The sequence below is a fragment of the Mustela lutreola genome, chromosome 2, assembly GCF_030435805.1.
Source record: "Mustela lutreola isolate mMusLut2 chromosome 2, mMusLut2.pri, whole genome shotgun sequence".
In the NCBI taxonomy this organism is placed as follows: domain Eukaryota; kingdom Metazoa; phylum Chordata; class Mammalia; order Carnivora; family Mustelidae; genus Mustela; species Mustela lutreola.
Window position 1 is genome coordinate 140,798,288 of NC_081291.1, and position 72,089 is coordinate 140,870,376.

General features: G+C 39.5%; 2 protein-coding genes across 6 annotated transcripts; one reads left to right on the forward strand and one right to left on the reverse strand.

Moving 5' to 3' along the window:
* Positions 1-2,591: 2,591 nt before the first annotated feature.
* LOC131825596 (P2Y purinoceptor 3-like) lies at positions 2,592-26,079 on the forward strand. Its single transcript, XM_059165054.1, has 2 exons — positions 2,592-2,802; positions 24,679-26,079. The coding sequence occupies exons 1-2, from the start codon at positions 2,592-2,594 to the stop codon at positions 25,746-25,748; spliced, it is 1,281 nt and encodes a 426-aa protein (XP_059021037.1). The 3' UTR covers positions 25,749-26,079.
* An 8,793-nt stretch (positions 26,080-34,872) lies between these two features.
* MFSD1 (major facilitator superfamily domain containing 1) lies at positions 34,873-58,024 on the reverse strand. Of its 5 annotated transcripts, XM_059163660.1 has the most exons (16): positions 57,749-58,024; positions 57,133-57,185; positions 56,068-56,180; positions 53,958-54,000; positions 53,578-53,645; positions 51,906-52,014; positions 47,482-47,584; positions 45,577-45,675; positions 45,024-45,135; positions 43,850-43,906; positions 43,339-43,495; positions 41,745-41,842; positions 41,053-41,165; positions 39,522-39,569; positions 38,190-38,247; positions 34,873-36,697 (listed from the first exon to the last, which is right to left on the reverse strand). In XM_059163660.1, the coding sequence occupies exons 1-16, from the start codon at positions 57,918-57,920 to the stop codon at positions 36,694-36,696; spliced, it is 1,407 nt and encodes a 468-aa protein (XP_059019643.1). In that variant the 5' UTR covers positions 57,921-58,024; the 3' UTR covers positions 34,873-36,693. The 5 variants fall into 5 exon arrangements, with proteins under 5 accessions (XP_059019643.1, XP_059019645.1, XP_059019644.1 ...); XM_059163662.1 differs by lacking the exon at positions 56,068-56,180 and having other exon boundaries at positions 57,749-57,887; XM_059163661.1 differs by lacking the exon at positions 34,873-36,697 and having other exon boundaries at positions 38,186-38,247.
* Between the last annotated feature and the right edge of the window lie 14,065 nt (positions 58,025-72,089).

A 72,089-nucleotide genomic window follows, 5' to 3' on the forward strand; every position in this document is an offset into this window, starting at 1 on the left:
TGAACTTAGATTTCTCTACAAAGCTCAGTGAAGAATGCAGGTCCTCAGTCTTGGGACAAGATCACCATAAGCGCATAGGTCATTATATGTACCCAGAACATCCCATGTCCACCAAAGCACCAGTTTTTCCCATCACCAAACAAAATCCTAGGAAGACCTGATAGACTATGAGAACTACACAGATGTTGCCAAGTCCCCCAGTGATTTTGTTTCATGCCTGCTATATTATACATTATACATTCCAACACTGCACCAAAGAAACCCACTGGTGACATAGACATAAAGAGCTACAATTTGCATAATTTTTCCATCAGAAGCAGAGTTTCCCAAACAGTAGCAAATGTGCCATGATTTTAGATAAAACACAAACGAACCTTCAAATGAAATTAGTAGTTACATATTTATTTTCAGGGACATTTAAAAAATATGACTATCAAACCAACTTCATATTTTTATTATTTAAGATGTGACTATTCTTAAAATTTTTAAATTCAAATATAAGTTGACACATTAAAAATTAAAAATATGTTAATTTAAATTTGAATTTTAGAATTTTAAGAATGTAATAGTAGATGGATATGGCTTAAAAGATGATGATGGTTTGCAAATTTCTGAATATTTAGAAGTGCCAAGGCCTTTTGTTGTTACTAAGAATGTATTCATTTTTAATATTTAATGTTAAAGATGCCAAAAGTTTAAATTGAGAAATTTACAGGTGTAAGCAGTCCTGGGGAATTTTCCCCCTTGGGGTCCCTTAATGACCTATTCATTGATAGGGTGAATATGAGTAATAATCCTGATATTTGTGTGCTAAGCTGTGAGTACAGACATTTACATATATAACATATATGTAAATACAGAGACATTACATACATTTCTCTATATAGAAACATTCGAGCTTAAAACGGTGGTCATGCACAATGCAGGCAAAAAAATTTTTTTAGTTCTCAATTTTTAAAAAAATTTAAAAGGTTCCTGATGCCCTGCTGGGCTGAGACCTGGGGCAGGTGTTCTGATCCTTCCCAAGGGCTCATCTGCAAAACAGGGGCAATAATAATCCCCACTTTAACAGGTCATGGTCAGGTGTAAAGGAGTGATTTCTAAAAAAGCTTTTTAAATAAATGTGTTTGTGTGTGTGTGTGTGTGTGTGTGTCTGCGTGTGTCTGTGTACACGTGTGTGTATATATATAATTCTATTATTATTATAACCTTTATATGGGAAGGTCCAGTTTTCCAAGAGGATTTAAAAAAGAAAAGAAAAAAAAAAGACTTCTCTGCCCCTAATTTTAGGCTGCAATTGAGCTCACCTCCAGGGAGTTCAGGAGCAAACTGCAGGGCCAGACCCATATGCTACAGCACGTGCACTCAGCAAGAGTTACCCCCAAGAGTCACCTAGGGTCAGCATTTGGCTTCCCAACACCTTCACCTGCAACAAAGTCTGCAGGACACTGAAGCACAGAGCTCTTCCCCAGGAAGACAACAGAGGACTGCTACAGAGGATCAATCAGTGGCACATGTGGACCAGGCTCAGTGAGGGAGCTCCTGAGGTAGTAAGGGTTACAAAGGGGACACTGAAAAATGTGGGGGCTGGGGGGACGCTGTGTCAAGGGTCTCAAACTCAATTGCCTTCTGAGGCTGAACAGATCATAAACAAAACCAGACAAATGTGGTCAATGCTGAACTGGCAAGCAAATCCATCAACTAAAAAAGCAGTCATTGTCCAGTACTAGCTGACTGTCATCAAATGAGACACCGTTTCATTTGTCACCAAATGAAACTGACTTTTCAGGAGAAGTTGGAAGTCATTTTTATGTGAAGTTCCCCACTTACTAAACAGGAACTAATTCCCCCCAAAATGTTAAATCCTTTGCAAGCGAAATAAAAAACAAGTCTGTGGGCCACTAGCCATTCTAGAGCTGCCATTTTGCTAGCACTATAGTGCCAACTCAGAAGACAAAGGGAGAAAAACCAAATCACAATGAGAAGACTATTTTTAGGCACTTTCTAATGTCACACCAAAACAAAGATAGCCAGATTGTAAGCTAGAGCTGACAACTCCCTTACAGGAGTGTTCAGAAGCCTGGCCAAAACGCTAGTTTTCATAACCGTCTGAGAAAGACGTTTACCAGTGTTTTCCTTTGGCCCGGATCAGTGTAGTACCATTACCCCCTGCCGCCACGGCCCTGGATTTTGAAGTAGGACGACAAACCGAACACCGCTGCAAGCATGCCCCTCAGCCACCTGGCTTCCTAATGAAGAACTAACAGACTGCATTTCCCAGCCTTCCCCTTAACCTCTGAGATTCGGGTCTCATAAAAGACCAGGCCCGAAGGATGGCTGGCGCGCTGGCAGCGTGAATGCAATGACGTTCACCGGTTAACTCCCGGTCAGGCAAAGCTAAATGGGGCCGGCTCATCTCTTGCCCTGCACATTTCACTGCAATTGGGGGTACTCCGGAATCCAACAAAGAAGTTTCTGAGAATACCACAGCCGCTCTCCCAGGACCCGTTATTTGTGAACAGCAACTTCATGACCTGCCTCCGTCCTGGAGGATGCCTTCCTGAGCGACAGGCACACAGAAGTGTGCAGCCATGAACTTCCTCCTCCAAGGCAACTGCACGCCCTCATCCTCGTGCGTCGCGCCTGGCGGCGGAGCGCGAGCCCTATCGGCTGCCGCCCCTCACTCCCACAATGCCCGGCACCCGGCGCAGTCCTCCGCAAGGGCCGCCGGGAGGACTGGCTGCCTCCCACGCGAGGAGGCGAGGCGGGGCGAGGCGATGTCTTCCCTCAGAAACGGAAACGGTTAGTTCCCCTAATCTTATGTGTCTAGTATGTAAGAGACGCAAAGGTTTTGTGGGCTTATCTGTCCTGGTGAACCAGCAGAGCTATTTGGAAGATCATGAGATGTCTGTGCAGGGTTGTTAAGATCAAAGCTATGAAACTCGAAAGCATTTTCCCAAGTATTTAGAGGACAGATATTCCCCTAGTTCTGCAAACCCTACTTAATCCAGTTTAAAAAAAGAAAAAACATATAATAAGGTATCAGTTGTACTTAGTTTACATTTCCGCTATTAGGTAGTTTCTTACACACTATATGCTAAGGAATTTTTTTTTTTTACTGGTGAGTTGTTGTTTTTTAAGCATATTTTCTAGCTTAACAGTTCAGAAACACTTTCAGTTCTACTTTTCAACTGGTATTGCTTACTAAATGCAAGTTGTGATGTATGTATGCATATGTACATATATACATATCCTAGTCTAACTGTATTTTAGAAATACGTCCTTAACTCTCAATGTAGACTCAAAAAACAATAGCACTGAACAAATATTAAAGCTCAGTCTTCCTAAACCCTTTATGAAAGAGAGAAAGAAAGAAAGAACGCCAATATTCATCGGGAGAACTTTACTCTTCAGGAAACACAGGTGGATAGGCTTAGGCAAAGAAAATATTATAATCACCTATTACCAGGAGAAAGCTTTTAAATAAGGAAGAACTTGCCCTACTGGGTAAAGCAAGTAAGATTTAAAAGTCCTGGATGATGGGGTGCCTGGGTGGCTCAGTGGGTTAAAGCCTCTGCTTTCAGCTCAGGTTGTGATCTCAGGGTCCTGGGATCGATCCCCACATCGGGCTCTCTGCTCAGCAGGGAGCCTGCTTCCTCCTCTCTCTGCCTGCCTCTCTGCCTACTTGTGATCTCTGTCTGTCAAATAAATCAATAAAATCTTAAAAAAAAAAAAAAAGTCCTGGATGAAAAAGGCAATTACAATGAAATATCATCCCGTGTATGCTAGGCTCAGGAAAAAGACATGCAACATTGTACAAAAATCCTACCAACATAGGTATGTTAGCACCAATTGGAGAAAGCTGAACAGACATCTTCCTTCACTCAGTTCTCTAAACAGAGACAAGACCAAGGAATGGGGGAGGGACTGTGGAAATGATTCTCAAAATCAGTCCTTCTTTCTTTTTTTTTTTTTTTTAAGATTTTATTTATTTATTTGACAGAGATCACAAGTAGGCTGAGAGGCAGGCAGAGAGGAGGAAGCAGGCTAGCCGCCAAGCAGAGAGCCCGATGCAGGGCTCGATCCCAGGACCCTGAGATCATGACCTGAGCTGAAGGCAGAGGCTTTAAACCACTGAGCCACCCAGGCACCCCCAGTCCTTCTTTTTCAATGACTGAAAGCCTCAAATCTGACAGTACCAGCTCCCTTTTCTAAAGACCACCACCTGGAATGAAATCTGTCTCATTCTGTGAGTGACAAGGCCTTCATTATTACTGACAGATTTTTTTTTTAGTGTGTTTGAACTCCCAAAGACTAAGCAAGAAATCTCTTGCCAGCCCAATTGAGATGCAAGAATAGTGCCTCCTTGTACCTCCCATGGTCTGCTGCACAGCCTCCTGTGTGACCATGTCCCAGCCCATAGGACAGCAACTGGACAGGGTAGAGGGAGAAAAGTACAGGGAGGACACCTGAGCAGAGCTGAGGGTAGTGTGTCTGAGAATAAGCCCCACAAGTGGGGCATGCTAGCCTAGCAATCCCAGAGCAGAAACACCTGGAAACCAAAGAGCAGCACAACAGGGTCGTAAAGTGCTCTTACAATGCCAGTCCTGTAGTTATCCAAAAAAAAAAAAAAAAAAAAGTTGGGGTAATCTTACAAACACAGCTTGCCTGTCCCCAGACCCTCTCTATAATCTGTTTGCTGCCACTCTCCTGACCCCCAAACAGCAAAGATGAGAATTCATGTTGGCAAAGCTCAGGATCCAGGAGTTGCTATGACCTTCACTCTGAGAAATGGCTATAGAAGCAGCAGCCTGGGGATAGGGAGAGGGCATAATGTTAAAGCAGCAGCCAGAAAGCAAAGAAGGAATGCTGGAAGGCCACATTCCTCCTGTCCCTTCATTCTTCCTGAGAGGTACCTACACAAATAACTAGCCAGTCACTTCCCCAAACAATTTAGTTCCCTGAGTATTGTTTAGTGCCAGGTTACATATTGAGGGGACAGTTCTTTCTGAGGGAAGGGGGAGAGTGTTCAAGAGAAGTTTTAGAACACAGGCAAAATTGAGCTGGCAAAATTGAGTTTAATTAATATGTTCAGTGCTTATGGGATTATATAATGTAATATAATTATAAAATGAAATTGATAGGCAGGAAGATGCATAGAGAAAGCATTGCAAGAAGGAACAGCATGAGCAAAGGTAAGGAAGAGAGAAAGTGTTGTCACAGTCAAGAAATGATGAGGTGAAAGAAATAATGAATAGGTAAGAGAAGAATTGGGGCAGGGATAGCAAAATGCTTCCAAGAAGCCCTCCCTTGTGGCAGTTTCCCATTCTGATTACTGCTCTGTATATAGTCCCTTCCACACTTAAAATGTTCACTTTGCAGGATGTGCCTGCCAAGATTATATTTGGCTGGAAGTATCAGATACCTAAAATAACAGACAGATGGCAGTTTATTGCTCTCTCACATAGAAGCCCAGAGGTAGGCTGCCCAAGGCAGTTCCATAAACACAGCACCCCAGGCTCCTTCCAGACTTTACTCCTCCATTCCTTGGTGAGGCCCTCATCTGCAAGGTCCAATATGATCACAGGAGCTCCAGCAGTTACATCCACATTCAGTGAGCAAGAAGAAGACATGAAGAAGAGGAGTCAAAGGGGACACGGTGGACAAATAAGGATCTCAGTAGCTGTCACAAAACAGTTCCTCTTACACAGCATTGTCCAGCCTTAGCACTGGCCACATTTATCTGCAAGGGAGGCTTAGAGATGCATCTTTTCTCTGAAAGAGAAGAGGAACATAGATGCTGGGGGACAAGTACCAGCCTCTCCAAAGTAATTTGTATCATCTTGCTTGCCTCTAGAACATTTTCTTTTTTATTAACATGTAAGGTATTATTTGTTTCAAGGACCTAGAACATTTTCTTTGACTCAACTAGATCACAACTTCCTTAAGAGTAAAGACTATCTTCTACTCTTTAACACATTTAATGGCACCTAGTACATACCAAGAATCCAATAAATGATGTAGAAAATAAATTGATGAATAACAAATTAAACAGGAAAATTCATAAAACCTTGGTAGACTCTACTTTCATGGCTGAGCTACACACAAATAGTGTGACCATATCATAATGAAACTGATTTCTTTTTCCAGTATGTATCATGGGAAGATAAAGACTTTAAGAGCCATAATCATAATATCAGTAGAAACAGAATTTTTTTTAATTTTTTATTTTTTATAAACATATATTTTTATCCCCAGGGGTACAGGTCTGTGAATCACCAGGTTCACACACTTCACAGCACTCACCAAAGCACATACCCTCCCCAATGTCCATAATCCCACCCCCTTCTCCCAACCCCCCACCCCCAGCAACCCTCAGTTTCTTTTGTGAGATTAAGAGTCACTTATGGTTTGTCTCCCTCCCAATCCCATCTGAAACAGAATCTTTTTTAACAAACAAACCAGCCCCTGTTTACCCAAAGCAGAGTCTTTATTGTCAATGCAATCTTTATAGCCCCATGAACACTGTTTCACAATAACCAATTATGTTGAATTTTCCATCTTCCAAGGGTTTATTTGGAATTTGGAAGCATGGAAAGCATCCAGAACCAGGTCTGATAAATAATAAGCTAGATCATCCAGTATAATACATTTAATTACATTAGTAATTATATTATTACATTTTTAGATAATGGTAAAGTAACTGGGCCAAATATCTCACATGCTTTAAAAATACCTGAGGGACAAAGAAAATAAAAGAGTACACAGATTGTGAAAAGCACTGAGTAATTTATAGAATTGTTTTGGGTTTTTTTAATCATTGAACCACTATATTGTACACTTGCATCTAACATTGGATGTGAAAATAAAAGCATATTCATGATAAAAAAATAATTTAAAACATTTTTTAAATAATACTAAAAAAAAATGCCTGTGGGAAGTAATTTTAGGAGGGCAATTCCTAATCACTTCTCGGCCTTTTGGCTAAGATCAAGTGTAGGAGGACAATTCCGAAATCTTTTCAAGAATGATGAATTACCTAAATGTCACAAATAGTAGTTACTTATCATATTTATTATTTCAGAAGAATAACAATTCAGACATAGATAAGCATATTAACATGATATATATATTTGTCCTATTATTAATGAACAGGATTATGCACTATAGATAATGTAAATTAGATTTTAAATTTAAATATATATATACATATATGTTTATACATATACCACACATACATATTATATATAATATATATAGTATAAATATAAATATTATATGTGATATATACTATATATATACACGCACACACATATATATATATTTGCACAAATACACACACATCGTGTCCCCCTATTATCTGATGAATAGGATAACTCAGAATGGATAAACAAAATATTTACCAATCCAGACCCTCCATAATGTAAAGCGTTTACTGGGCTCAACTTTACTATACATGGTAACTAAAAAGCAAACCAAACCAAACAAATAAAAAAAAAAATACTCTGGTAGGCAAATACAAATACAATAACAATACATAATTAGTTTAAATCATGTAATAATTTTTTTTCAGAGAAACTGAAGGCAGTTTACAGACATCAGTTTTCCTTGGGGAAAACAAAGGCCACATCTCTTCTGCCAGCAATTCTTGGCTGTTCATGCAATGCTGAGCCATTATCTGATCTGTGGAGAATTTTATATTAACCACAAGGAAAAAATTGAATCAATAATGTTGCTTAGAGTGGACACAGCACTTCTCATCTTCCTAGCACTTTACCAACATTGATGAATTAAACCCCCCACCGTCCCAGTGAGACTAAAACAGAGAGTCCTACTCTTTCACTCCGGGAAGGAGGTAGAGAGAGGTCCAATTAGCTGCCCTCAGCAGTGTGGGGAGTTAGGGTCAGGGCCAGCGCTGAGGTGAGAACTGCCTTGTAGGGGAATGAACACTACACCCAACACACTCAAGCCTTCCACCGCACTCCTCATACCATCCTCAGAGAACAGGCTTCAAGCTCGGGCGCCCCATTGTCTGAGGCAGCGTGGAGAATGTGTTTTCAAGTCAAATATCTATCAATCAACACACATTGATTTTCTTTAATTATCTCCACAGAGCAGACTTGATTCTGAGGAGCTTATGTGATTTGAAAAATGTATCACCTATTTGTCAGACATGTATAATTTATGAAGTCCTTTCACTCAAGGCCTATAGTCCAAAGCTGGCAATTTGTGAGTTATTAACATGTTATTAGACATACCCTACTAAGATTTGCAGACTTTCAGCCCCTTACACAAAAGCAAGAGAAACGCTACATAAATTTTCACTTTTACTATTAAGCTCAGAGCATTCTGATTTTAACACCACCCTGTGAATCCTTTTCAAGGAACTACATGATAAAAGAAAACTATCAAAAAGTGATCCTTACTTTAACAGTCAAGCTCTTTGATTTAAAACAAGACTCCTTCAGATAGACTTCTACTTTCCTAGACTGTGTTTCAGTACTTTTTCCCCATGCCTAGTGCTTGCCAATACTGATATTAAACTTAGAAGAAATGCTAAGGATTTTTTTATTACCCATCTATGCTCCTGAATTGGAGCACAAATCATCTGCTTTACAGGCACTTGACTTAAAAACAATGATTAAGGGACGCCTGGGTGGCTCAGTTGGTTGGACGACTGCCTTCAGCTCAGGTCATGATCCCGGAGTCCCGGGATTGAGTCCCGCATCAGGCTTCCAGCTCCATGGGGAGTCTGCTTTGCTCTCTGACCTTCTCCTCACTCATGCTCTCTCTCACTGTCTCTCTCTCAAATTAATAAATAAAATCTTAAAAAAAAAAAAAAACAATGATTAATACTTACTTCATGATTCCCTTTACATTAGGTGTCACTTACTAAATACTAAGTAACATTTAATTTAGGGATGTCCAAAACCCATGGTAGGAATTTCCATTAGTCTGGTAAGATAATTAACTTTATACCTATTATTGTCCTATGATAGCAGAATAAATAGACATATCACCATTCATAAAGAGGGATAAGTAGGTGTTAGGGTGCAACCTGATTCATTTAATCTCTACAATTCTAATTTCAGGTTAGTGAGAGTTAATAAATATGTATTGATCATGTGTCCTAGGAACTGTGGGGATTGAGCAGAGAATGAGACCAACACAGACCCCAGAAAGGGGGTCAGGGCCAATGACTTAAAGAAGCTCCTAGAGCTTAAAGCTGAAGGGAGATGAGGGATAACAGTAAACCAGGCAGAGCTGCTGATCTGTGAAGACCCTGGATGGAGAGAACAGGGAATATGATAGGAGAAGACAGAAGTCCAACAGGTAGGGGAGAAGCCTGGGTCCGGATGCTGCAGGGCTGCAGGTTGCCGGGGGCTTCATTCTAAGGATAACAGGAGGTCATTAGAGAATTTTGAGCACACAGGTGGTAGAAGTCAGGGAAGAGCCTCTGGGATATGTGAAACAAATCACTGTGAACAAAAAGTCCCCGGTTGCCCAACTCTTTTTCAAAGCCAATCTCGAATCCAAGTTTGAGGTGATGTTTTTAAATTTAATACAAAGAAAAGGTCACCTTCTCCAAATGACATGAAGTAAACCCAGACTACTAGAAGTTGTTTTTCACATGCGATGCTATTACATCGCTTGGAGGTTGGTTGGAAGAAAAGGGAGCTAATAGGGACGGCGGATGAACTGTTGTATTATTAAATATTTCCCATTTGTGAAAAAGCATAAAGAAACAATAATAAGTACCCTCATGCTCACCAGCAAGATTTAGCTACAGTTAACAGCCTACAAATACTGGGGTTTTGTTTTTTGAGAAATCATACATTATAGATATAAACTATTCCCCCTATGTATAACTTCCCTTCCTTCCACAGAGGTAACCGTTATTCCAAAATTCTTGTGTACCCTTATTCTATATTTTATTTTTAGTATTATTATAAATGTGTATATCTATATATATGTAGTATTGTGTTTTGTTTTTGAACTTTAAGTAAATGATTTCATACTGTATATATAATTCTGAAACTTGCTTTTTTTTCACCCAATGTGTTTTTGAGATATAGTCATATTGATACACATAGTTCTAGCTCACTCAGTTTAATTGCTGCATGAATATTGCATAATCGTAGTATAATATATTCATCAATTCTCCTATTGATATTTGGGCATTCTTTTTTTTTCTTCTGATCACAAACAATATTGCAGTAAATATCTTGTCTTTATCTATCTCCTGATGCACATGTAGGAGAGTATCCCCAAGGGACAGTATCTTTGTAAAAATGTTTTAACACATTAGAGAAAAGTAGCCCACTAAATTAAACTAATATTCTAATTACTATAATGACAACAGTGACAGTGATATGTTTAGGTTGCTGGAAATAGTTCAAAGTCACCATTTTCAGCAAACATATGGGAAAATATATGAAATCACTATATGGAGATGAATGGACATGTAGAGGTCAACCAGAACTTGGTCAAGTGTTTAATTCAGTGACTGAAGCTCTGCAGGGTCTGATCTAAGCTGAAAATCTGTTTGAAAAGAGCTGAGTGTTTCTAATTTAAGACACATGCCAACTAGACCTAAATAGCAAGGAAAAATGGGAATAGATGTACCGAGAGAGAAAAAAAAAATCTTGACAGGTTCAGGTTAGCTTCTCACTGAACAAGTTTCCCATAACCCCTGAGGCTCATCCAACATGAAGAGTTATACAGAATTAGTTGCAGATGGATGACATTTTCAAAGTCTAATTTCATTTAATTTTTTTCTTTCCAAAAACTAACAGTTTAGGGCCAGGCTGGCATCAGGATTTCCATCACATCTTACTGCTTGCTGTTTTTTTTTATCATCACTCATCAACAATATTCAAACAACCACCTTGTCAGAACCTGCCCTCTGGCTAAGTGAACTGAGAATGAAAAATCCTTTTAAACTGAACAGTAGTCTCATGTGGGCAAATGGCAAGGCTTCAGTTTGGAAGAAATTAAGTACAGGATCCATCCCCTCGAAGTTGGCTGAGGGTGAAGGTCTTCGATCTTCCCACATGCCTACAGAGTACAGAGTAATGCTTTCAAACAGCCCTAAGATGCTCCACAAATTGAGCCCTCAATCCTGCCACCACTCAGACCACCACTCATCATGTACTTGCTATCAGAGGAGCACATATATTTTTTATTTATAATGAACTTGGAGATAATCTCATTTGAACCCCTTGTTTTGCTGAAATGGGAGCCCAGCGGTATTAAATGTTTTGTCCAAGCTCACACAGTAAACTGCTGGCATACAAAGACTCCAGATCTTCCATTTCATGCTCTCTTGTCCTACATTATTTGACTTGCACATAATGCTAATACATCATAACAGTTAAAAATACTCATTCTTTTTAAAATTTTCATTCACCACATATTGCCATAACTTTTCAGCAAGAGTATTTTAGGTCTTCAGTAGAAAATTCCTGTGGAAGATTATATTAACATTCTCAATCATTTGCTCTGCCTTTCTGTGAGAGGATTAAACCTCCTTATTGGCATCAGGTTTGACTGGGTGATTTACTCTGACCAATGACATGTGACTAGAAGTGAAGCATGCTATTTCTAAGCAGAAGCTTTAAAAGCTATTTCATGTTTCCTCTATCTCTCTTTTTCTCTCTGCTATAAGATAAGCATGTCCCAGATTGGGACTACTCCTTCAGCCTGGATCCCAGGATGAAGAAGAGACACAAAGAAGACCTGAACCTGACTCACAATTAGCACATTGTGAGTGAAAAACAAGACTTTGTTATTGTAAACCAGTAAGATTTTAGAGTTCTTTGTTATTGCAGCATAATCTGGTAAAAACTGGCTCTTACAGTTACCAACAAAAGGCAAAAACAACAGGGGTGCTTGGGTGGCTCAGCAGGTTGAACATCTGACTTTTGGTTTCAGCTCAGGTCATGATCTCAAAGCCCCACATTGGGCTCCATGCTCAGAGGGTACTCTGCTTGAGATTCTCTCCCTCTGCCTCTGCCCTTCCCCCTGCTTGTGTGCGTGCGCACACACACACTCTCTCTCTCTCTCTTTCATTCTAAAACAAAACAACAAAAAAAAAATACATTTTTTAAGAAGCAAAAGCAAAAACAAAATGGTCAGTTACCATAAACAACTCAAAAAATTGTGAATAGAGAGACTAACACAATACACTATTTTTAAAGATGAGAACAAGCCAAAATTCATGTTTTTTCTTTTATGTATTCACTTCCACATTGCACAGAACTTCCTTTCCAAGAGCAGTGTGAAAAGTTGGTGGTGGGATTACTCCCGGTGCTTTTTACTTATCCTTCTCAGGAATGCACATCTCATATCAAAGGCAACAAGACCTTGCATGAAATTAAGATTACTCTAAACTGTCCTAAATTGGTTTAGAGCTCTAAATTGGAGGTTCAAGAGAAGGAGCCAGAGAGAAGCCCAACACCCCCAGAGTCAAGGCCTTGGAGGATGAAGGCTCAAGCTACTTCTCTTTATGCCCATTCATGATGGTAGTCATCCAACAACCACTGTCTCAGAAACAAGCCCGTTATTGTCTGTATGAATCCAGCAATAAAGTCCATCCTGCTGGGATGGGAGAGGTGACATGACCCTCAGCAGAGCAAGCCACTTGTCTCCTTCCCTTCTAAGAAAGTAAACAGAACAATCCCTCATTCAGCTAAGATCCACTGAGTATATATTATGTGCAAGGCACGGCTAGGCCCAAGGATACAAAGAACAAGACAGACAAGGTCCCTGACCTCAATTAATTTACATTTTAGTAAGAAACGCACAACAAACAAGCAAAAGAATAAACAAACACAGATTTCATTAAAGACAATATGTATGTAATATGCACACACGCACACACACACATAAAGTAAACAAGGAACAAGGTCTTATAGTAAGGGATTACAGCACAAATTGTTTCAGATAGTAAAAAGCTCTCTCAGAACATAACATTTTAGCTAAAATCTGAAGGATAAGATGAATTCAGCCATGCAGAGAAAAAAGCTATGGTAAGTGTGTTCCAAGCAGTGGGGGCAGGAATTGTAGAGACTCTAGGGCATGAACTAGCATGATATGTTCAAAGAACAGACAGGCTTTCAGGGAAATGGCCTTGTGATTTGAGTCCTAGGACCAAACGGAACATCAGAACAATCTGGACTAAGGGAATGTCAGGGAGTGGACTATGGGGAAACAGTCCCATTTACAGAAATTATGAAGAATGTTGAGCAGAGAGACAGATTTGGTGGCGGGGGTGGGGGCGTGGAGGAGGAAATCAGGAGCTCACTCTTGGCCACACTAGGTTGATAAAATCTGTAAATATCCAGATAGTGCCAAATGGGCAGTTGGATACACAAGTCTGGAGTTCAGGAGACAAAACTGCGCTGTGGGTATCGATTAGGCAGTTATCAAGATATATTTAAGTGGCATGAAAAAAACAGGTTTCACATACTGTTTGGGTATTATTCTTATAGAATCACAGATTTATTTTTCTCAAACCTATAACAAGAAAGCCAAGAAAGGGTTCTAATGGCTTCTGACTAGAAATTAGGTTTATGAATTTATGTAGAAATAGAGTTACGGAATAAAGTTAGTGAGGTCTTCAACAGAGCAGGTTGGCATGCAACAACTTAGCTACATAAATCCAATCTTCCACCCTGACATATTCTAATATATACAATTTCTTATAATAGACACATAGTGAATAAATGCAATGCCCCACAAGAAATATGTAAAACAAGCTTTGCAGTAACCATAGCCTCAGGGTTAAAGATTATATTCCATAGATGATCACAATAAACCTCTGCAATAAAGAAAGAAAACATCCCAGGAGATTTCTTTACCTTCCCAGCAAATAAACCAGCTAGAAATTCAATTTCACATAGAGAAAAGCACGTATGTATAGATAAAACCTTAAGAGGAGTTTTAACCCACCTGACTAATACGGTTTATTCTTTGTGCATTTACGTAAGTATTTGTAAATATTTTCCAATCTTGTCCCTTATCTTTGGAGCAAAGGATAAGGAGAAGCTTGGTCCTCTGCATTCTCAGATACATTTATGTCAACAATTATCCCTTCTATCAAGAATTCCCATTCAACACTCTTACTAAATTCCATGCCTACAATTTCAGCTACCATGTTAGTCAAGGTTGACTCAAAATGTCCTGGGCTATGCCAATTTGCTTTCACAATGGACTGAATAAAATCACCTTGAGAGTAAATATAGACATGGAAGGGGACAAGGTCTGGAACTGGGCCCTGAGGATCAAGTTGATGAGGGCAATACAGTGAATAAGACTGAAAAGAGTGAAGTAGGAGGCATACTAAGGCATTATCCCACCAGAGAAGTTGTTCTAGGCATTTGTTGTTTTTGCTGCCTGGTATTCATTCCCTTTCCTGTAAGAAGACCCCATATGTGTTTTAGGAGAGCCACCGCTCCCTCGCTCTAAATATACGGAATTTGGATGAAGCCAATTCTCTCCACTGGGTCAGAGGGTTGGAGCATTTAACCAAAGCCTCCGCCAATCAATGCGGTCACAATGGTTGGTTCAGAGATAAACAAAGAACTTAAAACAAGACAAGAGGAGCGATCAGTGCTAATCCCAGGAACTCCTGGCTGAGGCATAATTTTTCCTGCTGGATTTGCACATCATTAAATGAAAGAGCGGTCTGTGACAGCCATCCTGTCACTAAAACCAGAGAGTACATATGAAAATGAAGCCAATTTGGAAAAAGTGAGGCCAGGAAATATAGAGAGAAAGCAGTCTTGGTATCACCATCTATAAAAGCCAGCCTTATGAGGTCAGTGATTATAAGAGCAATAAATTATTGTTTTACTTGGTCACCTTTGGCATGGGTTTCCCTCACCAGGAATGAAATCCTGACTAGTGAAGAAAACTGTTTCAGTGACTGCAGCATATGCTGATTAGAGATTTAAATGGAGTCAGAAAAGTTCCCATAGGATTTGGCAACATGCAGGCTAGTGAGAGCCTTGACAAGATCAGCTGCAGTACAGGGGCGGGTTGGAAACCAGATTTGAGTGGTCCTGTGGAATGTCCTCCCAGCACATGCATTATTAGTCATGGCTCCCAGCTGGTATAACGGAGCAGAAAGGGCCCTGGACAGAGAATCGGGACATCTGGAATCAGACACAGCTCAGTCATTAACCATCTACCTGAGCTTGGACAAATTGCTCATTTGAGAGTTTCCTCATCTATCAAGTGATTACACTTGCCTGGCACCCAGGGGGCCCTAAGGCTCTAAAAATCTTAGTATGTTCTTATTTTCAGCAAATTTATTCTGTTCTGGAACGTAGGGGAAGAAGTAGTCATCCAAATCCACTCGGGTCTTCTTAGCATTCTCTCCTCTGCTGCTAAATTAAACTCTCCTTGGCTCAATCTTCATTTTGTAGAATCATTTCACTGAATGCCTTATCATCATTTTGGTTGGCTTGTGTAGACCACAAGGGTGTGCCCCTGCCTCTGGCATTCCAGTCTGAGTCTCTCCTCTGTGGTCACCCATGGCTGACACATCCCCAGTATCCTCTTTGTCTTAGGGTCTCATGCTGGTCTCAGAGTTTACTGAAGATACTAGTAATGAGCTCCGCAGTATCTCACCCAGAGACTTTTACAGGTCTTTTGATCCTCTGAAAGGCAAAGATTTTTGCTGAATAAATCAGCTTTCATTCTTGTCAAAGTCTTTTCTGAAGAATGTTGAATGTGCATTGCTCTTTACTTCACAACGCACACTGGTCCCATCGCAAACTCAGCTTTGGCCATGAAGGAAAACATACACAAAAGGTCAGCAGTGTTGAAATGCATCTTCCTGGGGCACCTGGGTGGCTCAGTGGGTTAAGCCGCTGCCTTCGGCTCGGTTCATGATCTCAGGGTCCTGGGATTGAGTCCCGCGTCGGGCTCTCTGTTCAGCAGGGGGTCTGCTTCCCTTCCTCTCTCTCTGACTACTTGTGATTTCTCTGTGTCAAATAAATAAATAAAATCTTTAAAAAGAAAAAAAAAAGAAATGCATTTTCCTTATTTAGTGCAATCGGGAGTAGAAGAGGAGAGGTTAATTTTCCAACACGGTAACATACCGTATATATCAGCACTAACAATCAGGTTTTATTTCCCTGAGTCAGCTTTAAAAATAATGTTGACTTTTATGGTCGATACATTATAGATCACCATATTTATGTCAGAACATATTGGCATGAAAATAAATCAATGAAAATATTAATACAGGAGCCTCATGTTTAAATGAAACCCCTTGCCACTCCAACACCTTCCCCTCATATTTCACTGTAGTACTTTCTGAGACCTCACCTCTAACATGTTTTACTGAACATGACATCAAGCCCTGTTTTCATTCTCTATGACTACTGTTTTTAATCTGTCTTGCATATAATAAGGTTCAAAAATATCCATTTTGTTCTTTTACCATATACATACATAACTGCATTCCATCATTAGTAGAACTATCAACTTAAATTTATGGTTTACGTATGAACGAAATATCTCAGAGTCAAAGCTCTGACAGGCATACTATTAATAACTAAAACTCTTTGTGTTGGAGACCAGCTTCAAATATTATATTTGCTATCCACAATTGTTTTAGAATCATGAGAAGTTTCTATTATAAGTATGTGGTCTAGAAACAAGTTTATAATTTAGACATTATTAAAGAATGCTTGGTGAAAACCCATTCTCATAAGTGGGTCTTCTCTTTCTGAGTAATAGTGAATACCTGGGTCAATCAGAGTCTCTTGGAACATTTCTTTGGCTCTGTGCGCAGAGTTAGCCATCTGCAATAGTAGTAGAAGCCAAAGGATGCCCAGAGGTAAACCGGAGTCAGAAGAAGCAAGGAAGAAGCAGAGACTGACTAGAGAGAAGCAATAAAATAGAAAAATAATAAACAAAAGGATGAAAGCATTGGTTGGTAGCAACAGAGAGTAAAGTCACTGGGGTCGTCCTTAACCCCTCCTACACCTCCATATTTAATCATCACCAGATCACGTTCATTTACTTCCTAAGTATCAGCTGAATCCATCATTTGTCTGTTGCCACCCTTACCACTCAAGCTAAAGCTACCATCTTTTCCCTCTTAAACTAGAGCATATGCCTCCGAACTACTTTACAATTCTGCCTGTTCTCCACTCTTCAAAAAGTATCTAATCTAATGCTGTGCATTTCTCATACACTTATGTGTACACACATATACAAACATTAAACCCATTAGTGGGGCAAAATCACTTAGATCTATGTGGAAAGCTAATATGCTAATATAGGGGAATATCTTTATGACCTCAAGACAGAGAAAGATTTTTTTTAAGATTTTATTTATTTATTTGAAATAGAGACAGAGAGAGCACACGCTCAAGTGTACAAGCAGTGGGGAGGGGCACAGGGAGAGAGAGAAGCAGACTTCCCACTAAACAGGGAGCCCTATGTGGGGCTCGATCCCAGGACCCTGAGATTATGACTTGAGCTAAAGGCAGATGCTTAACTGACTGAGCCAACCAGTCTCCCCAATAGAGAAAGATTTTTAAGCCAGACACAAAAGCATAAGCCATAAAAGAAAAATTGATCATTTTGACTATGTTAAAATTTAGAACTTCTATTCCTTAAAAAATACATATAATACATATATACATACACGTCATTAAGCCAGCAAAGTCACAGAGTAAAATATATATATATATATATATATATATATATATATATAATAAGAATAACTGAAAAGACTTATCCAAAATGTGTAAATAACTCCTAAAAATCAGTAACAACAAAAATAAGACAACTCAATATAGAAAAATGAACAAGAAAAAACTGGAAGAATTGCTTCACACAGATAGGGAGTCAGATACAGCAAGAGACCCTCATTTCCCATGCAAAAGCAACACAGAAGTGCATGTAAAGGAAGAAGCCAACACCTTATAGGGCAGAAGAAAAATGGGTTTGGAGACAATATGCATTCTCTTCAGTGTGTTTCCTCTTTCTGATGTTCTTCTCCACTCAAAGGACACACCCACCACCATGGTCTGGCCAGTGGGAGATAGAAACTGGTAGACAAATGCTTCCTTTCTTCTGGCCCTGGGAGAACCTCCTTTGGATATGGTTGATTCAAGATGACAGTCTCTTGGGATTGAGCACTAAGTTGCTTTTTGTGGGGGCCAACTCAATAACCCATCTTTGAGTCCTCCTATTAGTTCTCCCTCATTCACCAGGTAATTCCCCTTTGTCCCTCACTCTTGCTCCCTAGGACTGTACTTCTAATAAAACAGTTGCACACTAAACCTCCACTCTGCTTTCTGGGAGACTCAAGCTAAGACAACAGCATTCTCCCAACTCCCCCATGTGCTCAGTGTCCACAGCCATTGTGGATTCTTTCTACCACTGCCCCCCACCTTAGCAACACCACAGCAAAAGAAAGGGCTCCAGTGATGGACAGCATGTCAGCATGTTACTGATTTTAAACAGCAATCTGTGAGGGGAACTTGCTGCCTGAGGGTAAGTGTGGATGGAAGGAGGGGTCCTCAGATGCAAGCCCTCCACTCAGCAGATGCCTTAGGCAACTTTCCCCACTAGTCCTAGAGCCCCAGGCTCTGCTACTGATCTCTGCTCTTGCCCCAAACTAAACCAGCTTTCTACATTTCTTGACACAGAACACAGGGAAAGACAGACTGAGTTGTACTGCATTTAAAGATATTTGTCTGATGCCAAATGAAAGGAAAATGAAAAAGTCTCATAAAGATCCCCTTTCAAGGTTGTGAGCCCAAACGCAATGATGAACTTCTACAAGCACAGGACAATATAGCTACAGTTATTTTTACTACAACATTAATGTTAAAAATTCCAATTTCAAAGTTAGCTTGAGGAGATCACACAATTGTACAGATGGGGGAAAAATTATTTTTTTAGTAGTGATTATTTTTCTAGACAAAGTAACATCGCTTTCAGAGCAGCCACCTAGGCTGTTGTGACATTACAATGTCAGAGCAATGCTTCCCAATCACTCCCCATGTTTACACTAATTTGAAGCTGCCAATTATGTCAGATCCCTGTCAACAGAAAACAAAAATGTGCAAGCTGCTATATAAATTAATTATTGAAATTAAGTATTCACTGTCTCTAGACAGTCCTTTAAATTATTTAAAGAATCCAGTTTGCTTTCCTTGAAGGAAAAAAAAAAAAGCCCTTGGATTCCAATGTTTTGGGACAACTGAAATATGTAAGAGGAATCCAGGTACACAGCTGAGGAAAGCCTACAGTATAAAAATATAGTAAAAAATCATTAAATAGCTAATGTCAGTGCCTTTCATTTTAAGACTAGGATATAGTTTAAAACTGGATAGAAGGCCGCTATATAGGTCTTATTCTTGATAGGCTTTTTAAAATTCTATTTATTCTGTTCTCTCTTTGCCATTATTTCCAGATGATGCTTTTTTAAAAGTTTTTTTATTTTTTTATAAACATATAATATATTTTTATCCCCCGGGGTACAGGTCTGTGAATCGCCAGGTCAGATGATGCTTTTTAAACTAGGGTTCTGTCATCTATAACAAAGGCACTACATAAAGTTACTTCAGGGATGACCTGCTCTTTTATTTCCCTGTCTTCTTTGTTGTATGACTTGGGGGTTAGGGGAGAGAAAACATTTCCTGGAAATGTGGGAATGAGCTGAGGCTCTGCTTTGTAAAAGAAGTCCAGACTTTCCCCAAATCATCACAGACAGGACTTCCATCAGCCTCTCTGAACCTCAGCTCACTCAGCTGTAAAATGGGGGGTGAGGGAGAATAATGCCTGCCACATTGCCTGTCTCACGAGATCTTTTTAAAAATCAATCACAAGGGGGGCACCTGGGTGGCTCAGTGGGTTAAGCCGCTGCCTTCGGCTCAGGTCATGATCTCAGGGTCCTGGGATCGAGTCCCGCATCGGGCTCTCTGCTCAGCGGGGAGCCTGCTTCCTCCTCTCTCTCTCTCTGCCTGCCTCTATGCCTACTGATCTCTCTCTGTCAAATAAATAAAGTCTTAAAAAAAAAAAAAAAAATCAATCACAATACCAGGCTGCTTTTGGCTGTCTGTATCTCCACTTCATTGTGTGAACCGAGCATAGTAACTGTTGACATAAGACAATTAAGAGGTTGTTTGGTGGGGTTTCCTATATGTCCTCAATGAATTATACCTCATCCACAGCTGCTATTCCTGGACCTGAGCCCAACCCCAGTTTCTACTTCCTTCCGCGGGAGGGGGTGGGGATTGTAACCAGTTGGTCTTCATTGCCACCCACTGGTCTGCTGGCCAAATAACACCAAGTTATCTAGTGAATTTGAAACATAGGAAAAGTAATTCAAAGTAAACCACCAACCTTCATCCACCACCTCATAGAATGTACCTGGGGGCCTCATTTTTTTTTTCCAAAAAAAAACTTGTCAAAAAATCAAATAATTACACTGTGGTATTCATCTCTGTAGTTTATCTTTGTAAATTCATCTGTGTAATTCATCTTTGTAAATTAAGAAATACACATATTAATCAAAAGTTTTGCAGAATAACTTGTAAAAATGAACTTTTACTGTCTGAAGGTATTTATGAGACTCTATTAAGTAGTTCCATCTGTTTTAAGCAAGAAAATTCTCCAGATATAGGTAAAATATTAAATATTAAGATTTTAAACATGTATAATACAATAGTGGCATTTTAAAATGAAAATGAGCAATGCTCACTCCTTTGGCCTAGAATCTTTTTTAAAGATTTTCTCATTCAACAATCATTCCTCCACAATCAAAAGGCAGTAACATAGGGGTGCCTGGGTGGCTCAGAGGGTTGAGCCTCTGCCTTCAGCTCAGGTCATGATCTCAGGGTCCTAGGATCGAGTCCTGGGATCAAGCCTCACGTTGGGCTCTCTGCTCAGCAGAGATCCTGCTTCTGCCTCTCTGCCTACTTGTGACCTCTGTCTCTCTGTCAAATAAATAATAAATAAAATCTTTTTTTTTAAGTAACATTTTGTCGTTACTCAAATTTATTCGTCACTTTTCCTTTTTCTGAACTCTTGAAATATGTATCTTATAAACTTGTTAAAGGAGAGAGAACAGTTCTTTCATCATAGGTGTGCTTTTCCCTGGGGGATGATAGCTATTTTAGGCCATTAAGATGACGATGATTTCCCATCCCTTTTGAAAGATGTCCAGTGTGATACCGAGATCACTACTGCTCTTGGGAAGGCTTGATGAGGCCCCTCTCTGTACAGCAGGGGACCACAAAGAGACGCAGGCTCTTGGAGACTCACAGTGGGAAGACCCTGGGCTCAAGGTCAGAAGCTGTCATACCCATTTAACTATACACTGGGGACAGCTGCTTCATTCTTTCCATAAGGCCCATCTTCCTGCTGAGCCCATTTAAAAGAAACAAATTCCAACCCTAAATTGTGTCAGTCTTTTTGAAAGCTCTTGGGGGAAATGGTGATAAAGAGGAGAAACTGTATATTGCAGTACACACTTTCCAAAAGTGTGGACTTCTCCTTAGAATTCCATTCATCATGGCAGATGCTCCCTCAGTTCTCATCTATTCTAAAACCCCAGCCTGCCTCTCCTCCACTCCTTTCCTTTATTCTATGAATAGCTACATGCCCCTTCAGTTCTGCATCCCAGTGAATGGGAGAATTAGGAGTTCTAGGGAGGACCAAAAAAAAAAAAAAAAAAAATCCAGAGGTGACACAAGCCAGGAAAGAGAGGCTTCTGGGAGGAGGAGGTGGTCAACACTGTCAGGGCTTTCAGCTAGTGAATTAACCCTTTATGACCTCACCTTTTTCTTCTTCCTCTTCCTTTCTCCATAATAGCAACCTCAATGATAGACTAGTCTAAACACGATAAGTGTAAGTTCTCTACACTTATCCCTTGACTAAGATGGTCATCCTCTCACCTGAAAAGCTGTCCCTCCACAATAGGTAGGCCTTGAAGTACATATACAGTATCTTAGCCTGCTCAAGCTGCTGTAACAAAATACCAGACTGCGTGGCTTAAATAGTGGAAACAGTTCTGGAAAGTGAGAAGTCCCAGATCGAGGACTGCAGGGTTTGGTTCCTGGTGAGATCTCTGTTTCAGGCCTGCAGGCCACCTTCTCACTAAGTCCTCACATAAAGTCAACGCTCTGCTGTCCTTCATTACAAAGACACTAATCCTACAGAATTAAGGTCTCACTCTTATGACCTCATCTAACCTTAATTACTTCCTCACTCCAACTTCAGTCACATTAGGGGTTAAGGGTTCAACACCTGAATCTGTAGGGATATAATTCATACCACAGCAGAAGGTAATAGCCACAGAGAAAAAAGGACTTTCTCCAATTATGGGGTAGCAAAGGCACACTTGCCTTCCCATCCTCCCACACAAGCAAAAGAGCTCAGGTTTTCAGGGTACCATAGTCCCGAGCAAAAGAGAGAGGAAGGTGTGAGAAGAGAGCTAAAATATGTTGGGTTTCTCCCTTGCGGCAGGCCAGTGGGTGCTGTGTGCCTTTCTTCTAGCTAATTCTCACGGCAACCTCACCTCACAGAGAGACTGTCTCATTTTTATAGCTGAAGAGACCACAGCTGAGAGAGACAAGGTGGCTTAGTTCAAACTGCGTTAGTGGTTCCTGGCAGAGCTAGATCTGAGCACTTTCCACCATGCTACAAGGTGCTCTGAGGGAGCAGAAACCCACAATCCACATCAAGAACCAGCATACTAGATTAGAGGGCCTAGTGAGCCCCATAGAGGGGTCTTCTCTGACCCTCAATTTCCTCAGCAGTAACCTGAAGCTAATAATGCTTCCTCCACAAGGTTGTTCTGAAGATTAAATAAGCTCACAGTGTGAACTAACTGGCTGAGCCTGCACTAAGCCAAGTTGGTTCCCCACTTTGTCTTCCGAGAGCCTACACCAAGCTGGGAAGGCAGCTACGCCGAAAATAACTAGGCATTTGCCAACCCCCCACATGAAAGATTACGGGGAACAAAATGAGAGAAAACTACATTCCTTTTACTCACCCAGCCAAAAAGCTTTGCTCTCCTTAGTCAGGTAGAGTGTAAAGCCAGTTAACAAGGAGGCGAGCCCTCTGGCAAGCTGCGGCCGGAGAGCCACTGTCCCCCAACCTCAGAACATCAGGCCCAACCTTCAAGCTTTAGGCTTTGGCTCAGGCCCTGGCCTCACCACCTACTCACTCCATCTCAGGGACACCCTCGACTCCTCCTCTGGTGCGTGCCCCATGTCCATGCAGTTCTGTCCTTCTTGTCTCAGCAGCATCTCCAGAGACCCACCCTCCCCACCCCGCACGGCCTCACTTGGGGAAGTGAACAACCCTCACCTGCATACACTGCTACAGCTCCATCACAGTCTGGCCGCTCCAGGCCCAGCTCTCAGCTGCTATTGGGGATCTTCCTCACACACAGCCCATCCCATCACCATCCTGCTGAAGAACACCCACCCTCCTTCTTGGGGGCACCCCCACGCTGGCTTCCCTGCCACCCCAGGAAATGCAGAGGCCTTAAGCTCCACTGTCTTTCGTGGGCTGCCTCCCCAACCCCAAGGAAGGCCCCTCACCCTTCTTTGCCTAGTTAGCTCCTCTGTTCTTTCCCCAAGCAGCTCAAACGGCAGCTCAGCAGAGAACTGCTGATCCTGCTGGTCTTCACAGCATTTTGCTGACCATTCTTCACATTGTTACAATTAGCTGTATTGGTTTCTGTCTTCCCCACCAGACTGAAATCCTGGAGAGTAAGAGCTGTATTTTATTCATCTTTGTATCCCTAGTGCCAGACCCAATAGATGCTCAATAAATATTTGTTGACTGACAGAGTGAATGAGGTCTCTGTTCCTTTTGTTGTGAATAAAGCTCTGTGTTACAGCTTATAGTCAGCCCTTGGTAACGCTATGCTATAGCTTTTGGTCAACACTCAATCTATGCCAGTTACCTATTTGAAACCTTTCTCTCTTGCCCTGTATTAGCTTGTCTTTCTGAATGTCAAACCCTAGAAATAAATTCCTTTTCATTCCTATAGGCTCCATGGTGGTTGGCTGACCAACCCACTGGCTTCCCAGCGTAACAGAAACGTGCAGGCTCCACACACAGTTTCCTCTGCTATCTGGATCTGCCTACTGGATCTGCTTCCTCAGCAGAGATGGGAGTACGGAAGAATCTGCACCTGACCTCATGGCTTAGATTTGGTTTTGGATGTTCGGGATGCTGAGGTGGTTAATAAGCAAATGAGCCTCAGTATTCAAATATGCAGTTAAGAAATCTCGAGATACAAATCCAAATGCCCTTGGAGATTTCCTGACTCTATGCAAAGGATTCTAGGCAGAGGAGTCACAGTGCTTGAGGTTGTATGCTCTGTTGAAATTACAGCACCTCCCTGCAGCATGTGTACTTCAGCTTCCTATCACATCCCAGCCTAGAGCAGAAAGCATACAGGATAGTGGAAGGCCAGCCCTTTGGACCTGGTAAGTCTATAAGCCCTGCTTTAAAAGACTCCTGTGCCCTTGGGTTTAATTTTTTTTTCTTCCTGGATCTGGCCTATGTCAAACAAGGACTCTGACCAGACTGGGAACACAGAGTGGAATGACAGATCAAGGGAGAGCCTAAAGACACACGCAGCCAAGTTCATGATGCTATGCTGCCCATTTTGTTTCCTTCCAGGTAAAGCACAAGCAGGAGCAGCTGTGCTCCCAGAGGGAGCATCCCAGGAAATGGAGACGCTGGATACTAATTTCTCGAGGGACCAGCAAGTCTGCAAGTTCTCGGAGGACTACAAGCAAATCTACCTGTCCCTGACCTACAGTATCATCCTCATACTAGGGCTACCCCTGAATGGCACGGTCTTGTGGCTCTCCTGGCGCCAAACCAAGCCTTGGAGCTGTGCCACCATCTACCTGGTGAACCTGATGATAGCTGACCTGCTTTACGTGCTGGCGCTGCCCTTCCTCATCATCACCTACTCCCTGGGTGACAGGTGGCCCTTTGGGGAGCTGCTGTGCAGGCTGGTGCGCTTCCTGTTCTACATCAACCTTTATGGCAGCATCCTGCTATTGACCTGCATCTCCGCGCACCGCTTCCTGGGCGTGTGCCACCCACTGCGCTCGTTGCCCTACAGGAGCCGCCGACACGCCCTCCTGGGCACAGCCACCACCTGGGCCCTGGTGGTCCTCCAGCTACTGCCCACCCTCTTCTTCTCCCACACAGACTACATCGATGGCCAGATGGTCTGCTACGACATGACCGGCCCAGAGAATTTTGATCAGTTCTTTGCCTATGGCATGGTTCTGACACTGTCTGGCTTTGCCTTTCCTTCCTTGGTCATCTTGGTGTGCTACTCGCTGATGGTGAGGAGCCTGATCAAGCCAGGAGAGACCCTCAGGAGGACAGGCAATGCAGCCCGGGCCAAGTCCATCCAGACCATCTTGCTGGTGTGCGGCCTCTTCACCCTCTGCTTTGTCCCCTTCCACATCACACGTTCCTTCTACCTCACACTCCGCTTTCTATCTTCACAGGACTGCCAGCTCTTAATGGTGGCCAGCGTGGCCTATAAGATATGGAGGCCTCTGGTGAGCATGAGCAGCTGCCTTAACCCAGTCCTGTACTTTCTGTCGGTTGGGAATAACAGAGTCAGGCTCCTCCAGGAACTCAGGCATAATAAGGTGGGTGAGCAACCAGCTGGAGCCAAGGGAGAGAGACCCAGGGATGGCCAGATCTGGGTACTGACAAGATGAAGTTTGGGGAAAATGAGCTCCAAGATGTTGATAATGACTTGTTTGAACACAGTCATGTGGTATCAGGAGAGGGGCTCAAGATCTCTGAGCAGTATCCTGCTACAAAGGATTTTATACTGATGTTAAGAGATTGTATAGGAAGAGTATGGAGACAGCCACCTACACAAAGGAAAACTTTCTCATTTTAATCAGAGCTGGAATTTATCTCTTATCACTCAGGCCTAAGCTTGAACATCACCTCCTCAGAAGCTCCTACCCACCCTAGTTAATACTGACCTCTTTCCCCATAACCCAGTCACTATTTCCCTATCTATTGTCTTTTTAGCACTTATTAGTGTCTGACCTTGTTAACTGGTTTACTCATGTACAGTCTGTTTCTTCCCCCTAGAATTAGGTTCCAACAGGACAGGGACCTCATCTGTCTGACTGCTGTACCCCTAAGGCGCCTCCGCAGCAGGGCCCAGCACACAGTGAGTGTACAATCGACAGGAGTGGAATGAATAAGTAATGAGTGGATGCATGGATAAGTGAACAAAGCCCTTACCACGGAAAAGCACTTTACATGCAGTAATTCATTTGTTCCTCACAACAGCCCTTGGAGGTGTGAACTACTGTTAGCCCCATTTACAGATAAGCAAAGAGCCTTAAGTAACTTGCCCAAGGTCACCCAGCTGTAGAATGGTTAGATCCTCATGCTGGATGGAAGCTTTGAAGCCAGGCACTGGCCTCTTAAGCACAGGCTCCTAAGACGGGCGCATATGGCCCAATCCAAACGCTGGTCAAGAGCCAGCCAGGGGTGCCTCGGCAGCACCAGCTACTTGTTCACGTCAGCTCAGCTCTCACATAGCTGATTGCAGGTGCAGACCACTGGGTATACAGCGTGCGATCTTTCACTATACTTCTTAACCAGGGTTCTAAGGTTAGAATAAAAGCTCTGCAGGGCAAAGTGGGAAAAAAAAAAACAGGGCACCACAAGTGCATGAATGGTGATTCTCCTTATTCTTATTTGAACATAATGTTTATGACAGAAAAGTTTTACCACTGTATTTAATCATAATATGATGTTCATTCTTAAAATATATATATAAGGGGACACCTGGGTGGCTCAGTTGGTTAAGCTGCTAAGCATCTGCCTTTGGCTTGGGTCATGATTCCAGGGTCCTGGGGTTGACTCCCACATCTGGCTCTCTGCTCAGTGAGGAGCCTGCTTCTCCCTCTGCCTGTCATTCCCTCTGCTTGTGTGTTCTCTGTCTCTCTCTCTCTCAATCTAACAAATAAATAAAATCTGTAAAATAAATAAATAAACAAAAATCCATGGTAATCTGAAAAGATAACCTTAAAAACCTCTCATATTTGAACAATAATGATCTCCAGGGAGTTCTCAGATCTAAACATACATTATTTAATAATTCATTATAATCTCCCTATGAGGAGGTGGATAAACCTTTTTAATGAAAACCAAAAAATAACCCATCATTACTACCCCACTCTAATTACAGGAAGTCTCTGAGTAAGCCACGTATATGTCTATATTATAAAATTTCATTCCAAAAGTGCAGTTTATTGCTTTCAAAGGCATACAATAATTAGAACTAGATAAAGTATCGCCTAGCAGAATTCTTTAGGATAATTAATTTAATGAATAGGCAAGGATGTTTTCTAATTAGTAGGTCAGCTGTTTCCACATAAGTGTCTCTATAGCAGCTAAAAGAACTTAAAACTGCTCGTTTGAATATTCTCAGCTCTCTTGCTTCTATTATTCACTTTTGTCCCTTCCTTTGCATAGCACACACAGAAGAGTCAGGTATCCAAAAGTTCCAATTGTCACACCTTACAAATTAATACAGTTTACATTACTGGAAAAATGGTGCACGAGACTCTTCAATAAAAACATAAAGCCATCCCGTGTGTCCCCTTAGCAGTTACCTCGAATGCACACTAGCCTGCCAACCCTGAAGGTGGGAAGAAAATTAATTAGAATCCTCAGGTTACATCACCTTTATCTAAAAAGCACGTGCTTTAACACCCCTGATCAAAGTTTTCCGGCCTTTAGTCTTTGTTAACTTAGGTGCTTGCAATTATTTCTCTGATCTATATAATGTTAATTTTGCTTCTGCAGAGTCTTCCGACCTACTTAACAGCAAAGTATAAGCATCCATTTTTAACTTAGTTCTGTATAGTTGGGATAAAAAAAGTTTAACTTGGTTGACATCACATCCTGGTTTTCAGGGACGATTATCTCAAGACAAAAATCAAACTAGACTACTCCCTTTGGAAAAAAGACCCACTTGTAATGGGAGTTGGGAACCCAATATAAGTCAAGGGGATGTTCCCGACTCCTCTGTAGTCACTGAAAAAAAACTCACCCACAGAAGGTACAATAAGACTAGAAGAAACAAAAGTTTTTTTCTGGATCTAGTCATCCAATGCCTACCATCCTGATAAAAGCTGGGATCTTCAAATATGTTATTGCCCTGGGCCTCAAGAATCTTGCAAAATCTGTCTGGCTGTTCGGAAAAAAACTGAAGGTCAGCAAATATTACCATGTTCCAAACAGCATGACTAGGGCAGTAGCAGATACCCGTATCTTGGCTGTAGCCACATACAAAAGTGTCAAGCATGGGGCCAGCCCTTAAGGACATTACAGACTATTGGAGAAACAAAACTGAAATGTTCAACAGCAATATGAACATTAATTCAACAGTTTCAGCAGCTACAGAAGAAACCATGCCAGCTGTTGATTAACCAAAAATAAACAGTACAAGCAGTACGTATTAGGGAAGAGCAGGGGTAAGAATACTACTACTGACCGAGAGGGCCATGGAAGGCATCATGAGCATGCAGAAGGCTGGTGAAATTTCAATTAGCACAATTTCCCAAACAGTGTTCGAGAAAAGGAAAATCTGTGAGAGCCCATGCTGGGGCTTGAAGAGGAGGAGGATAAGATAATGCTGGAAAGGTGGGCTGAACTGTGATCACAAAGGCCACCCCAGAGCCGGCTAAAGAACCACTCAAGGCACAGGGAATCTTTGGGGGCATTTAAGTGGAAGAGGGAGAGGATCAAAGCTGTGACCCAGAAACTTAACCTGGCAGCCTCCATGTTTGGAATGAATTAGAGAAAAGAAACAAAACTGTCACAGCCAACTTGTGTGAGGCCCTAACTGGCCTTCCTTTCCTTCAAAGCCAGCCTACACACCACCTCCACATTTTCTTTAAAAGAGCATTTTTCTTATACAACATTCTCCCCAGCTCTGTCCGTGCCTTCTCTATATCCTCACTTCTACAGGACAAAGCCCAGACTTCTCATGCAGGCATACTACACCTATCACAGTCCAGTCCCAGCTGAACTTTTCAATTCACAGCTCTCCTGCCACACCATGTGGACTTCTACCCCTCACATGTTGACCACTCAATACCTTCCCCCAAACCTTCTCCACGTGCTTAAGTACCCTTCCTCTTCTAGATGCCATCGGTCTCACTCTGCACTGCTAATTCTGCCATTGCCTTATCACCGTGGAGTTGAGGATGGTCTCCTTTCTCATTCCAGGTCTGTTTTCTCTCACCCACTAGTCCATTTTCCAATCTATACAACATGCCATGTTAGCAACATTTTGAAAACAGTAGACACTCAGTAAGCAATGGTGATGCTGGTAATGAAGAAGGCAGTCCACATTTAGAAGACCACTGCAGTGATCCAAGCATACAGATAATGGGCTTGAACAGAACTAAAAAGACTGTAAAACATTAGATAGAATTAAGAGAAATAAAATACTCCTTTAGACGGGTGGTAAGGAGACAGAACAAAAATGACTCTGAGACTCCAAGCCTAAGGAATCAAAGGAATGATAAACTAGCATATAGTAGGCACTCAACAGTCAATGGGCAAAGAAAAAGGAAGAGGGGGAGGAAGGGGGCAATCTGTGCTCTGCAGGGGAGAGTTCAGATTCAGACAAATTAAATGTGAGCGGCTAGGGAGGCCTCAGCGGGAAATGCAGGATGGAGGTTCAGAGACAGCTTAGGCTCAAACTCAGTTTACAGTTAACCATCGAGGGAAATATTCAAAGCTGAAGATGTAAAGGGTACCACTGATAAAGAACGAAAGAAAGAATGAAGGACCTAGGAGATAAGGGAACCATAAAAGTCTTGACAGGTAACACAGGGATAGGAGGTGGTGCTGGATTCTAGAGTGCTAGAAAATCAAATGAGGGAAGAGTTTCAAGAAAGAGAGTAATTAACCAAAGATGTCACATGAAACAGACGAGTCAAAGAGAATAAACAGCAGTCTCTCAGAAAACAATTCAAATGCCACCTCTTCCAAGAAGCCTTCCCTGACCCTGCATCGAACACCCTTTCCCTTCTCCACCCACCATCCACACCCAAGAAACATCTCCCCTCCTACCAAGAAACATCTACCCTTCTACCATGTATGAGCAGCAATATTTAAATCCTCTTACTTCCCCTCCTACAGGATCTAGCAGACTTCAACATATGGGTACCCACTAAATCTTTGTAGAATAAATGAACACACAGCAAATGATTCTCCTGTGTATGCTTTTCTGGAATTACTGCCTAAATCCAATTTATGAATGTGTGCCTATAAAATTAAATCATAAGTTGTCTGGGATTTATTTGTTCCAACACTCACCAACTCCAATTCAAAGCAATTCCAGAATACACAACACCTGTAAGCATGCTCACTTTTTAGCCCATGTTTTAAAAACAATAAAAAAGAAGGGAAATGTTTCACAAAGTTGTTTGCATTTAAGCATAACTTAACCTAACCTTATAAAGTTATGTATTCTCATTATATTTTACTTTCTTGTAAACCAGCCAAATCTCTTTAGTATTCCAGTTTCTCAACTTTTTGTTTTGTTGAGATTTTTTTTTTTTAACGTATCAAACAATTTCAAAGGTAATGGCCTTAAGAAGAAATTCATGATGAGAAACAGAACTTATGTTCTTGCAGCTAGGTATAGCTGGGAATGTTTAAAGTGGTTTAACCATGAACAAAAAGCAAAAAGAGCCACTTCAAGAAAATTAAAGAATCACAGAGTCTGAGAATGTTCCACTCTGCAAGTAGAGAATCACACTAACAACAAGACCTTTATAAAGTGTTATCCTCACGATCAAAAAAAACAAAAAACAAAAAACAGCCACTAAAGACTCCTCCTTATGTTTTCTTACTTTATAGCCTACTTTCTTGCAAGAATAGGCTACACTTCTTTAGTGTAATTTCTACCATGGATTCATACTCCAGATCATTACAAGCTGGTGGCTCTTTCCAGTTAAATAGCCCCACCATCTACTGAAGCTGGAAACTTGGGAGTCGTGCTCAATCCCAGCCTCTCCCTCATCTCCCATAATCACGTTGTCAGTTCAACCTCCCAAGCATCACTAGAACTTGTTTTTTCCATATCCTGCTTTAGTTCAAATTCCCATCAACTCTCGTGGGCGTCACTGTTCCAACCTATTAAACATCCTCCTGACTCTAGATCTGTTCCCTCAACCTCTACTTCATTTCCTGCCTTCTGCTCCTAGGGTCACCTTTCTGAAATGTAAACCCTCTCTTAATCCCCAACAGAAGTATCTTCCAAAAATTCCCGTTTTCTTCCAAAATTTTCCATTTGCCTTCAGGATTAAAATCGTGCTGAACACGGGGGCACCTGTGTAGCTCAGTGAGTTAAGCCTCCAACTCTTGGTTTCTACCCAGGTCATGATCTCAGGGTTCTGGGATCAAGCCCCAGGTCAGGCTCTGCACTCAGTGGGAAGTCTACTTCTCTCTCTCCCCCATCCTGTCTCTCTCTGCACTTGTATACACACTCCCTCTAAAATAAATATGTAAGTCTTTAAAAAAAACAACAAAAACAAAAAACCATGCTGAACACGGAATGAAAGGGCTTCACCAACCTGCCTCATATCAAAACTTTCAAGCTAAACTCACCCAGCATCCCCTTCATTCCATTTTCATTACCAGCAGGCTCACTTGGGATTAGCTCCATGACCTCTTGCCCTCCCCACTCTCTCCTCACTCCTTCCCTGCTTAGTGAATCATCCTCCTTACTCTTTATGATACAGTTCAAAGACTATCTCTTCTGGGAATCTTTGACGTATTCTAGGTCTTCTGAACCCCATTAGCCATCACTCTAGGACAGTGCTCATCACATTGTAACACAATCACAGAACCACTGATCCTCTGCCCATTTCCCCATGTATCCACGCAACTCTTGAGGAAGACAGTCTACATTTTCCACATCTCTCGACAGCCACCTCCAGTAAGGAACTTTAGGTTCAGTGATGCCAGAAACAAATGATGACACAGAAATCTATGCATATGTTATATTATCAAGCTTCATCACACTGTTACAGCATCATGCTTGGTTTTTCCCACAACTGCTTTCCTTTGAATTATAAGATAATGTCAAACATACATCCCAATTTCAGAGATGTTTAAGGTGAAATATTATAGTCTATGAGATACAGCATATTAAGTAACATGATCATAAAAACTTTATGTAGCCATCAGACTAGAATAGCATTTTCCAGGTTCAAGTGCAGAAAATAAGTCAAACTTAATTCTTAAATGAAGATATCACATGTATACTACCTTAAAATATTGTAATATTTTTTCCTATGAAATGATCACTGAGTAACAGTTTGTTCTGTATCCTAATTGTGGTAGCCTGAACACAAATCTCTACCTATTAAAATTCACAGAACTGTAAAATAAAGTTAAAGCCATGGAAAAAACTTCTAAACATCCACTAAATATGACTGTCCTCTTAGGCCCATTCCCCCACTTTCCATCCACCAAGTCTGTACTCCACCTCCAAAGACCCCACCAGAACCCAAAGAAAACATATTTCTCCTCTGACACTTTCACTCCATCTATTGATCAGCGACCCTAAAATCTGTGATAACCTGTCTCCAGGCCCATCTGCCCACTTCCTCTGTGTTCTAGCCCAGGCTTCCTTTTGCTAATACAGAGCCTGTTCTCCTTCCAGTCATTTCTCTCCCGGCGCAGCTGCTGCTCAAGCCCAGCCATTCTCTTCTCAACCTCCTCCTCACTCACTCCATCAACTATCCAACTCTTGTGCACTGTACCCTGTGAAATCTGGGCTCTAATGCAGGCAGGAGGGGGAAAAAAGAAGAGGGGTTCACCTTGCATCCTGACACTTGTATTTACCTCTTCCCCAGGGCAGACAGGATCTGCTTGGAAAGGTTAAAAACTAACTGAACATGATAAGACAGAGAACCCTGAAATAGTCAGATTTCCCTCAGAAAACTGAACAAGCTTCAATATTGGGGGAGGAGGGGAGGAGTTGGATAAACCTTGCAAGAAGCTTAAAAGTGTCATCAGCCCACACTTTCATCTGTTCATGAACAACCCACTGTGTCCTAGAAATTTCTCAGCATGCTCTATTTATTTGCCAGAGTGCCCAAAGGAATCTGAGCAGAATCCTAGGAGAGCCATCCTCTCCAATTCATCAACTAAATGCAAGGAATGGATGGATATTTCTCTAGACAGTGTTTCAGGTCATCACCCACCAATGAATATGTATCGAATATGTGGTAATCAACCATATCCGTATGTTTCATAAATTAAGTACATGAGTGCTAGAAGAAACTCTAATGATACTCCATTTTGCTGATCAGGAAATGGAAGCACAGAAAGTTGCTACCTACTAAAACTTAGGACACAAGCATAGATGATCTTCTTCAAAGAGACAAAAAAAGACACACTCCTACGAAGGACATACTAATCCCAAACAGAAATACCACTGATTTTCATTACACAATTAATTTGCAAAGATATGGGGGAAAAAATCATTTTAAGCTGAGTGAGTTAGGCAGGGTCACTGACAACATGTGGTACTGATAAAGATCCACCAAGGAGAAGACATGACCTTATATAGGAACAGCTCATGGGACTATGTGGTAATAAGTTTGTAAACAGTTTGGTTGTCTGGCCTACCTGCATGATGTCAAGGACTGTTCAATATTTCCTACAAAAGATCAAAGTTTCCCCCCATTAACCTCTAGAGAGCAAATCTCTGTTCGGGGCCTGAACTCAATTTTCCCCTGGTGCATTCCAAGAACAAGTAAATGGAAGAAGCCAGGGAGTATGAGGCTGAGGTTGAGGCAGTCCAGAAATCACAAATAGTCTGCAGACAACTTGAAGCTGTTCTGTGCCACCAATGAGATCAGAAAGAGTGTTATTAGCCCTTACTCCATTCTCTATTCTGTTTTGTCTCTCAAGGCTCCCTTCACATGCAATTTTTTTCCAGTCAATGCAAATTCTATTTCTAACTCAGGGGCCTGTTAATTCCCACCTACATCTCCAAAGTTCTTTGAGAAACACTATCTGTTACCTTCCTCCTTTCTGAAAACCAACTACCACTTTCCTCAAAGGTAGCGCTCAAACTTGTGTTGAATTTTCTTCTTTGTGGGATTTTAAAAGCTTCTACTACAGTATTTACTGTTGAAAAATTAGAAAATATAAATAAGCCAAAAGAAAGTCTTCATCCAGAGGCATTTACATACATATCCTTCAGACACGTTTGTTTGTTTTTATAAAAACATCAGCATTCTGGGGGCACCTGGGTGGCTCAGTCAGTTGAGCATCTGACTAGATTTTGGCTCAGGTCGAGATCTTGGGAGTTGTGGGATCGAGCCCCAAACCGGGCTTCACATTCAGCGCAGTCTGCTTGGGTTTCTCTACCATGCAGGCAGGCTCTCTCTTTCCCTCATAAATAAATCTTTAAAAAAAAAAAAAAAAAAAAAAGCAGCACTCTGAGTCTTCATATAATAATGCCATCATTCCATGTCAATGCTCTCTAATGAAACCATTTAATGACTGTTTTAATATTTCATTTAAAGCATATGATATGATGTAGTTAACAAATCACCTATTCTTATAAATGTGGGTGATTTCCTAGTTTAGGCTATTATAAAGCAATCTTGCTATGAAAATACTTTCTTAAAATACATTTATGTGTATATTTGTCTGGTGGTTCTCTTGGGATAAATTAGTAGAAATGAAACTGCTAAGCCAAAAGGCATGAAGCCCACCATCATCCCCTTTATAGGTCTTTTTATTCATATTGTCAAATTATCCTCCAAAAAGTTATTTCATTTTATTCTTTTTATTTATATGTCATTCAAAAAAATATTTATTTTGTGCCTACTTTAGCTAGGAACTATCAACACAATCATAATGAACATATTAGACACAGTCCCTGCCCTCATGGAGCTTACAATCTAAAGGAAGAGAGAGACGCCCCCACCCACACTATTACAAATTCTTCATTATAAGCTGAGGTCAACAAAGAAGGAAAAATATGGGGCTTTTAAAAAATCACAAAAATTTTAGAAGAATTTGATATAGCCTGAAGGTCTGGAAGAGTTTCCCTGGGAAAAATACGTCTGAGCTGGGACTAAGGTTTCTGTTGTAAATCATGGAAAACCAGGTTGTAGAGAATCCTGGATGAAATATTCTAGGCAAAGGGAACAGCAAGGACAAAGCCCCTGAAAAGGCAAGGAAGAGGACCCATCTGAAAAAATGTAATGAAGCAGCTCATTATGGCTGAGGCACAGAGGCGATGGAAAGAGTAAGGCAGGGGCCAGACCACACAAGCCCTCCAGCAGCAGTAGCAACTGGTTTCTTCCACTCTCACCAGCTGGTAAAACCAACATTCAATAATCTGGGCTACAAAAGTCACATGACAGTCAAAGCCAAAAAAACAAACAACTGAATAATGACACAATAAAACTACAATCAGAAAAATGGATGTAAATAAACTTGATCTGAACAAGGAATGTACTTTCAATCTGTTCCAGAACTTTCAAGCATACAATGTTATGTCCTATTTTGAACAATACAACTAGCTAAATATGACAGTTTAACAGTTGTCTAAAATACCTGCATACTCCTGGAGAGCAAAAACATGAAAAATTCTCTGACTTTAATATATAATATGCTAAAACTAAGTCAATTAAAAAGTTTTTAAGTTTGTTAAAAGAAATTTTACACTTGTATTTTATTTAACTTGGAAATCATACATGTTACTTAGGTTCTACTCTGGAGAAAAAAGTACTCCATTGATTTTCAAAGACAAATTTTCTTTACTCTGACGTTGATTATCTTACAGAAATAGTCTTCCAAATAAATAAGACTTAAAATCAGTATTTTAGTATTTTTTAAAATAAAGTTTTAGAAGATAAGTACTCCTTTTGCAGTGTTTTCATTCAGGTAGATATGCAACTATCATAATTTAAAGGACACTTTTTAGTAATTAATTAGACTATAAGAAAAAACTGTACAGAAAGTTTGTACCATAAAATTACATCCCTAAGTGATCAGTGTCCTCAGTAATGGAGAGATAAAGAAGCTCAAGAGGGTCACTGCTCAGCAACCTCTTATAACTAAAGATAGCAGAATACAATCTATTTGTAAAAATGAAGAGACTGCATAAAAGATATCTTTCAAATATTCCCTACAGAAACATGGAATGCCTATTAAAATGACATTGTTTATTCTGTATAAAATATCCCTTCTACCCTCTCAAAAGCTTTTTTTTAAGATTTAAAAAAAAAAAAGCCATATCCTTAAGAAACATCTTCTGAAAATTATCTCAATGCCAGATCCAAGTTTTCCATTATTTACTGTCCTTACCAAAGTTCACCTGCATATTCCAGAGGAACTTTCTAAACCTTACTGTTGATTAGCCTAGTCTAAAGTGGAATTCATTAACAATAAACAATACATAAGACACAAGCTAAGATATTCCTCACAAATATACTTTGAAATAGGTGCTTTTGAAATATAAATATAAATTTCCAGACCATTATTATTCCTGATTAAACTCGAGATTTAAAAAAAAAAAAAAAGTGAGGTTTTCAGACCAATGATGTGTGCAGCTCCTCATGACACAGTCATTCAAGTTTTTCATCTGCAAAACACAATGCAGTAAATTATCAGAAGGGGGGAAACAGCAGCCTCATCTGGTGTACAAAATAAAAACCATTAGCATTACAAAACACATACTGCCAAATTTTAAAGGTTGCACACTTTGCTGAATAAACTCTTTAAATCCTCTTAATTATAAAAGTAACATTAAGATCAACATAGAAAACCTGGAAAATACAGAAAAACAAAAGGAAAAAGTATGCCTGTAACCTTACCACTCAAATAGAATTGTTAGTATTGGGGTTTTTTTCTTTCAGTATTTCTCCTATTATATACAAGTACATAAATAAGAAATACATGTGCCTGCATACTTTTTCTTAAACAAAATTAGAATATTACATTTGCATTTTAATCTTCTGTCTACTTAACATGTAGCATGGTAAGCAACTCTGATTTGGTGCAGGGAGGGAATTACTTCTGACTTTTAAAATCCTCAAACATGGTTTTAACAATATATTATATGGATGTGTCATCATCTATTTAACCACTTCCCTACTTTGGGACACTCACATTGTTTCCAGTTTTTTGACATAACAAACAAGACTGTCATAAAGATACTAAAAACCTATAACATTTCTGATTATCTTCTCAAGATGTATTTCTAGAATTACTATGTTAAAAGGAAATTTGAAATGGCCAAGAATCACCTCCCAAAAAATCCTTTGTTCTACAAGATTTTAACCTATATAAAATTCACAAAACTTATAGTTACATAGTATATGTTTACAAATAAATGTTTTAAGTCATAAAAAACTGAATATCTGAAAAATCAGAAATCATAATAACAGGAAATAGAATCACTATTACACTTTAGCATACACTCATTGAAAAAATAAGTTTAACTTAATGCCACACTAGATACTTAATTTGTTCCAAGTCAAAGAACAGAATATTAGTACCGGGGGAAAATGAAAAGTTATCTCAAATAGTTAAGAAAAACAAAGGATCAGACAATGGAAGGGTAAGCCCAGAACATAAGTTTAGGACAAAGACCTTTCCTCTAATAAATTACAAATACAACAGGTCTCCCTTTCTCTCAAAAAGCAATTTAAAACCCAGTTATTTTTCCCCCTTCACTTTAACCTTTGATATCTACCCTATTTAAATTTTCTACAAACAAAAATTTTGTAGTAGTTCCCAGATAATCGTTAGCTCTCGAATCTCAAGAAGACTAGTTTCTTAAAAGCCCAAACCTCGGAGCGCCTGGGTGGCTCAGTGGGTTAAAGCCTCTGCCTTTGGCTCAGGTCATGATCCCAGGGTCCTGGGACTGAGCCCCGCATCCGGCTCTCTGCTCTCTGCAAGCCTGCTTCCTCCTCTCTCTCTGCCTGCCTCTCTGCCTACTTGTGATCTTTGCCTGTCAAATAAATAAATAAAATCTTAAAAAAAAAAAAAAAAGCCCAAACCTAATACTTGCAAATAAAATGCTAATGTTTCAGATTTGCAAAAGGAGAGAACTTTTCTCTTTCAGTACTTACTCAGCATGAGAAAGTTTTATTTCTTCCCTTTGTCTTGCAGAATAATTTAGGTTCCCCCCTAAAATACAAATAAGCATAGAACTTTTTCTATACAACTATTAAAAATAAAATTCACACACACACATACACACACATGCATTGGTATACCTTAAAGTAACAGAAAAGGCAATGGGAGATGACAAAGAAATGGTTTATCTCCTGGGGCCTTCCCAAGGGAAAAAATGTTTTTTAAGAATCTTTATATGAGGGCGCCTGGGTGGCTCAGTGAGTTAAGCCTTCGACTCAGGCCATGATCTCAGAGTCCTGGGATCGAGTCCCGCATCGGGCTCTCTGCTCGGCAGAGAGCCTGCGTCCCCCTCTCTCTCTGCCTGCCCCTCTGCCTACTTATGATTTCTCTGTGTGTCAAATAAATAAATAAAATCTTTTAAAAAATTTAAAAAAAAGAATCTTTATATGATACAAATACAAATAACCACTTCTTAATTTGAGCATTTTTTTTTTAAGTTTGGATCTACATACTTCTTTACATCTTGTTAACTCGGGCATTGTAATAAATAATCAGTAAATAGTGGAAATTAAGAGAAAAGAAAGGAAATGACCTAAAATCATTTAAACAGCAGGTATACACATTTTACTAAGTACCTAACAACCTTTAGGGGCAACCTCATTAGAAAAATTAATAAGAGTAACATCAAAATCTTATACAGAAGAAAGAAGTACAAATGCATTTAAAAAATACTAGCAAAAGAAAAATATCTGTAACACCTCATTCTGTATCAAACACTTTCAACCTTAAAATACAAACTATAACTATAAATTTGCTTACTTATTTTTTTATTAACATAAAATGTATTATTTGCTTCAGGGGTACAGGTCTGTGAATCATCAGTCTTAACGTAATTCACAGCACTCACCTCAGCACATACCCTACCCTGTGTCCATAGCCCAGCGACCCCATCCCTCCCAGCCCCTCTACCCACCCCCCACTTCCGCTTACTAATTTTTTTAAATATGAAACAATAACACAGTAATGGCTTTAGGTCATTTTAAAACTGCCATACCTCCTTATGCTAACATAAAAAGAACATCTAAAATTTTCTATTACAAAACTTAAATTGAACTGGCCAGAAAGAACATGACAATGATTTAATAAGTCTGAAGTTCCAAAATGCATAGTTCTATGTTACATAATGTGTTTCCATGAACATATGAACAGATTGTCATTATTACATGAACTAAAGCACTGGCCTCTAAAGAGGCATGCAGACAATCCAGGGACCCCACAAGATGATCCACTATGGTTGAAGAAGAAAATGTCTGAATTCTACTTACCTCGGGCACGATTCACCACATAGAGTAAGACCACAGATAAAAGTGACACTGCAAGTGAAAAAATCACAAGGTCCTTAAAAAACATGTACCTCTTCCCAACAATTCCTATGTAATCATAATTACAAAGTAAAACTCAGATAAATCTTCATTGATTGGCATTTAAAAATAAAAAACACTATTCCCATTATATTCCAAAAAGTACTAAAAATTATTTACACACCATTTTTTCCCTGTGGGCTACATGAGCCCAGGGATTAGCAGGACCAGAAAAAAAGCAGCTGAGAGAAGGGAGGGAGCTGATCCACCCGGAGATCACCTCTGCTGCTCTTTACTCTCCAGATTAAGTGTTAGTTCTCCTGGTACTTCCAAAAACTCCTGCCAGCCCCCTGACTGTTTATCTTTTACAGAGAACCAAACAGAAACAATCCTTTGAGGATTTTAAGTCTGAAAACACCACGTCCATTTTACAATTTAACCAAGTGTTAGAAAGTGGTCATTTGACTCCCAGAAGCCCAGAAAGCCCAGAGCCAGTAGAAGCCTCAGAAAGTCATGGCTTGTCTTTTTACCTTAACAAGGCACACTAAATTTACTTAAGGTTAATATGGCAACAAAAACATTTTTAAATGGCATGGCATTTGGTTTAAAAACCAAATATATAGAGAGTTGTGGATTGAAATTAAACCACACGTCGCAGCATCAAAGAGACATACATACACTTCCATGACCTAAGTATTTTGAATTCTACATGACTCACTTTTTAAAAACAAATAACGTATTTTTAAAATTTGATGTGCTTACTTCTAAAATTATGGGATAATAAAATGTATTCAGACACATCATAAACCACATTTCAAGTATAACTGTCTTTTATTCATGTAAATGTAAATGATAAAATCATTGCTAGGGTTTGCCATTTTAAACACATGTTAAAGCATAAAAGACAACTTGATATGTTTATAAAAATTTATAAGATGAACACAACTATCTGTATGGTGAAGCCTACCACAGGAAAAATGTTAATTTATTTTTGTAGTTTTCAACAGTTTCCTTATACTTCCTATTTTTAACCAATAAATCATTAGGGTAAATGTTAGGTAACACGGCCAAGAATAAAAGCAACGTAAAGTTGCCTTATGGATAAACCATGAGCACTCACACCTGAATCCTATCAATGTCCACACACTCACACCAGGGACATACTTACCACTCTTTAAAATGGATTCACTTTAAAGAGGATAATGTTTTCTAAAAACCATAAATATCTAAAATAGAATATGAAACAGACTCTACTACTACTTTTAAAAATAAGAATCTCCTTAAAAAAATGCCTGTGAATCTTCACAGAACCAGAAAGCCACCAGCTGGGAAACTCTGATGCACAGACTAAGAAATAGGCAATCTGGGAGATACATCTTAGGGATTTGGTTTAAAAGAGGGAAAAAGAGAATAATAACAACAAAAACCCAGAAGTATAAATGAAAACATTGTTATCCATTAAAAGAAACTAAATGTTGCCATATCACATACTTACAAGAAACACAGGCAATGAAGAAAACTTCTAAAAACAAATATCCCCGAGTATCCAATATCATGCCAGCAATGATGGAAATGATTGCCAGCCCAAGATTCTGAATGGACTGCATGCTACAATTCAAGAAATATAAAGACACATCTTCATACACACAGTAACAATTCACTTTTAATATTAGTATCTATAAATGACATACTATTAGTGTTAAGAGGTGTTTTTACCTAGGGACGACCTGATCAGGTATTTTCATCCCATGACTATTTCTGCTACTAGATGTTATGCTCAGAGGTAAGGGAGCCTGTCTTATTAAATGCAATATAAGCTCAACATTTTCCTGTTGATAGAAAGTTAAGAGCTAAGCGAATACCAACCATGGGTGCAGTTTCCCCCTTTTGCCCTTTGGGTCAAACACCAGAACTCAAACTTCTCACTAAGAAGCCCTCAGATAAAAAGGCAGTCAATGGCAATGTCAGAAATAACTTCTGGGTTAGCTTAATCCCAACTCTCTTGCTGGAAGACTGGGGCATTTCTGTTGCCACAATAATATCACAAGTAGGTTAACTGACTTTTCTGGTGGTTTCTAGGTTCAGAGCTGTCCCAGAAGCACAATGATGACTAGGTTCAGGAGACCTGGAGTTTCATATGATAATTAAATTGCTATAGCAGAGAGACATTATGGTGTAAACACTTACAAGCCATATGCAGTTCCCAGCTGGTGTTCAGGAACTACAAATGCCACCATCGGCCACAATGCACAAGCAAGCAACGAATAAGAGAGTCCCAGGAGACACTGCAGAAAGTGACACAGAAAAATGTAAAAGTCTTTTAACATTAACCAAAAGGTGATTTTCCTTTGATGCAGATTAGCCAGAGTGACATAACAGCAAATATATGAACATTCATGCAAATTTTATTGCAATTTTGCTAAAATTCATTTGATAGAAAGAAGTCTAGACACTAACAGTATCCCTCTAGTGACAAAACACACTATCTTAACCATTTTATATTATATGCACATATAACTTACTGGTCCCAGGGTACAATCAAGGACTAAGCAAGAAAATAAAGCTAATTTGCAAAAAGTTACTACCATTGTTTCAGGCAAGGTAATTTTCCAGTATTTATTAACTACAAATTAAGCAATCAAGGCAACATCACACCAAAGTCCATTATCTTACTTCAGATCATCAACACCGAACTGGAGGGCAAGGCAAAAAACTATCACCTAATGCTGACTTTTTCTTTAGTTAAAAAAGAAACCTTGTGGGGCACCTGGGTGGCTCAGTGGGTTAAGCCGCTGCCTTCGGCTCAGGTCACGATCTCGGGGTCCTGGGATCGAGTCCCGCATCGGGCTCTCTGCTCAGCAGGGAGCCTGCTTCCTCCTCTCTCTCTCTGCCTGCCTCTTTGCCTATTTGTGATCTCTCTCTGTCAAATAAATAAATAAAATCTTTAAAAAAAAAAAAAAAAGAAACCTTGTGATTTAAGTTTAAATAAGATCATCTACACCTATCATACTGGCAAAGATTGAAATTGGGCCAATGCCCACCATAGCTAGAATACTAAAAACACACACACATTCGTATATTATTGGTAAAACTATAAATCGGTAAGAACTTCTTAGAGAAGAAGTTTCACAATGTCTATCAAGATATTAAATATGCAAAGCCTCTGCTACAGCATTTATACCTCCAGGAATCTGTTTTACAGAAATTTTACTAAGTGTACCACAAACATATATACCCAAAATATTCTTTTATTAATAGGTAAGAACTTGAGCCTGTGGTCTTTAAATTGATATTCTAAAGGACAGTAACAAAAACCTGATGATGAATTCATTATCACTTTTTAACCACCTAAAGGTCAAAGACAAAAGAATGCAAAATCATGAACCCCGGGCTGACAGACTTTTTTTTTTTTTTTAACGCGCCACCTATGATGGAAGAATTTTTTTAAAGAAATACAGGAAAATAAATGGAACTGGTAAGCAATTTGGCTTTTAAAAGACTACTTTATTTCAAATTCTATTTCAGCATTGAGATTACTGTGTTAAATAAGCCAAATAAAATTTAAAATATCTTATTCATTAATAATTAACATTTATTTACTTTAAAAATAGTTATTTTGTAGAGACTGCAATCACAGCAGAACTCAAACTTCTCACTACTGTCTTGTTCTTCCTACTGTCACAAGCTCTGTTTTCAGAGGAGCGGAGTATGGCTCCTGATGTAAACTTGACAGAGTCCTCCCCAAAGCCCTGTGCCCTGTGAGCGTCCGCAGTGACATTACCATAGCAATCCAAGGGTTCCACAACGTGAAGGCCAGCATGATGTGGGCAGCGAGAGTTGTCACCACGGCACACAGAACCCAGATGATATTCTTTCCTGTTTTATCCACCAGGAGCCCAAATATTGGGGACATGGGAGCTGATATGACATATACAATACTGCCCAGAAAATCAAAAGATATTTAATGAAATGTATCACAGCTACCAAAAAAAAAAAAAAAAAAAATCCAAAAATTTCCTAAAACCATTAGGCAAAGCAAACCCTAGCTCGTTTAATTAAGCTATTCTTCTAAAATTGTCATTAGTAAACAGAAATTTAAATATTAAAGAGTGGTCCAAGATTTCTTCGATTTTCCGTTAATGCATAGATGGTCTCTCAGGATCGAGTGGCAATATGCTCTTGGTTTCACATTACAGATGTTAAGTCACATGCCTTGCCTCCTAGAACATTTGCTTATAATTAAAGATGCACACTATGCACACAATAAGCACTCAAGAGAATTAATGAAATACCTGTTAATAGCACTTGCTGCCTGGGAAGAAAATCCAAATTTTTCTGTAAAGAAAACTCTAAAATACAGAGAGAGAGAGAGAAATAAGCACTTTAGAGAACTACTCTGTTTTTAATAATTAAAGGCAAAATGAAACTAAATAAAAGTAACTCTAAGTTTACTCAACTTTTTCTTCTTAATACTGTTTTCCCACCTTATGTAACATTCATCTTTAAGCAACTGGCACTAAAGCTTTAGGGTTTACATAAATATTTCACTAGTTAAATAAAATACACTGATGTGGATTTTTTTCATTTTATTATTCTTTCTTAAAACATTTTATTTATTTGAGAAAGAGAGATAGAGAGGGACACAGAGAGCACAAGTGGATGGGAAGCACGGAGGGAAAGGAGAAGCAGGCTCCCACTGAGCAGGGAGCCCAATATAGGGCTCGATCCCAGGACCCTGGGATCATGACCTGGGCTGAAGGCAGACGCTTAACTGACTGAGCCACCCAGGCACCCTGACTTTTTTCATTTTAAATAAGCACCAAACAGTATGCAAAACTTTTCAGAAAACCAAATGAATTATTACAACATAAAATTAAGAGTGCTTCTTTTCCTTAAAGTGGGACTGGACAGGTTCTTTGCAAAACAGAGTTTCAAATTATTGAAAACAGTCTGAATTTAAAGGTTCTGATTATAAAGACACACCCCTATAAACACACTCACACACTGCTCTGTTCGAACAGCTGCCATTGGAAAGGAAGAGGTAAGTGGTAACACAAAAAAGAATTTGATTTTGAACCCTGGCATAATTATAGTCCTAGCAAATGGAAATGTGCCCAGGCATAATGAGCCAAAGTACTGTTTCCATTCTCAAGAATAGGCTTCCAAACAAAAGAATAAAGAGGAAATTTAAAAAAAAATACCCATCTGTTACAAAGCATTAAAATAAATCTACATTAGGCATCAAAAACTATTAAGTATTTCATAAAAAAAATAATGAAAGTTATTATGCCAAATAGTAAACCTTAAGATAAGAAAATCAGTTATATCCCAGGATATAAAATAATTCCTATTTAAATATAATCTATAACCAAAAAATCAAGACTTATAACTAACAAAATTGTATTTGTGTGATTAAATTCTCATTATAATTTAGCCAACAAAAATGCAATGCTACAGAATACTCACTTCCCAAGTCCGATAAAAGGGAACACTGCCACATAATAACAGACACAGATGATAAATATCAGCCAGAGGGGTAAGGAGAAGTCCTTCACATCAGTTAACTTAATAACTTCACCTTGAAAAGAAAAGGAAGAAACTATCAGCATAATTTTGCATAACTAGGTCAATATTGTTTTTATCATGTGATTAACCTTTGCCATCCAGTTTATAAAATACTTTTCTCAGTAAATTATTGGAACATAGCTTATGGGAAAACTTAAAAAGACATTAGAAAAAACAAAATCTAATATTAGTGTCTACTCTCCTGCTGTCTTCCAGGAACACTCATCATTTTGCAAATACACAAAGTGCAATCAAGAATGCAAATTCTGTCAAAAGCACTTAAGGGGAAAAAAAAGTACCCCAAAATTTAGATAAGTAGGAACAGATTAGAAAGTAAAACATGCATTAAGCCTCACTGGACTTATAACACTACATTAGGAACTTAGCTCGTTATAAATTATCTTCAAAGGTCTGCAAATCCCCCAAATCCCCCTTTTCCTGCATTTAGACCTACCTGTTTTTCCTTGGGCTTTATGAAGGATTCTCTCTGCTCTCTGATCCAAGTAAGCGAGAACCAAGGCACAGATTAGTGAAAGAATACATGTTATACCCCCTACAATAAAAAAAGAGAGAGAGAGAGATTTTTAAAAGAGAGCGACTGAAGGTTCCCAAGAGGTAGTACCGTAGAGTAACAACAGAAAACTTAACAAATGAAACAGATGGCATTTAGACACACTGAAGAAAATCCTACAATTACTAAATCAGGACAGAAGGAAAGAAACAGCATGTGATAAGTACTCAACAAACAAAAGTCACTCTTATTATATTATTTCCTAGTAGAAGTTTGTAGACTAGAGGGAAAAAACTAGAACATACTAGGCTAGTCTTGTAATGCAGAATAAGACTTTAAGAAAGTGGATGACAGCTAGCAAATCTGTACTAACTTCTTAACTAAGTCTAAGCACTAATTATTGACAGATGCCAAAGGGAAAAAAAACTATGAAAGCAAAGTCTGATTCTGTGATCATCGTATCTTCCTCTTGATTCCTTCCCAAAGTCTGTAACCCTTGCTCCTACCCTTTGGCAACCCATAGGGTCCCACCCTCCCACAGCACAGCTAGCCAGGCTCTCCTTCCTTTGTGTAATCAGCTCACTAATTACTCACTAATGCTGACCTGATATCATTAAAGCAAATCAGGATAAAAAGTAAATAAAGTTTATACTTCTCAAGATCTTTAAAAGAAGCTCAGTAAAATAAATGAATCTTTAATTACATAATACAGTCTAGCTGAAAGTTGCTAAAATAAAAGTCAGGAGATACGGGTTCTACTTCTGCCACAAGCTGAATGATAGTGAACACAGAACTTAATCTCTCAGGGCTTCAACTTCTCCATTTGTAAAATCAGAGGCTCTGACTTGATGGCACAGATCTTTTCTGGTGCTAAAATTCTTTAAAATTCTCAAATTCTCCAGTGTGGAGAAGACTGGAAGGAATACTAAAGAGCATCTGAGAGTTAAGAAAAAGAGGCTTTAAATAAGGCAAGGGATCTGAGAAGGCAGGAAGGAAAGGAGAAGCCTCTAGATGCAGGTTGCCTGTTCAAGATTTCCTCTCCACTGCCCTCTTTCTACCAAGCTATACCAAGGAATTATAAGGAATAAAAGATGGCACAGAATGTTCACCTCACCATCCACAGGTCTTTATAGGGCTCTGCAAGTGACCCTCTTACCCATTATGGGGCACAGTTACAAAAATCCACTGCTCAGAGAAAAGCGCAGGGAATTCCAGAAGGCCTCGTATGTTTCTTAGTGATCCACCCAGCAACCATCACAACCAAGTCTTACCTAACAGAACTTAGGGCGAGAAGGGACCTATACACTTTTAGTCAAACACCTGAAATTTTACAAAAAAGAAAACTGAGACACAGAGGTTAACTTCCTTGTCCAAGATGACAGAACTAGTTACAGCTAGTACTAGAACCCAGACTCCTGACTCTCAATTTAGTGGATTTCCCACAACATTATATCCCTTCTAACTTCTCTAAAATCTTAGCTCCATAGTACTGTAACGGAACCTTGATCAAAAGGAAATAATCATCTCTCTGCTACAGACTAGTAACACCTTACATGTATAAAGTCAGTTTTCAGAGTTTTCAAATATACTCTCTTATTTGCTCACCATGACAACGCTGGAGTAGACAAGGTGGGATAAAATCCTCCATTTTAAGAAAATGGAAATAGTATCACAAACTGCGTGAATGATTCACTATTTCTAGTTAGGTCCAAGAACTCATGAACTATTCAGGCAAAACTACAAACAAAGTGGTCTAATCCCAATTCCAGTGTTCTTCCTGCTCTGCCACATAGTTCCTATGACATACTTTCAGAAAAGATAAAACAAGGGACAAAAGGATCCACTAACCAATCATAAGTGTGACCCCAAGGGTTGTGTGACCAGCAGAACCCAATGAAGCTTCAACCTTAGAATACAGCCATCCCATGAGATTCATGTTTACTGTACTTCCCTGAAAGAGAAAGAAAAAACATTTCATTTACATATACTCTGCCTCGTTCAATAAAGGATATGAGGTGGCTAAGAGAAACAGGTCAAACAGGATCCAGATTAAACAAGAGATACATTTTTTTAAAAAACATGACTAGGAAAAAACTAACAAACTAAGATAAACCCACAGATAAAATTACTGCACACAAAAAAATGCTAATATGTAGAAAATGCTAGTACCGAAAACAGCACAGTACATTTAGAATTTTCTAGCAGCAAAAGCAAAAAGGAAACAATAAGTGACAAAATTCACAGGGTACCTAAGAATAAAATAAACTTTCACTCAGAAAAATCACAGCCTTTGCTTATAGTTTCATCTAAAAAAAAATTGATCCTATCCATAAAAAGGCAATAAAAGTTATAGAAGATAATATCCTCATTCGCTTGTTCATTCAGCAATTATTGAGCCCATCACTGTTCCAGGTACTGGGAATATAACAAAGGACAAAACAGAAAAACCTCCAGCTTTCATAAAGCTTACATTTCAGTGGAGTAAAAGAGGTAAAACATGTAGCATATTAAATTGTGGTAAGTATTTTTAAAAATAAAGGAGGGGAGCAGGGAAGGAGAACATAAAGTGAGATTGTGCCTCTGAGTAAAAACTTGAAGGAAACTAGCCACATGTGATCTGGGGGAAGGACAGAGCATTTAGGCTGAACGAACAGCCAGTGCACAGATCGTGAGAGTGCATACGGCAGCATGCTCAAGGAACAGCACGGAGGGCAGAGACTGGAACAGTGTAAATGAAAAAGACAGAACATGAGATGATATCCCTGAAGAGGAAATGGTGGGAAGACTGGCTATAGGTAATAATATGGGCTCCTGGCTTTTATTCTATGTAAGATGGGAAGTCACTAAGGTGTTTTTTGTTTTTTTTTTTTTTAAGATTTTTATTTTAATATTTGACAGAGAGAAATCACAAGTAGTCGGAGAGGCAGGCAGAGAGAGAGAGAGGGAAGCAGGCTCCCTGCGGAGCAGAGAGCCCGATGCGGGACTCGATCCCAGGACCCCGAGATCATGACCTGAGCCGAAGGCAGCGGCTTAACCCACTGAGCCACCCAGGCGCCCACTAAGGTTTTGAGTAGAGAAGTGTCAGGAATTCCATGCATTTTAATAGATTTGCTCTGGCTGCTATAGTCAAAAGAGACTACAAGTGGGAATGAAGGCAGAAGTGAGGACATAAATTAAGGGGCTACTGTAATAATCCAGAGTGATGATGGGTCTTGGTCTAGGGTAGCTAGCAATGGGCATGGTGAGAAGTGGTCACAATATGGATGTATTTTGATGGTAAAACTAATAGGACTTGCTAATGGAAAATACATGTTGAGAGGGGCAGTAATTTAAGATCACACCTAAGGTTTTGCCCAAGCAACTGGAAATCAAGAGTTGCCCATAACTGATGATGAGAAAACTGCAGCATAAGCTGGTTTGGGGGGGGTAAAGGTAGAAAATCAAGAACTGACTTTTGGCCATGTCAGCTGTGATGTGCCTACTAGACATCTAAATGGAAAAGTAGAAAGCTGCATTATAGGGGTGTGGAATTCAGGGAAAAGGCCTGGACACGTGATATAAATACAGGAGCAAAGACAAGTTATTTAAAACTGCAAAACTAGGTAAGATCACAAAAGATGGGAAGTGTTAAAAGAAAAGAGAAGATATCCAGTAACCATGCCCTAGGGCACCCCCACATTTACAAGTTCAGAAGACTGAGATAGATCTAGTGAAACAGGCCAAGTAGTAAAGAGAAAGACAAGAGGGAAACTATGAGACTGTAGTGTCCTGGAACCGAAGAGAAGAAATCAAGGTAGGGGGAATGTCAACTGCACTAAATGCTTTTATTGACAGGTCAGACACTAAAGACTGAGAAATGAACATGTCCTCAGCAATATTCTCACAGCAAACACAGTAGTAAATTTCACACAGCTGTTACTTAAAAAATGCTAGCCTATGGCATTACTCAAATGAGCAAAAAGGTATAAATGGAGACTTACTGGAAACCTTCCTCAATATCACTGAAAATAAAAGCTTCTCAAAGACAAGGATGTTGCCTTAAAAATCCTTTAATCCTAAAACGCCTAACACGATATGGCTTAGCAAGTCCTCAATAAATATACTTTGAAATAATGAGCTTAAAAGAAACAAATGACAAATGAAAATCAAAGGGGTGCTGGACTCCAACCCCCAGTAAGATATAAAAAATGAAAAATGCCCTGCCTAAAGGTAGAATGGTAACATAACAGATCAAGTGTCCAAAACCAGACAAACTCACAGCTCAGCCTATAGGAAAATGAAGAGGTAAAGCCAGAATCTCTATGATCATTCTGAATATGCACAGGGAAAAGGGAAGCACAAAAGCACTGAAATTCCATCTACCCCAGCAGCTCTGTAATGAAATCTTTTGGTCCCATGCTTCTCAAAAAGACCCTAAGCACAGAAATCAGATCAAAGCTGAACTACCCTGGCTAAAGAGGAGGTGGCTGCTTGAGGTCTGGTTTACTCTACCTCATCCTCAGGTCCTTCCATCACCCCAGTAACCTCCACCCTGCATCCTCAAAGCCCCTGAGATTCCTTTCTAAAAACTTAGGGCTCCTCAGAATGCAGCTCAATGGATGAGAGCTAATTTGTGACCACACAGAAAAGAATCTGAAGACCACCAGTAGCCACAATGATGTCACCAAGATTGTATCTTACTTCTTTCTTCGATAAGTTATTAGACAATGAAATTCACAAGCTGTCACAGACATATCTTGACCTCCACAAGATACACTAGCTATGAATTACAAATTAAAGTCATATTTAGGTGTTTCCACTCAAAAATGATTTTTCTAAGTAATAATAGTCTATACTATCAAAGCTATAATAAAAAGGATCCTTTCATATCCCATAGATGGGGGATGTAAACATCACTGACAGGATAATATGAAACTACTAACCTAAGAAACCCTAACAAACCCTCTTGATTCAATCCCATTCCTAGCGACCTAGCTTCAGGAAACAATCAGAGACGCAGAAAAGTTTTATAGTGTCACACAACAGCACTATCTACAATGGTTGAAAAATTAGAAAGAACCTACATGTATAAAAATCACAAAATGTTATGAAAATTACATGTATAATGAAATAGTACATTAAAAACTTTTTGTACTGGATTTCTTCCCTAAGACTATGGTGCATCCATTTTCATGCCATTAGCTAGTCTTTGGAACCTTCATTTTTCAATGGCAAGGGTTTTTTTTTAAAGATTTTATTTACTTATTTGACAGAGAGAGAGAGAAAAGGATCACAAGCAGGTGGGGAGAGAGAGGGGAAGGCTCCTCGTCAAGCAGAGAGCCCAATGCGGGGTTTGATCCCAGGACCCTGACATCATGACCTGACCCGAAGGCAGGGGCTTAACCCATGAGCCACCCAGAAGGCAATATTTTTTTAAAAAAACCTCTACTCATAGAAGTTTATAAGGAAAAAAACCTAACATGGTCTGAGATGGCCAAACACTTCACAGGTTACATTAATAAAAGTACAATGTTGTTTCCCTGGGTACCCACTATCAGACCAAACCTGAAACACCATGAACATCTCCAGGTTCCAAATGCCGGGGAAGCATTGGTGGTTCAGTGGTAGAATTCTCGCCTGCCAAATGCCGGGGAAAGTACTGAGTGGCTACAGTACGCCCAGGCAGAGGGGAGCACCAGCACCACGGAGCTGAAACCCATGTTATGTGGCTTAGACAACCACAGGAAATGAGCATGTCTGACAGAGAACTTAAAAGTTGCCTTTATAAGCAAAGTGCTAGTGCACGAAAGAGGAAATAAATATTAACTGGAGGGCAAAAGAGGGAGCAATGAGAAAAAGCTACTTGCAGAGGCAGATTTTATCTCTGCGTGAGGCCAAACTTTACAAAGTTGACTGAAGTACAGGAGCTGCTCTATCACACAGTGAGCTTCCAATCACTAGAGATGTGCAGGTTTCGTCTGGAGGCCTTGCATACCAGGGAGTCCAAAAATGGGCAAAGGAATTAGATGACAAAACCTGTAGGATCCCTCCCAGTGCTCACATTCTTTTTAACTAATGAATGCTCTAATAGTATTTTTAGACTGTTTCCTAAGTGCAATAAGGTTAGAAATGCCTTAAACTAAAGGTAAACGCTATACTATAGTCTACAGACATAAAAAATCAAGACCTAATATGGCAAACGAAAACATATTTTATCCCATTATTTGTAAGAGATGATTACAAGATTAAATCTCTTACTTTCTGTTTGGCTTCATTAGGTTTGTCATACTTACAATTCTAGCCATACTAAGCTGGAGTCCAAACACCAAGTTTAATTCTTTGCCTTTAAACCAACTCACAGCATATGTATTCTGGGCAACTGCTAAGGACTCCCCACCGATCCTAAAAATGAGAAAAGGAAGAAAAATTACTGCTTTTACAGAAACACCACAGTTAGCAATGCAAATTTAAAATTTAGATACCCCTCCTATCAAAAGGTTGGCTCTATTCCCCACCCCTGGATCTAAGTGGGCTTGAGACTGTTTCAATTAATATAGTATGGTGGAAGTGGTGCTGTGTAATCAAAGCAGACATCTGCCTTTTCATTCAAACATTCACACTTGAAGCCTTTAGCCATCTTGTAAGAAGTCCAACTACCCTCAGCACACCATGCTATGAGAAAGCCAAGCCACAGAGAGAGGCTGCATTTAGGAAATGCATCCAGCAGAGCTATTCTTCAAGCTGTCCCAATCCCAGAATGAGACCCATGAGTCAAGAAGCTTTCAGATGATTCCAGCACTCAACCTTCCATGAATCTTTTGAGCGGAGGCTCTAGACATCTGGTGCACAGACAGGCTGTCCATGCTGTACCCTGTTCAAATTCCTGACCCACAAAGTCCACAAACACATTGTAACAGCTCTATAACACTAAGTTTTGGGGAGTGTGGTATGTTGCAATAATAAGCATGACCTGTAATAACAGGAGTCTGGGTTATACCACCACCTATGCTATATAAAATGTTCCTGGGGGAAGAGTGGTTCATACTTTGTGGAAAGACAAAAAGGCACATTTTTCAGGTCAATACCTTCCATATTTCAAATTTTCCTATTTCCTGGGTTTTAACTTCTCGTTTTATAACTTTTGTAAGACCACTCCCCCTCTAGGCCTTTAGTTAGGAGATTCTCCTCCATATCCTAACACTGAGTCCTTCTCACTCTGTCCTAATCCAAAAATACTCCCATTCTCTTTTCCTAATCCAAACCCCTGACTGATGTCAAGACATACTTCATCCATGAGGCCATTTCTGACTACATCTCTATCTCTGGATCCCTTTCATATTTTTATATACAGTTTGTTTTCTTCTCTTTCACTTAGAGCACTTTGGTGGGTATATCATATATGTCTACATGTCCCCAGTACTTACAAGAAAGCTTAAATGAGTGATGTCATCTGCATCTCTCAGGGCAGGAAGCCCAAGGCTAGACTCAGAATGAACTTACTGAACAGACATTGAAATTCATAAAGAATAATCATTCTATTGGTTATTTTGCTCATTCAAGCCTCTTTAACAGGGTTCAAAAGGACCTGCATGTTATCCACCAAGAAATAGCAAAATGTCCATAAGTCACCAACCTAGAAATGGTTGGTCTATACTTTTCTAAATGAGGTTTAAATCAGTCTTCAGTACAACAAAAGACAAAACACCCAGGAAAAATATCATTTCTGGAGAACAACTTAATATTCAAACCCCAAACAGAGTTAACTATGACCACTCAAAATTGTTGCTCACTTTAAAGGAAAAGTAAGACAATAAACATTCTTGTGTATATATATAGCTAGATTTCAAGGATTTGAGGTAATTCTCCACAACAGACAGTAATATATTTTTGTGAATCTTTATTAAATTGATAGTTAAGCAGTGAAACAGTAATATATTAGGATGAATGAAATTATTCATAACTTACCCAAACACAAACCTTCCAAATTCCATCAGCCAAAAAGCATTAAATATTCCACCCAGAGCAAAAATCACCTACAATGTAGAATATAAATGTAGAATCAATGAAAAAGTAAACTTAAAAGTATTCAAGAGAAATAAGCAACTTATAATGAATCACAACTTCTATAATAGTCTTAACATTCCCTCTTAGTAAATCTGTGAAATTTAAGTACTAATGTTCAACTACCTCAAGGCTTAAAATGGACTATACATTATGCTACACAGGCATTTGTGGACTCTGCTTAATTAAGTCAGGCATTCAATAAACACATTTTTGCTGGTGGAATTAGACAAGAATTCAAAAGTCACTGTTACATAATCAATGAAGGTTTTGGACCCTCTCACCTGTCCAATGCAAACAAAGCAGCTAAAAATAATGGTGCCCCATCTGTTAGAGAGAGAGAGAGAGTATGAATTAAGAGTATGTCACCAAAACCCTTCAGTAATAATTCTTCAGTCTTCTTTGACCCCTATATTCCCTCCAAGGAAAGAAAAATGAAATACAGGTCTGCCTCTAAAGTTAGCAGCTTTCCCAGGCTAAATGTTAATCTAGAGAAGTCTTGACTTCTAAGGGGATTCAAGGCTTCAGTAATGGCATGTTTAACTTAAACCATTATCATCTCTTAAACAAACAAAACTTGTCAAATAATCTTCAAGAAGTTCCTAGGGTTCCCACTTAAAAATCAACATTCTTGGGACACCTGGATGGCTCAGTTAAGTATCCAACTCTTAGTTTCAGCTCATCATGATCTCAGTGTGGCATCAGGCATCAGGCTGGCATCCTCAGTGAAGAATCTGCTTAACATATTCTCTCTCTCCCTTTGCCACCCCCCCCCCGCATGCGCATGGGCATTCTTTATAAAATTACTATTAAGAGTTTAGAATTTATTCCAAGATTAAGTAATTTTAACTGGTCATAATTCCTGGTAACTAAAAACTCTTTATTGATTTTTGGTTTTGGGTTTTTTGAGTATAGTTGATATGGTATTTTAATACTTTCAAGTATACAACACAGTGATTTGACAAATTTATACATTATACTGTGCTCACCAGAAGTATAGTATCTGTCATCACACAACACTATTACAATAATATTACCTATATTCCTTATGCTGTGTCTTTTATTCCCGCAATTTATTCAGTCCATAACTAAAAACCTGTATCTTCCACTTCCTTTAACCTATTTTGGCCAACCCTCCAAGCCCTCCCTTCTGGCAACCATCAGTTTGTTTTCTGTATAGGTATGATTCTGTTTTTTGTTTATTCATTTGCTGGTTTATTTTTTTTTAGATTCCACATATCAGAGAGGTCATATGCTATTTGTCTTTGTCTGACTTATTCCACTTATCACAGTAACTAAAAGGATAAATACAAGTTAATACAATTACGAATCTGCCTACTCACACATTCTATACTTCAAATGTCTGTTTCCCCAGAGTAATAAAACGCCAGTATTTTAAAAGTCCTTAAAGATTCTATGAGTAAACCATACTTAGGAAACTCAAATCCCTCTCCATATCCTTGTGAAATGGCCATTCCCACATTCTACTGAATGTTCTCTAGCACTAGAAAACTTGCTGTAGTCCCAAGGCAATTCATGGCCCCTCATCAAACTGATCAAGGAAATTCTTCATCATACTAAGCAGAATCTGTTCCCCTGAAGTTTCCATCCCTGATTCCATCCCTTCAGACTAAGCAAAATAAATTTAATTCCTCTTTAATACTTAACCCTTCAAAATTTTTAAGTCCCCAAGTCTATACACTTTCAGTTTCTTCAATCCTTTTCCATCAGACATGGCTGGAAGATCCTTCATCATTTTTCCCTCTGCCTTCTGAAAATATTCTGCATCCCTCATGGAAGTTTCCATTAACAATATATACACAACCATAAGGATGAAAAATGACAAAGCTTAAAACGCTATTCCTTCCTCAGCATCTAACAGAAGTGGCCACAAAAAGTTCAATGCCCAAGGGCAGAAAGAGAAAATCTCACTGGGACTGTGAGAGGCAAATACTATATATGTGCCAAATACTATACATCTTTCTCAGTCCTCATAACTACCTTGTAAGGCAGGAATTATCACCATACTTTACCAATAAAGAAACTAAAACTCAGGAAGCTAGCAACAGCTCAGGATAGGAAGTTGAGCAAGTGGCAGCAATGGGATTCAGACCCTGGTTTGCCTGATCCTATATAAGAATATAATTTGTACTTTTAGATAACTGAGTTACCATATTTCATGAGTAGTACTTACTAGTTCCAACCTTAACTGAAATACCAACCAAGTTTCAAAAGCCAATTCCAGGAATATATAAAAACCATTAAAAAAAAAACTAATGTAGATTATCATAGTCAATACAGAATTTTAGTCAGTTCTTTATAGAAATACCTTAATCTAGTTCTATGATTTTCTAGTAATATTTTACACATAGGTGAGATGTTTTTCAAGCTTACCGTATTCCAAATACTCGGTCAATCAAAAAGCCACCAAAAAAACACAAAACTACATTTGGCCAAGAATACCAGGCATATAGCAGCATGAATTTCGTTGTATTCACCTGCATATCCTATATGGGAAGAAAATGAAACTATTTTTTTTCCAAACAGTTACGTTTATCAACAAATCAAAACATTCTTTTTGTGTAGGACAGGCATTTTCATAATCATTTGTAGTAACTAACTGCTTTAAGAATCCCATGACAGCTGTGGCCCCTCCCCCAGAAAACTGGTCACACCTAGGATCCATGGAAACTTGATGGATCCACATGCCTTTCAGAGGCTTCAGGGAGTCCAGGATCAATTAGATCCCCCATTACTAGGACCATCTCCATCTGCATCTGCCTGTATCTTCTACATTCTAATCCCCATTATACTATACACACTGGTGCTCTCCTACCCCAACATGGAAAAAGATCATCTTAGTCCATCTCTACCCACCCACCACTAAACCCTACCTTCTTTCCCTTTCATTCTAGAATGTGAAGGGTCAATCTATTTCTTCCTGTCCAAAGGTAAAAATCTTAAAAAGGAAAAAAAACTATCTAAACACACAAGAAACTATAAATATTAAATGTATTTTTACAAAACCAAACTAAAAATACTGACATGGAGAATCCTCTGCAGTCGGCATCCACATTTTAAAAATGAAGGAATAAAAAAATAAATAAATAAAAATGAAGGAATAAAAAAGACTTATTTAAGAAACAAAAAGCTATTCTGCCGAATCATTTGTCATTCAGATGATTATGCAATTAGAAAGTGAACAAACAAAAATCTGCTAATAATTTTTGGCAATTTTGTGGAAATAGGACCTAATTAAAGTGTAAAACAGTATCTAGTCAGAAGTGCTATAAAGTCTTTGTGGCCACTCATTCCAACTCAGGAACACTCCTTACTACATATGGATTTAACTACAGATGTTAAAATGATTCACTGAACAATGGTTCAGACTAGGCAATCTGAGACTTGGTGATACTTCAACAGCTCACTCCAGAGAAGCAAAGTGAAAAACCAACTTACCCGTTTAACCTGAGTCTGAAGGGCAGCAGGATTATCATAGCAAAAATAGCTGCCTAGAATAAGGAAGAGCAAACATTTTGTAAGTGCTAATACTGCCCATATAGAAGTTTCAGGTTGCAAATATTATTCAATGTTTTCATTTACTTTCAATGTTTATATGAAGGGCTCCAGGACTGACACCACTGACCATTTCCCTTCCACTAATATTTTCTGCTCCCTATTAGTCATTTAAAAAGGGAATATTACTTAGGGGTGGGTAGTTCAAGCTCTCTGAATTCCTTCTTAACAGTGTATCGAAAGCTTTGACAAAATAGGGATTCCCTCACATCTATGGCCCCAGGGGGCGAGCTGCCAAGCCTCGGGGACTTCTTGAAGGGCAAAAGAGTGGGACAAAACTCGCCCAGCTCAGTCCCCTAGCCTCTCCTAGATGCCGAACGGCTAGCAACGTCCGCAAACTTGAATGGAGTCGCGAAGGGGTGGGGGAGGAAGTTCAGGAGTTTAGGAAGCTGCACTGAGGCCGCGTGTCAGCTCTGAGCTCAGTGCGGATTTCGGGGATACCACACAACATCAGAACTTTGGGATCATCAGCCCCTCCCCACCCGGCCAGATGCCTCACCGAAGCCCAGGAAGCACATCAGCAACAGCACCAAAAGCCGGTGCGCCAGGCGACTAGGGTCGCAAAGGGCCGGCAGCGCTCCAGGGATAGGAGAGATGGCAGCGGCACCTCTGCCAGCCTCACTGAGGCCACCTTCCAGCAGCGCTCGCGCTTCCTCATCGTCCTCTTCCATTGGGCCGGGGTAAGACCAGGACACGAGATTAACTCGGAGAGAAAAGCTGGCGCCTAGGAGCCAGTGAAGTCTGTGGTCACGTGGCTAGTGTGGGTCACGTGACGCGGCGGCGGATCAAGCAAAGCCGAGATCACGTGAGTGGCCATGATCACGTGGCGAGCAGCACCCGCCCGGGAGGTAAGGGGGAGGCGGTGTTTCGCCATTCGTTCTCTCTGAGATTTTTGTTAAGGTTCCCACCTTCGGCCTTCCACCGTGGGGAGCACTGTCTTTCTGTTTCCTGCCTTGCCCTCATTGCAGACTCTGCGCAGCTCCACCGGGAGAGATGCGGGCCTTGCGTCCGCTTCGACGCCAGAGTCCTGCGTGATCTGATGTGGGCTGGAGACGACCCGAAAAGACGCGCCACCCTTCTCGCAGCGTTGCTCTCCTCCGCCTCTTTGCTCTCCATATTAACACATTTGATTGAATACCTATTGATATGTCAAGTGGCATGCCAGTACTGGGATACAAATGAAAACGAGACGAGCTCTCAGACCTCTTAAGAGTTTACGGTTTAGTTGGAAAAAGTGACTGAAACTTCTACTTTAAAGAACTAGGATGAATGGATGAATGTGGTGAGAACAGTGACTTAAATCAGCACTAAATTTTATTGACATGCCAGGGCAGGGCATGTGGGAAAGGGAGAACGGGTGCACAGTTTAATTAGCTTTAGAGAAAGTAGCATAGAGGGGATGGGAAATGCTGAAGCTGCTTGAGGTTGGTATCTAAACAAGATTTAGTAAAAATGAGCCGGCCGTGCTGCCTGTTTCAGGGGATGAGTTACGGGGAGAAGGGGAGAGGTGGGTAGGAGGGATCATAAAGATGCAAGCATGAAACAGAACTGTGTGTGTGTGTGTTGATTTGGGATTGTGAGAGAAGGAACTCAAGAGTAGAAACACTAAAGGTGTTCCATGCAAGGATTTCTAGCAGAATAGCAAAAATACAAGATTTGTGTTTTAAAAATTCAATCAGGCAGCATCATTCGATCTCCAGCCTTTGTGCGTGTTTCCAGACTTTACAAAAAGAATTTTGAGGGTGAATCCTAGAGGTCTAATTACAGTGATGATTGCTAGGTGTAGGAATATCAGAGGTGGCAAGGGCCTACAGTGGGGAAATAGGGATGGAGCAATAGAGACGATAAGTATTTAGGAGGTGGAATGGGGATGACTTTGTGAATAATAGCATAGAAGGTTTGAAAGAAAAGGATTCGAGAATGTCTCCCAAATACCTAGTACAGACCTCAGAGTCAGAATATAGGAAGAGAGGAGAGTGGGGGAGAGTGTCAAAGAAAAATTAGCTTGAAATTTTTGCCTTTGAGATGCCTACACTTGAAATATCCATTTTCCACCTCCCATTCTCTCTTCAGTTCCACAAGAGTAGCGCCCCCCCCCCCCCCGGTCTAATGAGATTGTTTTGCCAAGATGACTAACAACTCCATCTTTCCAATTACGGTGATGGCTTCTCTGTCTTCATCTCACTGGACTTCTCAGCATCAGTTGATGCCGTTGACAGTCTCTTCCTCAATGACCCCCATGACACTACCTTTGCCTTGCTTTCCTTCTAGTCTACTAGGCTGTCCCTCACTGTCTAATTTGTCAGCTCCTCTTCTTTCACTTAAATTCTAAACATTTCAGTGCTCCAAGACCCAGTCCTGGGCTCTCTTTCACCATCCAGTCCCATAACTTGAAATATCATCACTATCTCTGGGCTATTCTTTAGGTAGCTGTCACTGTGCATGGCTCTTGAGCACTTGAAGTGTGGCTACTAATGGAGATGATGTACTGTATGTGTAAAATACACACCAGATTTCAAAAACTGGTATGAAAAATACATTAATTTTTATACCGAATACATGTTAAAATGAAAACATATATTGGGGCAAATAAGATGTTGCAATTAACTAGAAAATTTTAAGTCGTTTATGTAGCTTACATACATACATGCATACATGTATAAATGTCTACAGAGAGAGGGGAAAATGTGGTAAAATGTTAACATTTAGGGGATCTGGGTTCCAGGTATACGGAAAATCTTTGTACTAGTTTTTCAGCTTTTCTGTGAGTCCTATTACTGTATGACAAGCAAATTGACTTACTTTTTAATTACCAGGTGATAGAAAAATAGGAATGAGGGCATAGGTATAGACTTTATCACCTGGGACACAAGACCATCAGATTGGCCAGCCATTTCATTGGTGTGGGGATGGGTGCAGCCTCTGAAGCAAAGTTAGCCCCACAGACAGAAAAGACGGTAGGGTTCTCTCGAAAATCTTAAGATCTAGATTCACAGATCTTTACTTCCTACCACTCCACCAGAGGGCTGCGTGGATCAGAATATTCCCCTATCTCCATTCTATACAGAAGCCAAGCTGAAAACCTCATAGTCCTTTTCAGTCCCTTCTTTCCTTCTCTGGCCCACATCCACCCCACCTCTCCCCACCAGCAATGCGAGTTTCTAATGCAGGAAAAGAGTGAGGAGTGTCTGGTTCTGCTTGGGATCCCAGAAGCAGTAATAATTGAGCTTGATCTCCAAGAACGAAGAAGATTGAGGAGGAATTGGGGGGGGGGGGAGGGAAAGGGGTTAGGTATTTAAGGCAAGAGGCAAAAACAATGCCATATGCAGAGGCTTAGAAAGAGATACAAAATCACATCAACTGCCATATCAGCTTCATCCAACTCTATGTGGAAAATGTGCAAAGAAAGCTTTGGACGTCTGATAAAAATAATTAGATTGATTTAAATCATGGGACTAAGTAGTGGAAGATAAAATTGTCCTTACATGGAGGACATGGGGAGATGGAGAGGAGAAGGGAGTTGGGGGAAATTAGAGGGGGTGATGAACCATGAGAGATTATGGACTCTGAAAAACAATCTGAGGGTTTTGAAGGGGCAGGGGGGTGGGAAGTTGGGTGAGCCTGGTGGTGGGTATTATGGAGAGCACGTATTCCATGGAGCACTGGGTGTGGTGCATAAAACAAAGAATTCTGGTACACCGAAAAGAAATTTAAAAAATAAATTATTTTAAAAAAAGATTGTCCTTATATTTTAGAATTGAATTGGCACTGGGTGTGTTAAACAAGGAATCATGGAGCACTACATCAAAAACTAATGATGTACTGTATGGTGACATAATAAAAAAAAATTTTTTTTTAAGAACTGAATTGGCAAAACTGGTGGCCCAGATAATGGGAAGGCATCCACTAGACAGTCTGGGGAACCTTGGCTAATTCATCTACTTATCATTCTTTGACTGCCTCCTTTAGTTTTTTTCCTCTTTTGGTTTGGTTTGGTTTTGGGTTTTGGGGGTTTTTTTTGTTTTGTTTTGTTTTGTTTTTTGTTATTGTTGTATTGCATTACCATCATGACCTGAGAATCTGTGCTTCCCACACATTTTCCTGGTACCTTGCCTTTGACTGTCTCCAGTTGGAGAAAGCTGTTCCCTCACTTCTCAGTTCTGGGATTCAGGTAATGCTATTTTTTATTCCTTAACATTTCTCTCAGCAATATGTTTGCAAGGAAGTCCACTCCGAATATTGCTTCCTTTGACCAGAATATAAAATTCAATCCTTTATAAAGAACTATGGCATGACATAAAGTTGAAATAATATCTTTGTTAAGCATGATTTAAAAGTTGGTTGAAATGGAAGTGATTTTTCATTAAGAAAAGATACTTAGTATATGACTTGGACTCATTGCACATTTCTGCACCTTAATTTTTCCATGAGTAAAAATCATACTTGTGACCTGCATATCTTATTGGGATTCCAAGGTGATTGTGGGGTTTTTAAGCATGTTGATGTTGTTTGTGTGGAAAAAAATATGAATGACAGTGTGCAATAAATACTAGTCTTAATGTTTCTTAGATACAAAATTTTGCATCTAAAATAATTAAAGCCAAAGAGCTGTCTTTATGGATCTGACCCTCTATGGCCAAACTTTTTTTATAAAGATCTAAAAGAATGTTTGCATGCTCAATAAATAATGCTTTCTATTGTATAGAAAAATACCTAAGAAGCATTGATTTATTTCATTCACCTCCCAGTGGAATAATTCTGATGTTTTCCTCATTTGTGGAAAATTGGAGTCCTGAAAGAGCAGAATCAATAATTCACTGGGGTTTCAGTATAAATTAGTAAAGAGAATTTAGACCACAAATTGCTATATAACCTACTTGGAAGAACTGGTTAAAAGAAGGAAAGAGAATGCAAAATATATTGTGCAAATATATATGATTATTCCACTGAATGAAAAAATTAATTAAAAATACAAAAATTACAGACCTATTAGAAATATATGAGGCAATATGACAAAACAATAATAAAGAGATACACAATAAAGTATTACAAGATGAAGAGGAAAAGATAAGAAAAAACAACACCAAAACCAGCCCCTTGGAAAAACAGCATGAGAAAATAAATATAAGTATGCCCCTAAAGAAGCACAAGAGATTTCTTACTGGGAAAAACAAGAACTGGGAAACAAGAACTGGGAAAAACAAGAACCTCAGAGGTCAGAGCCACTGACCCTCAGATCCCAATGAGACATTTAGAACCAAAACATGCGTGAGTGTAAAGTGTAAAAGTAAATATGTATGTTTCTATTCATACACAGACCCCCAGATTGGCACAGCCTTATTAATCTGTTTTGAAAATTAATTAAAGAGACCTGCCCCCAAAGATAGGAAATTGAATATGTTGGGATGAAGATGAAGAAGGCTGATATATTGGGAACAAAGATAGGTATGATGGCCAAGATGAGATGCCGTCTCAAACTTCCCTAAATTTCTAATGCCAGTGACTGCATTTATGGCCTACAGACTTCAATTTTTAAGAGATGTCTCTTTTACTGTGATAATTTTTAATGTATGAATGCATTCCTGTTTCAATCTAGTTCTATTTTCTCTATGCGTCCATCTGTGCTTTCATCCATATGCCTGCCTCTACCTATACATTTATTTATCTATTTATCTACTATGGTACATTTATTTATCTATTTACCTACTATGGTTATGGAATTCTGTTTTATAGACTAATTGCAAAAATAAACTCACCGTATTTTCCTCCCCCCCTCATAACAGGTAAAGGGGCTCAGGAAAGAATACGTAATATTGAATTTTCTAATTGGAAAATTTTAAAGGAAAAATATATGTACACAGACATACACATATCAGGCAACAAAAATTGTGCACATACTTATGAATTACATGTTAAGGAAGAGAAAGACAATGAAAAAAAGACAAAAATTAAGCTCTTGGAGGGATAGGTATAGGAAGCATATATGGACACATCTTACACAGGTTGTGGGTTTACTGTCTCAGCTCATTCTTTTCACCCAGCCTGTGATAATTTAAATGTTTCCTTTGCCCCATCATGATGGGAAGCTTTGTCAGTAGAAGACACAGGAGAGACATCTCAGGCTGGAAGGATCTAGCCTGCAGTTGGTTGTGCTCGCTCCAGGGCTTGGTCTGTGCAGCCTCTCCAGTGCCCGGTATTTTTACCTGGCATTTTACCCAGTATTTTCCTGCAGCACAGGTAAAAAAAAAAAAAAAAATCAAGGAACCCACAGCTTCATAGAAAAATAAATCTGTAAAGTTATTACTATAATAAAGCTATAAAACAGAGATGCCTCTGAAATTTAAAGTAAGAAAAAAAAGAAAAGGATAAGAAAAATTAAAATGACCAGCCCGTTGGAAGAACAACAACAGAAAGGGAAATGTGAGCATCTATGCCAGAAGCAGGGCAGATTTTATAATTTGGGAAGTAATAAGTTCTTCTCTACTCTGAGCTTGAAATTTAAGTCAATACACACCTATGTCAAACAGATCTTGTAAAATTATTTATTTATTTATTTGACAGAGATCACAAGTAGGCAGAGAGGCAGGCAGAGAAAGAGGGGGAAGTGGGCTCCCTGCTGCACAGAGAGCCCAATGTGGGGCTCTATCCCAGGACTCTGGGATCATGACCTGAGCTGAAGGCAGAGGCTTTAACCCTCTGAGCCACCCAGGCACCCTGCAGATCTTGTAAAACCTTGAACACTCTAACTACACTCTGGTCCACCTGCTATCGTCTATTCTAGAATAATTTGTGAATTCTGCAAAATAGCACATTCGGTGTGTGATTCAGTTCATACATCTAAACCTAAACACAATTTACTGTTTCAGATCCATATCTTTATCTATATATCTCTACCTATCTATCTACTGAGAGAAGTGTCCTGCCACACACAGTACATTAGTGAATATGTCAGGATTGTGGGCCCAGGGAAGGCAAAGACAGATGTACCTGTCTTAAAATGCCTTCTTCAGCCATCTCTACCATTCCCTGTTCACCACAGATTTTAATACTAAAAATTAAAATATTTCCTGGATTAGGTCAAAAAAACAGCATTGATACAGATGTCAATTGTTAAAAATTGTTTCTGTCTGCCTAACAAATCCTGGAAAATCCTCCATATCAGTTCCTACAGATCTTACTTATTCTTTCTTTTAATACTTGCATAATACTATATCATATATATGTACTGTAGTTATTCAACCACTTTCCTATATTGGGACATTTATGAAGCTTTCAGTATTTTGCAATTACAAATCAGGTCACAATGAAGAATCTTTGCATATGTATCTTTATATTGCTGGTAGTTCATGTTCAGGCTAATGTGCAGTTGCTGAGTCAAGGATAAGTGCATATATGGCTTTCTTAGATATTCCAAATTTCCCCTTAGAGGGATCATAACATTTTGTGTTGTGAGTGTAACTGTGCCTTGCGGAGACACTGTATTGTCAAGCTTTTGAATTTTTGCCTGTTTGTATTGGCATATGCAGCATAGATTTATCAAAATAGCTTGAAGAAATGTATACGTTTTTAAAGGCAGAAACCATTTCCTTTTGGATTGGCATATTCACCTATTGAGAGCATCTGTCTCCCAATGCTTTCTTACTCTCAGAGGTAAGCCTCTCTCACACAGCCACTAAAGCTGTTTGGCCAGTAGGTGGCACTCTAGTGCTACTTTAAAGGGTAGATTCTAGTACCGCCCTTTCCATTCACAAAGCTTAGAAGAGTAACTGTAAAAATCCATGGTCTGTGTTCACTAGAGTTTCTAAGGGATAAGTCTTTAAAAATAAAACAAAAACAAAACCCAAGAGTAATGTGCTTAGCAGGAAAGAGCTTTCCGAAGGGCTAAAGAAAAACAATTTAGCATGTTCTGATTTAAACAGCGTGTGGTAGTTCTGATCTGGTAACAAAAATTAGCTAAATTAAGAACAGTGAACAAAGAGAACTAAACCATGATCATGTGGCTCTTTAACATATGTAAGTATTAGCAGATTTGCGTTTTTGTCCTTGATGAAATGACCTACATAAGTCCACAACAACTAGAGGGCGGCCTTACCTGTATTCTATAGACACCCCTCTCCCTTATCCCAATCTCCGAATATGAAATGCAAATGTGTTAGTTTAGCTCATGCAGTCCCTTTCCTAACATTATCTTTGTAAAACTGATCTTGACATGAATTCCTAAAGTATTTTTGCGTTAAGAAAAATTGACAAGGATGATCTTAAGAACCAGAGAATCCTTACACTGATTACTTTGGACTCAAGGAAGACAGAAATCTTAGCAAACCTAGAGTATTAAACTATAGATCTTGAATATTCATTACTTCAAAAAGCAGGTAATTTTCCTTTTTCTTAAGATTTTATTTATTTGACAGACAGAGATCACAAGTAGGCAGAGAAGCGGGGTGGGGGGAGTGGAGGCAGATAGCAACCCCCAGAGAGCCTAATGGGGGGATCGATCCCAGAACCCTGGGATCATGACCTGAACTGAAGGCAGAGACTTTTTTTTTTAACTTTTTTTTTTTAAGATTTTATTTATTTATTTGACAGACAGAGATCACAAGTAGGCAGAGAGGCAGGCAGAGAGAGAGAGAGAGGAGGAAGCAGGCTCCCTGCAGAGCAGAGAGCCCGATGTGGGGCTCGATCCCAGGACCCTGGGATCATGACCTGAGCTGAAGGCAGAGGCTTTAACCCACTGAGCCACCCAGGCGCCCCTAAAGGCAGAGACTTTAACCCACTGTAAAAGTGGGTTAAAGTCTGCCACCCAGGCACCCAAAAAAAGCAAGTAATTTTCAAATCAAAAAGAAAGAAGGTTGAGTTCGCAGATTAGAGCTGTACTGTTTATCTTCAGTATCAGGCATATTCATTATTAAAATTAATTAAATTGTCATATAGATTATATTTTAAAATATTTTATCAGTGCTCGCTTTGGCAGCACATATTCTAAAATATTTTATCAGCAGAGTCCTAGCAGAAAAATGAGAGCATAGGAGTAGGGTACATCAAAATAGGGTATAGCAAAAAGAGTTGTAATAAAGACCGCAAAAGATTAGTTGAGAATAGCCAAACTCCCGTTCTAGAATAAGCACAATATTCAGTAAACATTACCATGATGAAACTGACAACATGATACACATTGAGTTCTGATACCAACAGTTAAGTCACTCCTTAAAGCAACCTTTAGCCAAGAGTGGCTAAGAAATCATTTCCATTCTGAATTTCTTTCTGCACTGTGGAAATTCTGCCACACATTTTTACCTGCTGGCCCAGTCCCATTTGGGTCATACAGCCTTTGTACCAGTTGCCTGACAAGTCCTGAGTTCTTGCTTATGCTTTTGTTCCAAGGTCACCTGAAGTGCTATCTTCACAACGGAATTCCCAGGAGTGTCCTTTTCCTTCCACCATGCTTGCTCAATGTCTGTTGCTAATCATGTGTGACCACAGGACTGGCTCATCTCTTTGTGTGTATGTCTGAAGCCCTGTGGCTTCTGTGTCTCTGATTTGAGCATTCTAAGTTTTCTGGCCATAGCCTCTGTTCTCACAAGCAGTTATAGAAGGAGGGGTTTTCAGATCTGCTCTGTAAATATCAAGCTTTTTTTTTTTTTTTTGAAGATTAAACTATATGGGTAGTAGAAGATGACAGTGAGTTTATAAGAGTTACCATTTTATTACCTTCCATTTCTTGAACAAGAATTTCACTAAGTCTACCTAGCAACCTTGAATTTAGAAGTTGAACCGGTACATCACAACTGTTTGAGAGGAATAATATTTTACCTAGAACTTTTGATATTTTTCAGAAGTTGAAATTTAAAATCATCTAAGTGTTCCTGAAGAATCTATTACCTCTCTAGTCTGCCTATGCATTTCAATGAGCAAGTTGAAGCAATCTGAACATTTCATTTTTTAATCTAATAAATACTCATCTGCCAACTATTTATACATACAAAATAATATCGACTGCTTGCTGTGTTCCAGGCAGTTTTAAGCACTTTCCTGGTATTATCTGACATACCTCACAACAACCCTATGAGATAGGTGCTCTGAATAATCCCATCTTAAAAATAATGAATTTCTAGTAATCATCAGGGAAATGCAAACTAAAACACAATGAAAGGGAAAAAATAAAAATAAAACAGTGAAATAACATTTCACACCTGTCAGAATGTCTAAAATTAAAAACACAAGAAGTAACAAATGTTGGTGAAGATGTGAGTAAAAAGGAACCCTCATGCACTGTTGGTAAGAATGCAAACTTGTGCAGTCACCATGGAAAACAGCATGAAGTTGTCTCAAAAAAAAAAAAAAAAAGGATTATTATATGATCCAGTAATTCAACTACTGGGTATTTATCCAAAGAAAATGAAAACACTAGAATTTAAGTACATTCACTTAATTTAATGTTTTAAATTAAAAAACACAATGCACTTGTATGTTTATTGCAGCATTATTTACAAGAGCCTAATTAAGTAAGCAACCCAAGTGTCCATCTACAAATAAATGGAGAAAGATATGTTATACATGTACAATAGAATATTACTCAGCCATAAAAAAGAATGAAATCTTGCCATTTGCAACATGGATGGACCTAGAGAGTACAATACTAAGTGAAATAAATCAGAAAAAGAAATACCCTATGGTTTCACTTATGTGGGAATATAAGAACAAAACAAATGAACAAAAATTTTTAAAAAGAGAAAAAACCAGACTCTTAAATACAGAGAAGCTGGTGGTAACCAGAGGAGACGTATGTGGAGGGATGGATGAAACAGACGAAGGAGTACACTTGAAATAGATTGAGAGTAGACTTCTCTTGATGAACACTGAGAAATATATAGAATTGTTGGAAAATTATATTGTAGGCCTGGAACTAATATAACGGTTAATTATGTTAAATAAATTTAAATAATTAGTGAATTTCTAACTATGTAAGTAGGAAAAGGTAGAATGAGGAAACCATAAGTAAGCCAGAGCAGGCAGGGTAGATCATCCCCAGTGGACCTACACAATACACAGGTAGAGTATCTCTCAGTAATGTAGTCTGATGAAGGAGCCTGTGTCCTGAGGAGAGAGAGAGCCTGAGGCTTAGACTGGGTGCCCATTCTGTGGGAGAGGAAGCTATTCACTCTACTAATTAGACTGGGCTGGTAAAGAGGTAAAACAAAAGAAACAGTAAACCCTGGCAGGCTTCCTGTGACCAGGACTTCCAGGACTTGAGAGCAGAGCGAGAATTAAGACCTTATTTCCATCTTACATGGATAAGGCAAACTCTCCTTTATGCTCTCAAGCTGCACTGGGCCAGACTGCAGCTTATAAAGGACTCTCCTGGGAGGCAAGGGCTCCCTAGTGGGAATAAGGTACAAGTAATTCATCCTAAGGAAGGCAGAGGGTAGCATGTGAAATGACTGGACGACAGTTCCATGTTCCTGTTTGATTTTTTTTTAATATAATTTTTTATTTTTTATAAACATATATTTTTATCCCCAGGGGTACAGGTCTGTGAATCACCAGGTTTACACACTTCACAGCACTCACCAAAACACATACCCTCCCCAATGTCCATAATCCCACCCCCTTCTCCCAAACCCCCTCCCCCCAGCAACCCTCAGTTTGTTTTGTGAGATTAAGAGTCACTTATGGTTTGTCTCCCTCCCAATCCTGTTTGATTTTATGCCTTGTAGAGGCTGTGGGAGAAGTGCTCCAACCACAAGCATTTATAATTTGCGTACAAGCAAGCCTGACTTCCAACTGAAGCTCTTTGCTCGCAGGCTGGCTGTGACCATCAGAGCCCACTGGGCCTGTGCACAGGGTGGCCTGAAAGTTCCAGACAATTAATACCACCTCTATAGTTGGGTGATAAATATCACATCCTTCTTGCTACTTGAGCAGATAACTCTGAAGTGCATGTTCCCCATGAGAATTTTGCCTCTCTTGTCTACTCTGGTAACTTATTTAAAAATATATCCTTTCAAGGTCCATTATTCCTACCCTTCTTCGTGTCTTCAGCGATCATCTCTTGTGTTGGGGATCTTCAAGACTCCCCTCCACCAGGTTCAGTGATTCACTAGCAGGATTCACACAACTCAGTATATAGTCATACTCATGGTTGTGATTTATTACAGCTAAGAGCAAAAAGAAAAGGCGCATGGGGTAAAGCCCAAAAGAAACCAGAAACAAGCTTCTAAAATGTCTCCTCCAGTAGATCACATAGGATGTGACTTCTTCCCACAGCAACATGTTGTGATGGCATGTTCAAAAAGCTGTCGCTGGGAAGGCTCAATAGAGACTCAGTGCCCAAAGTCTTTAATTAGAGTTGGTCATCTGTGTGGCATGTGCCCAAACCCCAGACTCCCAAAAGGAAAGTAGGTGCTTAGTACAAACCACATTGTTTACCTGAGGTTTAGGCACAGTGAGCCATTCATACAAGGATTTTGGGAACCCTCTCAAAATCCAAGTTCCCTGAATCCAGCCAAGGGCTGATCTTGCAGGCAGTCCCCTGGATAGCACTCTTAGGACTGGTGTGTTAATGCTTTTATCCACATTAAAAATATCCCAAATAAATGTCTTTCCCTCAGATCTTTGTGTCAGGGTTCACTTAATCCAGACCAGTCCTGGAGTATGCTCCTTCTCTGAGATTACTGGCTAGTTATCATGTCAGAAACTCAATATATTTGAGTTTGAAACTTACTAATGTTTCACCCTTTTTCAAAATGCTTTGGATTCATATACAATAATATTACACACACCAAAAAGAACTGAGAATGTGGTATAGCAGCTAGATCTCTGTTCTGGGAGTTAGGAGTCTTCAGTCCTTATACACTTCAAGTAAGGATTGGCTAACATCAGTGGATTTCAGGTTGTTGCTATCAATAATCCCTTGTAAATTACTGTTTTCATTCATTTGGGCTATTTTAACAAAATGCCATAGACTGAATAGCTTAGAAATAACATCAATTTTTTTCTTAAAATTCTGGAAGCTGGGAAGTCTAAGATCAAGATACCACCAGATTCAGTATTTGGTGGGAGTCCACTTCTTGGTTCTTTACACTGTGTCCTTAATACGACAGAAGGGGCAAGGGAGTACTTTTCCCATTATTATTTCCCATTTACGGGGATCGGCCCTCATGACCTGAGCACTTCCTGAAGGCTCTACCTCCTACCATCATCATGTTAGGGATTAGATTTCAACATATGAATTTTAAGGGAAAAGCAAACATTCAATCTATAGCGATTCCCTACCACCATAAGCCCCACATTTCTTTGATTTTTTTTTCTAAAAATTTTAATCAACTTTATTGAGGTATAATTTACATTCATTAAAATGTGCCCTTTGTCATTGTGCAAATCAATGATTCATGATAAATTTATATGACTATATAATCACCACCCCAATCTAGACACAATAGATGTCACCCCACAAGTTCCTTCATGGTCCATTACCTTCAATCTTTTCCTCTACTCCTAGCCCAAATAGTAGATATTTATTTATCTTGTTTTTCCTTTTCCTTTTCTAGATTTTCATGTGAGAGGAATCATACAATATGTAGGGGGGTTTTTTCTACCTTCTGTCACTTGGCCTAAGTCACTTGAAATTTATCCATGTTGTTGTGAGCACCAGTACTTCATCTTTCTGTTGCTGAGCAGTATTCCATTGAGTGAATGATCTATTTATCCATTCACCTGTTAATGAACACTTGAGTTTCTTCCAGTTTGGGATATTATGAATAAAATTGCTAAGGACATTCATGGGGAAAAAAAACCTTTGTAAACAGGTTTTTATTTTTCTTGAGTAAATACTGATGAGTAGGATTGCTGAGTTGTGTGGTAAGTGTACGTTTAATTTTTTTTTTAATTTCTTTTTGGTGTAACAGAATTCATTGTTTATGCACTATACCCAGTGCTCCATGCAATACGTGCCCTCCGTAATATCCACAACCTGGCTCCCCCAACCGCCCACCCCCCCCCCTTCAAAACCCTCAGATTGGTTTTCAGAGTCCATAGTCTCTCATGGTTCATCTCCCCTTCCAATTTCCCTCAACTCCCTTCTCCTCTCCATCTCCCTATGTCCTCCATGCTATTTGTTATGCTCCACAAAGAAGTGAAACCATATGATAATTGACCCTCTCTGCTTGACTTAAAAACTCAGCATAATCTCTTCCAGTCCCATCCATGTTGCTACAAAAGTTGGGTATTCATCCTTTCTGATGGAGGCATAATACTCCATAGTGTATATGGACCACATCTTCCTTGTCAATTTGTCTGTTGAAGGGCATCTTTGTTCTTTCCACAGTTTGGTGACCGTGGCCATTGCTGCTATGAACATTGGGGTACAGATGGCCCTTTTTTCACTACATGTGTATCTTTGGGGTAAATACCCAGGAGTGCGATTGCAGGGTCATAGGGAAGCTCGATTTTTAATTTCTTGAGGAATCTCCACACTGTTCTCCAAAGTGGCTGTTGGTGGGAATGCAAGTTGGTACGTTTAATTTTTTTTTTTAAGATTTTACTTATTTATTTGACAGAGAGGCAGGCAGAGAGAGAAGGAAGGGAAGCAGGGCCCCTGCTGAGCAGAGAGCCCGATGCGGGACTCGATCCCAGGACCCTGAGATCATGACCTGAGCCGAAGGCAGCGGCTTAACCCTCTGAGCCACCCAGGCGCCCGGTACGTTTAATTTTTTAAGAACTGCAGGACTACTAGGCAAACCAGCTATGCTTTTTGTGTTCCCAACAGAAATGTATGAGAAATCCAGTTGTTGCAGATCCTCATAGACTGGATGTTGTCAGATGTTTTTCTTTTAGTTTTAGAC

Excerpts from the sequence above, each read along its gene's own strand:
- LOC131825596 (XM_059165054.1), top strand. The coding sequence starts at position 2,592 with ATGAACTTCCTCCTCCAAGGCAACTGCACGCCCTCATCCTCGTGCGTC. Across the intron at positions 2,803-24,678 it reads TTCCCTCAGAAACGGAAACG|GTAAAGCACAAGCAGGAGCA; the intron begins GTTAGTTCCCCT and ends GTTTCCTTCCAG.
- MFSD1 (XM_059163660.1), bottom strand. The coding sequence starts at position 57,920 with ATGGAAGAGGACGATGAGGAAGCGCGAGCGCTGCTGGAAGGTGGCCTC. Across the intron at positions 43,496-43,849 it reads GCAGCAAGTGCTATTAACAG|TATTGTATATGTCATATCAG; the intron begins GTATTTCATTAA and ends TTTTCTGGGCAG. Across the intron at positions 41,843-43,338 it reads GGAACCCTTGGATTGCTATG|TGTCTCCTGGGACTCTCTTA; the intron begins GTAATGTCACTG and ends CACTTTCTGCAG.